Genomic DNA, 71,278 nt, shown 5'->3' with positions numbered 1-71,278 from the left:
CGCTTGCTAGACCAGATACGTCCGGCGGACGCAAGCCTTTGGAACCCATTTGTAACTCGCTGCCTTTCGGCTCACGAGCTGGGCGGCGAGCGTGATGCCATATTTGTGTGGCCGGGTTTCCCGTGGACGCTGGCTAGACCAGATACGTTCGGCGGACGCAAGCCTCTGAAGCCCATTTGTAACTCGCTGCCTTTCGGCTCACGAGCTGGGCGGCGTGCTCGGTGCCATATTTGTGTGGCCGGGTTTCCCATGGACGCTGGCTAGACCAGATACGTCTGGCGGACGCAAGCCTCTGAACCCCATTTGTAACTCGCTGCCTTTCGGCTCACGAGCTGGACGGCGAGCTCGGTGCCATATTTGTTTGACCGGGTTTCCCGTGGACGCTGGCTAGACCAGATACGTCTGGCGGACGCAAGCCTCTGAAACCCATTTGTAACTCGCTGCCTTTCGGCTCACGAGCTGGGCGGCGAGCGTGATGCCACATTTGTGTGGCCGGTTTCCCGTGGACGCTGGCTAGACCAGATTCGTCCGGCGGACGCAAGCCTTTGAAACCCATTTGTAACTCGCTGCCTTTCGGCTCACGAGCTGGGCGGCGAGCTCGGTGCCATATTTGTGTGGCCGGGTTTCCCGTGGACGCTGGCTAGACCAGATACGTCCGGCGGACGCAAGCCTCTGAAACCCATTTGAAACGCGCTGCCTTTCGGCTCACGAGCTGGGCGGCGAGCGTGATGCCACATTTCTGTGGCCGGTTTCCCGTGGACGCTGGCTAGACCAGATACGTCCGGCGGACGCAAGCCTTTGAAACCCATTTGTAACTCGCTGCCTTTCGGCTCACGAGCTGGGCGGCGAGCTCGGTGCCATATTTGTGTGGCCGGGTTTCCCGTGGACGCTGGCTAGACCGGATACGTCCGGCGGACGCAAGCCTCTGAAACCCATTTGAAACGCGCTGCCTTTCGGCTCACGAGCTGGGCGGCGAGCGTGATGCCACATTTCTGTGGCCGGTTTCCCGTGGACGCTGGCTAGACCAGATACGTCCGGCGGACACAAGCCTTTTGAACCCATTTGTAACTCGCTGCCTTTCGGCTCACGAGCTGGGCGGCGAGCGCAATGCCACATTTGTGTGGCTGGGTTTCCCGTGGACGCTGGCTAGACCAGATACGTCCGGCGGACTCAAGCCTCTGAAACCCATTTGTAACTCGCTGCCTTTCGGCTCACGAGCTGGGCGGCGAGCGTGATGCCACATTTCTGTGGCCGGTTTCCCGTGGACGCTGGCTAGACCAGATACGTCTGGCGGACGCAAGCCTCTGAACCCCATTTGTAACTCGTTGCCTTTCGGCTCACGAGCTGGGCGGCGAGCTCGGTGCCATATTTGTGTGGCCAAGTTTCCCGTGGACGCTGGCTAGACCAAATACGTTCGGCGGACGCAAGCCTCTGAAACCCATTTGTAACTCGCTGCCTTTCGGCTCACGAGCTAGGCGGCGAGCGCAATGCCACATTTGTGTGGCCAAGTTTCCCGTGGACGCTTGCTAGACCAGATACGTCCGGCGGACGCAAGCCTTTGGAACCCATTTGTAACTCGCTGCCTTTCGGCTCACGAGCTGGGCGGCGAGCGTGATGCCATATTTGTGTGGCCGGGTTTCCCGTGGACGCTGGCTAGACCAGATACGTTCGGCGGACGCAAGCCTCTGAAGCCCATTTGTAACTCGCTGCCTTTCGGCTCACGAGCTGGGCGGCGAGCTCGGTGCCATATTTGTGTGGCCGGGTTTCCCGTGGACGCTGGCTAGACCAGATACGTCTGGCGGACGCAAGCCTCTGAACCCCATTTGTAACTCGCTGCCTTTCGGCTCACGAGCTGGGCGGCGAGCTCGGTGCCATATTTGTGTGCCCGGGTTTCCCGTGGACGCTGGCTAGACCAGATACGTCTGGCGGACGCAAGCCTCTGAAACCCATTTGTAACTCGCTGCCTTTCGGCTCACGAGCTGGGCGGCGAGCGTGATGCCACATTTGTGTGGCCGGGTTTCCCGTGGACGCTGGCTAGACCAGATACGTTCGGCGGACGCAAGCCTCTGAAACCCATTTGTAACTCGTTGCCTTTCGGCTCACGAGCTGGGCGGCGAGCTCGGTGCCATATTTGTGTGGCCGGGTTTCCCGTGGACGCTGGCTAGACCAAATACGTTCGGCGGACGCAAGCCTCTGAAACCCATTTGTAACTCGCTGCCTTTCGGCTCACGAGCTAGGCGGCGAGCGCAATGCCACATTTGTGTGGCCAAGTTTCCCGTGGACGCTTGCTAGACCAGATACGTCCGGCGGACGCAAGCCTTTGGAACCCATTTGTAACTCGCTGCCTTTCGGCTCACGAGCTGGGCGGCGAGCGTGATGCCATATTTGTGTGGCCGGGTTTCCCGTGGACGCTGGCTAGACCAGATACGTTCGGCGGACGCAAGCCTCTGAAGCCCATTTGTAACTCGCTGCCTTTCGGCTCACGAGCTGGGCGGCGAGCTCGGTGCCATATTTGTGTGGCCGGGTTTCCCGTGGACGCTGGCTAGACCAGATACGTCTGGCGGACGCAAGCCTCTGAACCCCATTTGTAACTCGCTGCCTTTCGGCTCACGAGCTGGGCGGCGAGCTCGGTGCCATATTTGTGTGCCCGGGTTTCCCGTGGACGCTGGCTAGACCAGATACGTCTGGCGGACGCAAGCCTCTGAAACCCATTTGTAACTCGCTGCCTTTCGGCTCACGAGCTGGGCGGCGAGCGTGATGCCACATTTGTGTGGCCGGGTTTCCCGTGGACGCTGGCTAGACCAGATACGTTCGGCGGACGCAAGCCTCTGAAACCCATTTGTAACTCGTTGCCTTTCGGCTCACGAGCTGGGCGGCGAGCTCGGTGCCATATTTGTGTGGCCGGGTTTCCCGTGGACGCTGGCTAGACCAGATACGTCTGGCGGACGCAAGCCTCTGAAACCCATTTGAAACGCGCTGCCTTTCGGCTCACGAGCTGGGCGGCGAGCGTGATGCCACATTTCTGTGGCCGGTTTCCCGTGGACGCTGGCTAGACCAGATACGTCCGGCGGACACAAGCCTTTTGAACCCATTTGTAACTCGCTGCCTTTCGGCTCACGAGCTGGGCGGCGAGCGCAATGCCACATTTGTGTGGCCGGGTTTCCCGTGGACGCTGGCTAGACCAGATACGTCCGGCGGACGCAGGCCTCAGAAACCCATTTGTAACTCGCTGCCTTTTGGCTCACGAGCTGGGCGGCGAGCGCGATGCCACATTTGTGTGGCCGGGTTTCCCGCGAACGCTTGCTAGACCAGATACGTTCGGCGGACGCAAGCCTCTGAAACCCATTTGTAACTCGCTGCCTTTCGGCTCACGAGCTCGGCGGCGAGCGCGATGCCACATTTGTGTGGCCAGGTTTCCCGTGGACGCTAGCTAGACCAGATACGTCCGGCGGACGCAAGCCTTTGGGACCCATTTGTAACTCGCTGCCTTTCGGCTCACGAGCTGGGCGGCGAGCTCGGTGCCATATTTGTGTGGCCGGGTTTCCCGTGGACGCTGGCTAGACCAGATACGTCTGGCGGACGCAAGCCTCTGAAACCCATTTGTAACTCGCTGCCTTTCGGCTCACGAGCTGGGCGGCGAGCGTGATGCCACATTTCTGTGGCCGGTTTCCCGTGGACGCTGGCTAGACCAGATACGTCTGGCGGACACAAGCCTTTTGAACCCATTTGTAACTCGCTGCCTTCCGGCTCACGAGCTGGGCGGCGAGCGTGATGCCACATTTGTGTGGCCGGTTTCCCGTGGACGCTGGCTAGACCAGATACGTCCGGAGGACGCAAGCCTTTTGAAACCATTTGTAACTCGCTGCCTTTCGGCTCACGAGCTGGGCGGCGAGCGCGATGCCACATTTGTGTGGCCAGGTTTCCCGTGGAAGCTGACTAGACCAGATACGTCCGGGGGACGCAAGCCTCTGAAACCCATTTGTAACTCGCTGCCTTTCGGCTCACGAGCTGGGCGGCGAGCGTGATGCCATATTTGTGTGGCCGGGTTTCCCGTGGACGCTGGCTAGACCAGATACGTTCGGCGGACGCAAGCCTCTGAAGCCCATTTGTAACTCGCTGCCTTTCGGCTCACGAGCTGGGCGGCGAGCTCGGTGCCATATTTGTGTGGCCGGGTTTCCCATGGACGCTGGCTAGACCAGATACGTCTGGCGGACGCAAGCCTCTGAACCCCATTTGTAACTCGCTGCCTTTCGGCTCACGAGCTGGGCGGCGAGCTCGGTGCCATATTTGTGTGGCCGGGTTTCCCGTGGACGCTGGCTAGACCAGATACGTCTGGCGGACGCAAGCCTCTGAACCCCATTTGTAACTCGCTGCCTTTCGGCTCACGAGCTGGGCGGCGAGCTCGGTGCCATATTTGTGTGCCCGGGTTTCCCGTGGACGCTGGCTAGACCAGATACGTCTGGCGGACGCAAGCCTCTGAAACCCATTTGTAACTCGCTGCCTTTCGGCTCACGAGCTGGGCGGCGAGCGTGATGCCACATTTGTGTGGCCGGTTTCCCGTGGACGCTGGCTAGACCAGATACGTCCGGCGGACGCAAGCCTTTGAAACCCATTTGTAACTCGCTGCCTTTCGGCTCACGAGCTGGGCGGCGAGCTCGGTGCCATATTTGTGTGGCCGGGTTTCCCGTGGACGCTGGCTAGACCAGATACGTCCGGCGGACGCAAGCCTCTGAAACCCATTTGAAACGCGCTGCCTTTCGGCTCACGAGCTGAGCGGCGAGCGTGATGCCACATTTCTGTGGCCGGTTTCCCGTGGACGCTGGCTAGACCAGATACGTCCGGCGGACACAAGCCTTTTGAACCCATTTGTAACTCGCTGCCTTTCGGCTCACGAGCTGGGCGGCGAGCGCAATGCCACATTTGTGTGGCCGGGTTTCCCGTGGACGCTGGCTAGACCAGATACGTCCGGCGGACTCAAGCCTCTGAAACCCATTTGTAACTCGCTGCCTTTCGGCTCACGAGCTGGGCGGCGAGCGTGATGCCACATTTGTGTGGCCGGTTTCCCGTGGACGCTGGCTAGACCAGATACGTCTGGCGGACGCAAGCCTCTGAACCCCATTTGTAACTCGCTGCCTTTCGGCCCACGAGCTGGGCGGCGAGCTCGGTGCCATATTTGTGTGGCCAAGTTTCCCGTGGACGCTGGCTAGACCAAATACGTTCGGCGGACGCAAGCCTCTGAAACCCATTTGTAACTCGCTGCCTTTCGGCTCACGAGCTAGGCGGCGAGCGCAATGCCACATTTGTGTGGCCAAGTTTCCCGTGGACGCTTGCTAGACCAGATACGTCCGGCGGACGCAAGCCTTTGGAACCCATTTGTAACTCGCTGCCTTTCGGCTCACGAGCTGGGCGGCGAGCGTGATGCCATATTTGTGTGGCCGGGTTTCCCGTGGACGCTGGCTAGACCAGATACGTTCGGCGGACGCAAGCCTCTGAAGCCCATTTGTAACTCGCTGCCTTTCGGCTCACGAGCTGGGCGGCGAGCTCGGTGCCATATTTGTGTGGCCGGGTTTCCCGTGGACGCTGGCTAGACCAGATACGTCTGGCGGACGCAAGCCTCTGAACCCCATTTGTAACTCGCTGCCTTTCGGCTCACGAGCTGGGCGGCGAGCTCGGTGCCATATTTGTGTGCCCGGGTTTCCCGTGGACGCTGGCTAGACCAGATACGTCTGGCGGACGCAAGCCTCTGAAACCCATTTGTAACTCGCTGCCTTTCGGCTCACGAGCTGGGCGGCGAGCGTGATGCCACATTTGTGTGGCCGGGTTTCCCGTGGACGCTGGCTAGACCAGATACGTTCGGCGGACGCAAGCCTCTGAAACCCATTTGTAACTCGTTGCCTTTCGGCTCACGAGCTGGGCGGCGAGCTCGGTGCCATATTTGTGTGGCCGGGTTTCCCGTGGACGCTGGCTAGACCAGATACGTCTGGCGGACGCAAGCCTCTGAAACCCATTTGTAACTCGCTGCCTTTCGGCTCACGAGCTGGGCGGCGAGCGTGATGCCACATTTCTGTGGCCGGTTTCCCGTGGACGCTGGCTAGACCAGATACGTCTGGCGGACACAAGCCTTTTGAACCCATTTGTAACTCGCTGCCTTCCGGCTCACGAGCTGGGCGGCGAGCGTGATGCCACATTTGTGTGGCCGGTTTCCCGTGGACGCTGGCTAGACCAGATACGTCCGGAGGACGCAAGCCTTTTGAAACCATTTGTAACTCGCTGCCTTTCGGCTCACGAGCTGGGCGGCGAGCGCGATGCCACATTTGTGTGGCCAGGTTTCCCGTGGAAGCTGACTAGACCAGATACGTCCGGGGGACGCAAGCCTCTGAAACCCATTTGTAACTCGCTGCCTTTCGGCTCACGAGCTGGGCGGCGAGCGTGATGCCATATTTGTGTGGCCGGGTTTCCCGTGGACGCTGGCTAGACCAGATACGTTCGGCGGACGCAAGCCTCTGAAGCCCATTTGTAACTCGCTGCCTTTCGGCTCACGAGCTGGGCGGCGAGCTCGGTGCCATATTTGTGTGGCCGGGTTTCCCATGGACGCTGGCTAGACCAGATACGTCTGGCGGACGCAAGCCTCTGAACCCCATTTGTAACTCGCTGCCTTTCGGCTCACGAGCTGGGCGGCGAGCTCGGTGCCATATTTGTGTGGCCGGGTTTCCCGTGGACGCTGGCTAGACCAGATACGTCTGGCGGACGCAAGCCTCTGAACCCCATTCGTAACTCGCTGCCTTTCGGCTCACGAGCTGGGCGGCGAGCTCGGTGCCATATTTGTGTGCCCGGGTTTCCCGTGGACGCTGGCTAGACCAGATACGTCTGGCGGTCGCAAGCCTCTGAAACCCATTTGTAACTCGCTGCCTTTCGGCTCACGAGCTGGGCGGCGAGCGTGATGCCACATTTGTGTGGCCGGTTTCCCGTGGACGCTGGCTAGACCAGATACGTCCGGCGGACGCAAGCCTTTGAAACCCATTTGTAACTCGCTGCCTTTCGGCTCACGAGCTGGGCGGCGAGCTCGGTGCCATATTTGTGTGGCCGGGTTTCCCGTGGACGCTGGCTAGACCAGATACGTCCGGCGGACGCAAGCCTCTGAAACCCATTTGAAACGCGCTGCCTTTCGGCTCACGAGCTGAGCGGCGAGCGTGATGCCACATTTCTGTGGCCGGTTTCCCGTGGACGCTGGCTAGACCAGATACGTCCGGCGGACACAAGCCTTTTGAACCCATTTGTAACTCGCTGCCTTTCGGCTCACGAGCTGGGCGGCGAGCGCAATGCCACATTTGTGTGGCCGGGTTTCCCGTGGACGCTGGCTAGACCAGATACGTCCGGCGGACTCAAGCCTCTGAAACCCATTTGTAACTCGCTGCCTTTCGGCTCACGAGCTGGGCGGCGAGCGTGATGCCACATTTGTGTGGCCGGTTTCCCGTGGACGCTGGCTAGACCAGATACGTCTGGCGGACGCAAGCCTCTGAACCCCATTTGTAACTCGCTGCCTTTCGGCCCACGAGCTGGGCGGCGAGCTCGGTGCCATATTTGTGTGGCCAAGTTTCCCGTGGACGCTGGCTAGACCAAATACGTTCGGCGGACGCAAGCCTCTGAAACCCATTTGTAACTCGCTGCCTTTCGGCTCACGAGCTAGGCGGCGAGCGCAATGCCACATTTGTGTGGCCAAGTTTCCCGTGGACGCTTGCTAGACCAGATACGTCCGGCGGACGCAAGCCTTTGGAACCCATTTGTAACTCGCTGCCTTTCGGCTCACGAGCTGGGCGGCGAGCGTGATGCCATATTTGTGTGGCCGGGTTTCCCGTGGACGCTGGCTAGACCAGATACGTTCGGCGGACGCAAGCCTCTGAAGCCCATTTGTAACTCGCTGCCTTTCGGCTCACGAGCTGGGCGGCGAGCTCGGTGCCATATTTGTGTGGCCGTGTTTCCCGTGGACGCTGGCTAGACCAGATACGTCTGGCGGACGCAAGCCTCTGAACCCCATTTGTAACTCGCTGCCTTTCGGCTCACGAGCTGGGCGGCGAGCTCGGTGCCATATTTGTGTGCCCGGGTTTCCCGTGGACGCTGGCTAGACCAGATACGTCTGGCGGACGCAAGCCTCTGAAACCCATTTGTAACTCGCTGCCTTTCGGCTCACGAGCTGGGCGGCGAGCGTGATGCCACATTTGTGTGGCCGGGTTTCCCGTGGACGCTGGCTAGACCAGATACGTTCGGCGGACGCAAGCCTCTTAAACCCATTTGTAACTCGTTGCCTTTCGGCTCACGAGCTGGGCGGCGAGCTCGGTGCCATATTTGTGTGGCCGGGTTTCCCGTGGACGCTGGCTAGACCAGATACGTCTGGCGGACGCAAGCCTCTGAAACCCATTTGTAACTCGCTGCCTTTCGGCTCACGAGCTGGGCGGCGAGCGTGATGCCACATTTCTGTGGCCGGTTTCCCGTGGACGCTGGCTAGACCAGATACGTCTGGCGGACACAAGCCTTTTGAACCCATTTGTAACTCGCTGCCTTCCGGCTCACGAGCTGGGCGGCGAGCGCAATGCCACATTTGTGTGGCCGGGTTTCCCGTGGACGCTGGCTAGACCAGATACGTCCGGCGGACGCAGGCCTCAGAAACCCATTTGTAACTCGCTGCCTTTTGGCTCACGAGCTGGGCGGCGAGCGCGATGCCACATTTGTGTGGCCGGGTTTCCCGCGAACGCTTGCTAGACCAGATACGTCTGGCGGACGCAAGCCTCTGAACCCCATTTGTAACTCGCTGCCTTTCGGCTCACGAGCTGGGCGGCGAGCTCGGTGCCATATTTGTGTGGCCGGGTTTCCCATGGACGCTGGCTAGACCAGATACGTCTGGCGGACGCAAGCCTCTGAACCCCATTTGTAACTCGCTGCCTTTCGGCTCACGAGCTGGGCGGCGAGCTCGGTGCCATATTTGTGTGGCCGGGTTTCCCGTGGACGCTGGCTAGACCAGATACATCTGGCGGACGCAAGCCTCTGAACCCCATTTGTAACTCGCTGCCTTTCGGCTCACGAGCTGGGCGGCGAGCTCGGTGCCATATTTGTGTGCCCGGGTTTCCCGTGGACGCTGGCTAGACCAGATACGTCTGGCGGACGCAAGCCTCTGAAACCCATTTGTAACTCGCTGCCTTTCGGCTCACGAGCTGGGCGGCGAGCGTGATGCCACATTTGTGTGGCCGGTTTCCCGTGGACGCTGGCTAGACCAGATACGTCCGGCGGACGCAAGCCTTTGAAACCCATTTGTAACTCGCTGCCTTTCGGCTCACGAGCTGGGCGGCGAGCTCGGTGCCATATTTGTGTGGCCGGGTTTCCCGTGGACGCTGGCTAGACCAGATACGTCCGGCGGACGCAAGCCTCTGAAACCCATTTGAAACGCGCTGCCTTTCGGCTCACGAGCTGAGCGGCGAGCGTGATGCCACATTTCTGTGGCCGGTTTCCCGTGGACGCTGGCTAGACCAGATACGTCCGGCGGACACAAGCCTTTTGAACCCATTTGTAACTCGCTGCCTTTCGGCTCACGAGCTGGGCGGCGAGCGCAATGCCACATTTGTGTGGCCGGGTTTCCCGTGGACGCTGGCTAGACCAGATACGTCCGGCGGACTCAAGCCTCTGAAACCCATTTGTAACTCGCTGCCTTTCGGCTCACGAGCTGGGCGGCGAGCGTGATGCCACATTTGTGTGGCCGGTTTCCCGTGGACGCTGGCTAGACCAGATACGTCTGGCGGACGCAAGCCTCTGAACCCCATTTGTAACTCGCTGCCTTTCGGCCCACGAGCTGGGCGGCGAGCTCGGTGCCATATTTGTGTGGCCAAGTTTCCCGTGGACGCTGGCTAGACCAAATACGTTCGGCGGACGCAAGCCTCTGAAACCCATTTGTAACTCGCTGCCTTTCGGCTCACGAGCTAGGCGGCGAGCGCAATGCCACATTTGTGTGGCCAAGTTTCCCGTGGACGCTTGCTAGACCAGATACGTCCGGCGGACGCAAGCCTTTGGAACCCATTTGTAACTCGCTGCCTTTCGGCTCACGAGCTGGGCGGCGAGCGTGATGCCATATTTGTGTGGCCGGGTTTCCCGTGGACGCTGGCTAGACCAGATACGTTCGGCGGACGCAAGCCTCTGAAGCCCATTTGTAACTCGCTGCCTTTCGGCTCACGAGCTGGGCGGCGAGCTCGGTGCCATATTTGTGTGGCCGTGTTTCCCGTGGACGCTGGCTAGACCAGATACGTCTGGCGGACGCAAGCCTCTGAACCCCATTTGTAACTCGCTGCCTTTCGGCTCACGAGCTGGGCGGCGAGCTCGGTGCCATATTTGTGTGCCCGGGTTTCCCGTGGACGCTGGCTAGACCAGATACGTCTGGCGGACGCAAGCCTCTGAAACCCATTTGTAACTCGCTGCCTTTCGGCTCACGAGCTGGGCGGCGAGCGTGATGCCACATTTGTGTGGCCGGGTTTCCCGTGGACGCTGGCTAGACCAGATACGTTCGGCGGACGCAAGCCTCTGAAACCCATTTGTAACTCGTTGCCTTTCGGCTCACGAGCTGGGCGGCGAGCTCGGTGCCATATTTGTGTGGCCGGGTTTCCCGTGGACGCTGGCTAGACCAGATACGTCTGGCGGACGCAAGCCTCTGAAACCCATTTGTAACTCGCTGCCTTTCGGCTCACGAGCTGGGCGGCGAGCGTGATGCCACATTTCTGTGGCCGGTTTCCCGTGGACGCTGGCTAGACCAGATACGTCTGGCGGACACAAGCCTTTTGAACCCATTTGTAACTCGCTGCCTTCCGGCTCACGAGCTGGGCGGCGAGCGCAATGCCACATTTGTGTGGCCGGGTTTCCCGTGGACGCTGGCTAGACCAGATACGTCCGGCGGACGCAGGCCTCAGAAACCCATTTGTAACTCGCTGCCTTTTGGCTCACGAGCTGGGCGGCGAGCGCGATGCCACATTTGTGTGGCCGGGTTTCCCGCGAACGCTTGCTAGACCAGATACGTCTGGCGGACGCAAGCCTCTGAACCCCATTTGTAACTCGCTGCCTTTCGGCTCACGAGCTGGGCGGCGAGCTCGGTGCCATATTTGTGTGCCCGGGTTTCCCGTGGACGTTGGCTAGACCAGATACGTCTGGCGGACGCAAGCCTCTGAAACCCATTTGTAACTCGCTGCCTTTCGGCTCACGAGCTGGGCGGCGAGCGTGATGCCACATTTGTGTGGCCGGTTTCCCGTGGACGCTGGCTAGACCAGATACGTCCGGCGGACGCAAGCCTTTGAAACCCATTTGTAACTCGCTGCCTTTCGGCTCACGAGCTGGGCGGCGAGCTCGGTGCCATATTTGTGTGGCCGGGTTTCCATTGGACGCTGGCTAGACCAGATACGTCCGGCGGACGCAAGCCTCTGAAACCCATTTGAAACGCGCTGCCTTTCGGCTCACGAGCTGAGCGGCGAGCGTGATGCCACATTTCTGTGGCCGGTTTCCCGTGGACGCTGGCTAGACCAGATACGTCCGGCGGACACAAGCCTTTTGAACCCATTTGTAACTCGCTGCCTTTCGGCTCACGAGCTGGGCGGCGAGCGCAATGCCACATTTGTGTGGCCGGGTTTCCCGTGGACGCTGGCTAGACCAGATACGTCCGGCGGACTCAAGCCTCTGAAACCCATTTGTAACTCGCTGCCTTTCGGCTCACGAGCTGGGCGGCGAGCTCGGTGCCATATTTGTGTGGCCGGGTTTCCCATGGACGCTGGCTAGACCAGATACGTCTGGCGGACGCAAGCCTCTGAACCCCATTTGTAACTCGCTGCCTTTCGGCTCACGAGCTGGGCGGCGAGCTCGGTGCCATATTTGTGTGGCCGGGTTTCCCGTGGACGCTGGCTAGACCAGATACATCTGGCGGACGCAAGCCTCTGAACCCCATTTGTAACTCGCTGCCTTTCGGCTCACGAGCTGGGCGGCGAGCTCGGTGCCATATTTGTGTGCCCGGGTTTCCCGTGGACGCTGGCTAGACCAGATACGTCTGGCGGACGCAAGCCTCTGAAACCCATTTGTAACTCGCTGCCTTTCGGCTCACGAGCTGGGCGGCGAGCGTGATGCCACATTTGTGTGGCCGGTTTCCCGTGGACGCTGGCTAGACCAGATACGTCCGGCGGACGCAAGCCTTTGAAACCCATTTGTAACTCGCTGCCTTTCGGCTCACGAGCTGGGCGGCGAGCTCGGTGCCATATTTGTGTGGCCGGGTTTCCCGTGGACGCTGGCTAGACCAGATACGTCCGGCGGACGCAAGCCTCTGAAACCCATTTGAAACGCGCTGCCTTTCGGCTCACGAGCTGAGCGGCGAGCGTGATGCCACATTTCTGTGGCCGGTTTCCCGTGGACGCTGGCTAGACCAGATACGTCCGGCGGACACAAGCCTTTTGAACCCATTTGTAACTCGCTGCCTTTCGGCTCACGAGCTGGGCGGCGAGCGCAATGCCACATTTGTGTGGCCGGGTTTCCCGTGGACGCTGGCTAGACCAGATACGTCCGGCGGACTCAAGCCTCTGAAACCCATTTGTAACTCGCTGCCTTTCGGCTCACGAGCTGGGCGGCGAGCGTGATGCCACATTTGTGTGGCCGGTTTCCCGTGGACGCTGGCTAGACCAGATACGTCTGGCGGACGCAAGCCTCTGAACCCCATTTGTAACTCGCTGCCTTTCGGCCCACGAGCTGGGCGGCGAGCTCGGTGCCATATTTGTGTGGCCAAGTTTCCCGTGGACGCTGGCTAGACCAAATACGTTCGGCGGACGCAAGCCTCTGAAACCCATTTGTAACTCGCTGCCTTTCGGCTCACGAGCTAGGCGGCGAGCGCAATGCCACATTTGTGTGGCCAAGTTTCCCGTGGACGCTTGCTAGACCAGATACGTCCGGCGGACGCAAGCCTTTGGAACCCATTTGTAACTCGCTGCCTTTCGGCTCACGAGCTGGGCGGCGAGCGTGATGCCATATTTGTGTGGCCGGGTTTCCCGTGGACGCTGGCTAGACCAGATACGTTCGGCGGACGCAAGCCTCTGAAGCCCATTTGTAACTCGCTGCCTTTCGGCTCACGAGCTGGGCGGCGAGCTCGGTGCCATATTTGTGTGGCCGGGTTTCCTGTGGACGCTGGCTAGACCAGATACGTCTGGCGGACGCAAGCCTCTGAACCCCATTTGTAACTCGCTGCCTTTCGGCTCACGAGCTGGGCGGCGAGCTCGGTGCCATATTTGTGTGCCCGGGTTTCCCGTGGACGCTGGCTAGACCAGATACGTCTGGCGGACGCAAGCCTCTGAAACCCATTTGTAACTCGCTGCCTTTCGGCTCACGAGCTGGGCGGCGAGCGTGATGCCACATTTGTGTGGCCGGGTTTCCCGTGGACGCTGGCTAGACCAGATACGTTCGGCGGACGCAAGCCTCTGAAACCCATTTGTAACTCGTTGCCTTTCGGCTCACGAGCTGGGCGGCGAGCTCGGTGCCATATTTGTGTGGCCGGGTTTCCCGTGGACGCTGGCTAGACCAGATACGTCTGGCGGACGCAAGCCTCTGAAACCCATTTGTAACTCGCTGCCTTTCGGCTCACGAGCTGGGCGGCGAGCGTGATGCCACATTTCTGTGGCCGGTTTCCCGTGGACGCTGGCTAGACCAGATACGTCTGGCGGACACAAGCCTTTTGAACCCATTTGTAACTCGCTGCCTTCCGGCTCACGAGCTGGGCGGCGAGCGCAATGCCACATTTGTGTGGCCGGGTTTCCCGTGGACGCTGGCTAGACCAGATACGTCCGGCGGACGCAGGCCTCAGAAACCCATTTGTAACTCGCTGCCTTTTGGCTCACGAGCTGGGCGGCGAGCGCGATGCCACATTTGTGTGGCCGGGTTTCCCGCGAACGCTTGCTAGACCAGATACGTCTGGCGGACGCAAGCCTCTGAACCCCATTTGTAACTCGCTGCCTTTCGGCTCACGAGCTGGGCGGCGAGCTCGGTGCCATATTTGTGTGCCCGGGTTTCCCGTGGACGTTGGCTAGACCAGATACGTCTGGCGGACGCAAGCCTCTGAAACCCATTTGTAACTCGCTGCCTTTCGGCTCACGAGCTGGGCGGCGAGCGTGATGCCACATTTGTGTGGCCGGTTTCCCGTGGACGCTGGCTAGACCAGATACGTCCGGCGGACGCAAGCCTTTGAAACCCATTTGTAACTCGCTGCCTTTCGGCTCACGAGCTGGGCGGCGAGCTCGGTGCCATATTTGTGTGGCCGGGTTTCCATTGGACGCTGGCTAGACCAGATACGTCCGGCGGACGCAAGCCTCTGAAACCCATTTGAAACGCGCTGCCTTTCGGCTCACGAGCTGAGCGGCGAGCGTGATGCCACATTTCTGTGGCCGGTTTCCCGTGGACGCTGGCTAGACCAGATACGTCCGGCGGACACAAGCCTTTTGAACCCATTTGTAACTCGCTGCGTTTCGGCTCACGAGCTGGGCGGCGAGCGCAATGCCACATTTGTGTGGCCGGGTTTCCCGTGGACGCTGGCTAGACCAGATACGTCCGGCGGACTCAAGCCTCTGAAACCCATTTGTAACTCGCTGCCTTTCGGCTCACGAGCTGGGCGGCGAGCGTGATGCCACATTTGTGTGGCCGGTTTCCCGTGGACGCTGGCTAGACCAGATACGTCTGGCGGACGCAAGCCTCTGAACCCCATTTGTAACTCGCTGCCTTTCGGCTCACGAGCTGGGCGGCGAGCTCGGTGCCATATTTGTGTGGCCAAGTTTCCCGTGGACGCTGGCTAGACCAAATACGTTCGGCGGACGCAAGCCTCTGAAACCCATTTGTAACTCGCTGCCTTTCGGCTCACGAGCTAGGCGGCGAGCGCAATGCCACATTTGTGTGGCCAAGTTTCCCGTGGACGCTTGCTAGACCAGATACGTCCGGCGGACGCAAGCCTTTGGAACCCATTTGTAACTCGCTGCCTTTCGGCTCACGAGCTGGGCGGCGAGCGTGATGCCATATTTGTGTGGCCGGGTTTCCCGTGGACGCTGGTTAGACCAGATACGTTCGGCGGACGCAAGCCTCTGAAGCCCATTTGTAACTCGCTGCCTTTCGGCTCACGAGCTGGGCGGCGAGCTCGGTGCCATATTTGTGTGGCCGGGTTTCCCGTGGACGCTGGCTAGACCAGATACGTCTGGCGGACGCAAGCCTCTGAACCCCATTTGTAACTCGCTGCCTTTCGGCTCACGAGCTGGGCGGCGAGCTCGGTGCCATATTTGTGTGCCCGGGTTTCCCGTGGACGCTGGCTAGACCAGATACGTCTGGCGGACGCAAGCCTCTGAAACCCATTTGTAACTCGCTGCCTTTCGGCTCACGAGCTGGGCGGCGAGCGTGATGCCACATTTGTGTGGCCGGTTTCCCGTGGACGCTGGCTAGACCAGATACGTCCGGCGGACGCAAGCCTTTGAAACCCATTTGTAACTCGCTGCCTTTCGGCTCACGAGCTGGGCGGCGAGCTCGGTGCCATATTTGTGTGGCCGGGTTTCCATTGGACGCTGGCTAGACCAGATACGTCCGGCGGACGCAAGCCTCTGAAACCCATTTGAAACGCGCTGCCTTTCGGCTCACGAGCTGAGCGGCGAGCGTGATGCCACATTTCTGTGGCCGGTTTCCCGTGGACGCTGGCTAGACCAGATACGTCCGGCGGACACAAGCCTTTTGAACCCATTTGTAACTCGCTGCCTTTCGGCTCACGAGCTGGGCGGCGAGCGCAATGCCACATTTGTGTGGCCGGGTTTCCCGTGGACGCTGGCTAGACCAGATACGTCCGGCGGACTCAAGCCTCTGAAACCCATTTGTAACTCGCTGCCTTTCGGCTCACGAGCTGGGCGGCGAGCGTGATGCCACATTTGTGTGGCCGGTTTCCCGTGGACGCTGGCTAGACCAGATACGTCTGGCGGACGCAAGCCTCTGAACCCCATTTGTAACTCGCTGCCTTTCGGCTCACGAGCTGGGCGGCGAGCTCGGTGCCATATTTGTGTGGCCAAGTTTCCCGTGGACGCTGGCTAGACCAAATACGTTCGGCGGACGCAAGCCTCTGAAACCCATTTGTAACTCGCTGCCTTTCGGCTCACGAGCTAGGCGGCGAGCGCAATGCCACATTTGTGTGGCCAAGTTTCCCGTGGACGCTTGCTAGACCAGATACGTCCGGCGGACGCAAGCCTTTGGAACCCATTTGTAACTCGCTGCCTTTCGGCTCACGAGCTGGGCGGCGAGCGTGATGCCATATTTGTGTGGCCGGGTTTCCCGTGGACGCTGGTTAGACCAGATACGTTCGGCGGACGCAAGCCTCTGAAGCCCATTTGTAACTCGCTGCCTTTCGGCTCACGAGCTGGGCGGCGAGCTCGGTGCCATATTTGTGTGGCCGGGTTTCCCGTGGACGCTGGCTAGACCAGATACGTCTGGCGGACGCAAGCCTCTGAACCCCATTTGTAACTCGCTGCCTTTCGGCTCACGAGCTGGGCGGCGAGCTCGGTGCCATATTTGTGTGCCCGGGTTTCCCGTGGACGCTGGCTAGACCAGATACGTCTGGCGGACGCAAGCCTCTGAAACCCATTTGTAACTCGCTGCCTTTCGGCTCACGAGCTGGGCGGCGAGCGTGATGCCACATTTGTGTGGCCGGGTTTCCCGTGGACGCTGGCTAGACCAGATACGTTCGGCGGACGCAAGCCTCTGAAACCCATTTGTAACTCGTTGCCTTTCGGCTCACGAGCTGGGCGGCGAGCTCGGTGCCATATTTGTGTGGCCGGGTTTCCCGTGGACGCTGGCTAGACCAGATACGTCTGGCGGACGCAAGCCTCTGAAACCCATTTGTAACTCGCTGCCTTTCGGCTCACGAGCTGGGCGGCGAGCGTGATGCCACATTTCTGTGGCCGGTTTCCCGTGGACGCTGGCTAGACCAGATACGTCTGGCGGACACAAGCCTTTTGAACCCATTTGTAACTCGCTGCCTTCCGGCTCACGAGCTGGGCGGCGAGCGCAATGCCACATTTGTGTGGCCGGGTTTCCCGTGGACGCTGGCTAGACCAGATACGTCCGGCGGACGCAGGCCTCAGAAACCCATTTGTAACTCGCTGCCTTTTGGCTCACGAGCTGGGCGGCGAGCGCGATGCCACATTTGTGTGGCCGGGTTTCCCGCGAACGCTTGCTAGACCAGATACGTTCGGCGGACGCAAGCCTCTGAAACCCATTTGTAACTCGCTGCCTTTCGGCTCACGAGCTCGGCGGCGAGCGCGATGCCACATTTGTGTGGCCAGGTTTCCCGTGGACGCTAGCTAGACCAGATACGTCCGGCGGACGCAAGCCTTTGGGACCCATTTGTAACTCGCTGCCTTTCGGCTCACGAGCTGGGCGGCGAGCTCGGTGCCATATTTGTGTGGCCGGGTTTCCCGTGGACGCTGGCTAGACCAGATACGTCTGGCGGACGCAAGCCTCTGAAACCCATTTGTAACTCGCTGCCTTTCGGCTCACGAGCTGGGCGGCGAGCCTGATGCCACATTTCTGTGGCCGGTTTCCCGTGGACGCTGGCTAGACCAGATACGTCTGGCGGACACAAGCCTTTTGAACCCATTTGTAACTCGCTGCCTTCCGGCTCACGAGCTGGGCGGCGAGCGTGATGCCACATTTGTGTGGCCGGTTTCCCGTGGACGCTGGCTAGACCAGATACGTCCGGAGGACGCAAGCCTTTTGAAACCATTTGTAACTCGCTGCCTTTCGGCTCACGAGGTGGGCGGCGAGCGCGATGCCACATTTGTGTGGCCAGGTTTCCCGTGGAAGCTGACTAGACCAGATACGTCCGGGGGACGCAAGCCTCTGAAACCCATTTGTAACTCGCTGCCTTTCGGCTCACGAGCTGGGCGGCGAGCGTGATGCCATATTTGTGTGGCCGGGTTTCCCGTGGACGCTGGCTAGACCAGATACGTTCGGCGGACGCAAGCCTCCGAAGCCCATTTGTAACTCGCTGCCTTTCGGCTCACGAGCTGGGCGGCGAGCTCGGTGCCATATTTGTGTGGCCGGGTTTCCCGTGGACGCTGGCTAGACCAGATACGTCTGGCGGACGCAAGCCTCTGAACCCCATTTGTAACTCGCTGCCTTTCGGCTCACGAGCTGGGCGGCGAGCTCGGTGCCATATTTGTGTGGCCGGGTTTCCCGTGGACGCTGGCTAGACCAGATACGTCTGGCGGACGCAAGCCTCTACAACCCATTTGTAACTCGCTGCCTTTCGGCTCACGAGCTGGGCGGCGAGCGTGATGCCACATTTGTGTGGCCGGTTTCCCGTGGACGCTGGCTAGACCAGATACGTCCGGCGGACGCAAGCCTTTGAAACCCATTTGTAACTCGCTGCCTTTCGGTTCACGAGCTAGGCGGTGAGCGCGATCCCACATTTGTGTGGCCGGGTTTCCCGTGGACGCTGGCTAGACCAGATACGTCTGGCGGACGCAAGCCTCTACAACCCATTTGTAACTCGCTGCCTTTCGGCTCACGAGCTGGGCGGCGAGCGTGATGCCACATTTGTGTGGCCGGTTTCCCGTGGACGCTGGCTAGACCAGATACGTCCGGCGGACGCAAGCCTCTGAAACCCATTTGTAACTCGCTGCCTTTCGGCTCACGAGCTGGGCGGCGAGCGTGATGCCACATTTGTGTGGCCGGGTTTCCCGTGGACGCTGGCTAGACCAGATACGTTCGGCGGACGCAAGCCTCTGAAACCCATTTGTAACTCGTTGCCTTTCGGCTCACGAGCTGGGCGGCGAGCTCGGTGCCATATTTGTGTGGCCGGGTTTCCCGTGGACGCTGGCTAGACCAGATACGTCTGGCGGACGCAAGCCTCTGAAACCCATTTGTAACTCGCTGCCTTTCGGCTCACGAGCTGGGCGGCGAGCGTGATGCCACATTTGTGTGGCCGGGTTTCCCGTGGACGCTGGCTAGACCAGATACGTTCGGCGGACGCAAGCCTCTGAAACCCATTTGTAACTCGTTGCCTTTCGGCTCACGAGCTGGGCGGCGAGCTCGGTGCCATATTTGTGTGGCCGGGTTTCCCGTGGACGCTGGCTAGACCAGATACGTCTGGCGGACGCAAGCCTCTGAAACCCATTTGTAACTCGCTGCCTTTCGGCTCACGAGCTGGGCGGCGAGCGTGATGCCACATTTCTGTGGCCGGTTTCCCGTGGACGCTGGCTAGACCAGATACGTCTGGCCGACACAAGCCTTTTGAACCCATTTGTAACTCGCTGCCTTCCGGCTCACGAGCTGGGCGGCGAGCGCAATGCCACATTTGTGTGGCCGGGTTTCCCGTGGACGCTGGCTAGACCAGATACGTCCGGCGGACGCAGGCCTCAGAAACCCATTTGTAACTCGCTGCCTTTTGGCTCACGAGCTGGGCGGCGAGCGCGATGCCACATTTGTGTGGCCGGGTTTCCCGCGAACGCTTGCTAGACCAGATACGTCTGGCGGACGCAAGCCTCTGAACCCCATTTGTAACTCGCTGCCTTTCGGCTCACGAGCTGGGCGGCGAGCTCGGTGCCATATTTGTGTGCCCGGGTTTCCCGTGGACGTTGGCTAGACCAGATACGTCTGGCGGACGCAAGCCTCTGAAACCCATTTGTAACTCGCTGCCTTTCGGCTCACGAGCTGGGCGGCGAGCGTGATGCCACATTTGTGTGGCCGGTTTCCCGTGGACGCTGGCTAGACCAGATACGTCCGGCGGACGCAAGCCTTTGAAACCCATTTGTAACTCGCTGCCTTTCGGCTCACGAGCTGGGCGGCGAGCTCGGTGCCATATTTGTGTGGCCGGGTTTCCATTGGACGCTGGCTAGACCAGATACGTCCGGCGGACGCAAGCCTCTGAAACCCATTTGAAACGCGCTGCCTTTCGGCTCACGAGCTGAGCGGCGAGCGTGATGCCACATTTCTGTGGCCGGTTTCCCGTGGACGCTGGCTAGACCAGATACGTCCGGCGGACACAAGCCTTTTGAACCCATTTGTAACTCGCTGCCTTTCGGCTCACGAGCTGGGCGGCGAGCGCAATGCCACATTTGTGTGGCCGGGTTTCCCGTGGACGCTGGCTAGACCAGATACGTCCGGCGGACTCAAGCCTCTGAAACCCATTTGTAACTCGCTGCCTTTCGGCTCACGAGCTGGGCGGCGAGCGTGATGCCACATTTGTGTGGCCGGTTTCCCGTGGACGCTGGCTAGACCAGATATGTCTGGCGGACGCAAGCCTCTGAACCCCATTTGTAACTCGCTGCCTTTCGGCTCACGAGCTGGGCGGCGAGCTCGGTGCCATATTTGTGTGGCCAAGTTTCCCGTGGACGCTGGCTAGACCAAATACGTTCGGCGGACGCAAGCCTCTGAAACCCATTTGTAACTCGCTGCCTTTCGGCTCACGAGCTAGGCGGCGAGCGCAATGCCACATTTGTGTGGCCAAGTTTCCCGTGGACGCTTGCTAGACCAGATACGTCCGGCGGACGCAAGCCTTTGGAACCCATTTGTAACTCGCTGCCTTTCGGCTCACGAGCTGGGCGGCGAGCGTGATGCCATATTTGTGTGGCCGGGTTTCCCGTGGACGCTGGCTAGACCAGATACGTTCGGCGGACGCAAGCCTCTGAAGCCCATTTGTAACTCGCTGCCTTTCGGCTCACGAGCTGGGCGGCGAGCTCGGTGCCATATTTGTGTGGCCGGGTTTCCCGTGGACGCTGGCTAGACCAGATACGTCTGGCGGACGCAAGCCTCTGAACCCCATTTGTAACTCGCTGCCTTTCGGCTCACGAGCTGGGCGGCGAGCTCGGTGCCATATTTGTGTGCCCGGGTTTCCCGTGGACGCTGGCTAGACCAGATACGTCTGGCGGACGCAAGCCTCTGAAACCCATTTGTAACTCGCTGCCTTTCGGCTCACGAGCTGGGCGGCGAGCGTGATGCCACATTTGTGTGGCCGGGTTTCCCGTGGACGCTGGCTAGACCAGATACGTTCGGCGGACGCAAGCCTCTGAAACCCATTTGTAACTCGTTGCCTTTCGGCTCACGAGCTGGGCGGCGAGCTCGGTGCCATATTTGTGTGGCCGGGTTTCCCGTGGACGCTGGCTAGACCAGATACGTCTGGCGGACGCAAGCCTCTGAAACCCATTTGTAACTCGCTGCCTTTCGGCTCACGAGCTGGGCGGCGAGCGTGATGCCACATTTCTGTGGCCGGTTTCCCGTGGACGCTGGCTAGACCAGATACGTCTGGCGGACACAAGCCTTTTGAACCCATTTGTAACTCGCTGCCTTCCGGCTCACGAGCTGGGCGGCGAGCGCAATGCCACATTTGTGTGGCCGGGTTTCCCGTGGACGCTGGCTAGACCAGATACGTCCGGCGGACGCAGGCCTCAGAAACCCATTTGTAACTCGCTGCCTTTTGGCTCACGAGCTGGGCGGCGAGCGCGATGCCACATTTGTGTGGCCGGGTTTCCCGCGAACGCTTGCTAGACCAGATACGTTCGGCGGACGCAAGCCTCTGAAACCCATTTGTAACTCGCTGCCTTTCGGCTCACGAGCTCAGCGGCGAGCGCGATGCCACATTTGTGTGGCCAGGTTTCCCGTGGACGCTAGCTAGACCAGATACGTCCGGCGGACGCAAGCCTTTGGGACCCATTTGTAACTCGCTGCCTTTCGGCTCACGAGCTGGGCGGCGAGCTCGGTGCCATATTTGTGTGGCCGGGTTTCCCGTGGACGCTGGCTAGACCAGATACGTCTGGCGGACGCAAGCCTCTGAAACCCATTTGTAACTCGCTGCCTTTCGGCTCACGAGCTGGGCGGCGAGCGTGATGCCACATTTCTGTGGCCGGTTTCCCGTGGACGCTGGCTAGACCAGATACGTCTGGCGGACACAAGCCTTTTGAACCCATTTGTAACTCGCTGCCTTCCGGCTCACGAGCTGGGCGGCGAGCGTGATGCCACATTTGTGTGGCCGGTTTCCCGTGGACGCTGGCTAGACCAGATACGTCCGGAGGACGCAAGCCTTTTGAAACCATTTGTAACTCGCTGCCTTTCGGCTCACGAGCTGGGCGGCGAGCGCGATGCCACATTTGTGTGGCCAGGTTTCCCGTGGAAGCTGACTAGACCAGATACGTCCGGGGGACGCAAGCCTCTGAAACCCATTTGTAACTCGCTGCCTTTCGGCTCACGAGCTGGGCGGCGAGCGTGATGCCATATTTGTGTGGCCGGGTTTCCCGTGGACGCTGGCTAGACCAGATACGTTCGGCGGACGCAAGCCTCTGAAGCCCATTTGTAACTCGCTGCCTTTCGGCTCACGAGCTGGGCGGCGAGCTCGGTGCCATATTTGTGTGGCCGGGTTTCCCGTGGACGCTGGCTAGACCAGATACGTCTGGCGGACGCAAGCCTCTGAACCCCATTTGTAACTCGCTGCCTTTCGGCTCACGAGCTGGGCGGCGAGCTCGGTGCCATATTTGTGTGGCCGGGTTTCCCGTGGACGCTGGCTAGACCAGATACGTCTGGCGGACGCAAGCCTCTACAACCCATTTGTAACTCGCTGCCTTTCGGCTCACGAGCTGGGCGGCGAGCGTGATGCCACATTTGTGTGGCCGGTTTCCCGTGGACGCTGGCTAGACCAGATACGTCCGGCGGACGCAAGCCTTTGAAACCCATTTGTAACTCGCTGCCTTTCGGTTCACGAGCTAGGCGGTGAGCGCGATCCCACATTTGTGTGGCCGGGTTTCCCGTGGACGCTGGCTAGACCAGATACGTCTGGCGGACGCAAGCCTCTACAACCCATTTGTAACTCGCTGCCTTTCGGCTCACGAGCTGGGCGGCAAGCGTGATGCCACATTTGTGTGGCCGGTTTCCCGTGGACGCTGGCTAGACCAGATACGTCCGGCGGACGCAAGCCTCTGAAACCCATTTGTAACTCGCTGCCTTTCGGCTCACGAGCTGGGCGGCGAGCGTGATGCCACATTTGTGTGGCCGGGTTTCCCGTGGACGCTGGCTAGACCAGATACGTTCGGCGGACGCAAGCCTCTGAAACCCATTTGTAACTCGTTGCCTTTCGGCTCACGAGCTGGGCGGCGAGCTCGGTGCCATATTTGTGTGGCCGGGTTTCCCGTGGACGCTGGCTAGACCAGATACGTCTGGCGGACGCAAGCCTCTGAAACCCATTTGTAACTCGCTGCCTTTCGGCTCACGAGCTGGGCGGCGAGCGTGATGCCACATTTCTGTGGCCGGTTTCCCGTGGACGCTGGCTAGACCAGATACGTCTGGCGGACACAAGCCTTTTGAACCCATTTGTAACTCGCTGCCTTCCGGCTCACGAGCTGGGCGGCGAGCGCAATGCCACATTTGTGTGGCCGGGTTTCCCGTGGACGCTGGCTAGACCAGATACGTCCGGCGGACGCAGGCCTCAGAAACCCATTTGTAACTCGCTGCCTTTTGGCTCACGAGCTGGGCGGCGAGCGCGATGCCACATTTGTGTGGCCGGGTTTCCCGCGAACGCTTGCTAGACCAGATACGTCTGGCGGACGCAAGCCTCTGAACCCCATTTGTAACTCGCTGCCTTTCGGCTCACGAGCTGTGCGGCGAGCTCGGTGCCATATTTGTGTGCCCGGGTTTCCCGTGGACGTTGGCTAGACCAGATACGTCTGGCGGACGCAAGCCTCTGAAACCCATTTGTAACTCGCTGCCTTTCGGCTCACGAGCTGGGCGGCGAGCGTGATGCCACATTTGTGTGGCCGGTTTCCCGTGGACGCTGGCTAGACCAGATACGTCCGGCGGACGCAAGCCTTTGAAACCCATTTGTAACTCGCTGCCTTTCGGCTCACGAGCTGGGCGGCGAGCTCGGTGCCATATTTGTGTGGCCGGGTTTCCATTGGACGCTGGCTAGACCAGATACGTCCGGCGGACGCAAGCCTCTGAAACCCATTTGAAACGCGCTGCCTTTCGGCTCACGAGCTGAGCGGCGAGCGTGATGCCACATTTCTGTGGCCGGTTTCCCGTGGACGCTGGCTAGACCAGATACGTCCGGCGGACACAAGCCTTTTGAACCCATTTGTAACTCGCTGCCTTTCGGCTCACGAGCTGGGCGGCGAGCGCAATGCCACATTTGTGTGGCCGGGTTTCCCGTGGACGCTGGCTAGACCAGATACGTCCGGCGGACTCAAGCCTCTGAAACCCATTTGTAACTCGCTGCCTTTCGGCTCACGAGCTGGGCGGCGAGCGTGATGCCACATTTGTGTGGCCGGTTTCCCGTGGACGCTGGCTAGACCAGATACGTCTGGCGGACGCAAGCCTCTGAACCCCATTTGTAACTCGCTGCCTTTCGGCTCACGAGCTGGGCGGCGAGCTCGGTGCCATATTTGTGTGGCCAAGTTTCCCGTGGACGCTGGCTAGACCAAATACGTTCGGCGGACGCAAGCCTCTGAAACCCATTTGTAACTCGCTGCCTTTCGGCTCACGAGCTAGGCGGCGAGCGCAATGCCACATTTGTGTGGCCAAGTTTCCCGTGGACGCTTGCTAGACCAGATACGTCCGGCGGACGCAAGCCTTTGGAACCCATTTGTAACTCGCTGCCTTTCGGCTCACGAGCTGGGCGGCGAGCGTGATGCCATATTTGTGTGGCCGGGTTTCCCGTGGACGCTGGCTAGACCAGATACGTTCGGCGGACGCAAGCCTCTGAAGCCCATTTGTAACTCGCTGCCTTTCGGCTCACGAGCTGGGCGGCGAGCTCGGTGCCATATTTGTGTGGCCGGGTTTCCCGTGGACGCTGGCTAGACCAGATACGTCTGGCGGACGCAAGCCTCTGAACCCCATTTGTAACTCGCTGCCTTTCGGCTCACGAGCTGGGCGGCGAGCTCGGTGCCATATTTGTGTGCCCGGGTTTCCCGTGGACGCTGGCTAGACCAGATACGTCTGGCGGACGCAAGCCTCTGAAACCCATTTGTAACTCGCTGCCTTTCGGCTCACGAGCTGGGCGGCGAGCGTGATGCCACATTTGTGTGGCCGGGTTTCCCGTGGACGCTGGCTAGACCAGATACGTTCGGCGGACGCAAGCCTCTGAAACCCATTTGTAACTCGTTGCCTTTCGGCTCACGAGCTGGGCGGCGAGCTCGGTGCCATATTTGTGTGGCCGGGTTTCCCGTGGACGCTGGCTAGACCAGATACGTCTGGCGGACGCAAGCCTCTGAAACCCATTTGTAACTCGCTGCCTTTCGGCTCACGAGCTGGGCGGCGAGCGTGATGCCACATTTCTGTGGCCGGTTTCCCGTGGACGCTGGCTAGACCAGATACGTCTGGCGGACACAAGCCTTTTGAACCCATTTGTAACTCGCTGCCTTCCGGCTCACGAGCTGGGCGGCGAGCGCAATGCCACATTTGTGTGGCCGGGTTTCCCGTGGACGCTGGCTAGACCAGATACGTCCGGCGGACGCAGGCCTCAGAAACCCATTTGTAACTCGCTGCCTTTTGGCTCACGAGCTGGGCGGCGAGCGCGATGCCACATTTGTGTGGCCGGGTTTCCCGCGAACGCTTGCTAGACCAGATACGTTCGGCGGACGCAAGCCTCTGAAACCCATTTGTAACTCGCTGCCTTTCGGCTCACGAGCTCGGCGGCGAGCGCGATGCCACATTTGTGTGGCCAGGTTTCCCGTGGACGCTAGCTAGACCAGATACGTCCGGCGGACGCAAGCCTTTGGGACCCATTTGTAACTCGCTGCCTTTCGGCTCACGAGCTGGGCGGCGAGCTCGGTGCCATATTTGTGTGGCCGGGTTTCCCGTGGACGCTGGCTAGACCAGATACGTCTGGCGGACGCAAGCCTCTGAAACCCATTTGTAACTCGCTGCCTTTCGGCTCACGAGCTGGGCGGCGAGCGTGATGCCACATTTCTGTGGCCGGTTTCCCGTGGACGCTGGCTAGACCAGATACGTCTGGCGGACACAAGCCTTTTGAACCCATTTGTAACTCGCTGCCTTCCGGCTCACGAGCTGGGCGGCGAGCGTGATGCCACATTTGTGTGGCCGGTTTCCCGTGGACGCTGGCTAGACCAGATACGTCCGGAGGACGCAAGCCTTTTGAAACCATTTGTAACTCGCTGCCTTTCGGCTCACGAGCTGGGCGGCGAGCGCGATGCCACATTTGTGTGGCCAGGTTTCCCGTGGAAGCTGACTAGACCAGATACGTCCGGGGGACGCAAGCCTCTGAAACCCATTTGTAACTCGCTGCCTTTCGGCTCACGAGCTGGGCGGCGAGCGTGATGCCATATTTGTGTGGCCGGGTTTCCCGTGGACGCTGGCTAGACCAGATACGTTCGGCGGACGCAAGCCTCTGAAGCCCATTTGTAACTCGCTACCTTTCGGCTCACGAGCTGGGAGGCGAGCTCGGTGCCATATTTGTGTGGCCGGGTTTCCCGTGGACGCTGGCTAGACCAGATACGTCTGGCGGACGCAAGCCTCTGAACCCCATTTGTAACTCGCTGCCTTTCGGCTCACGAGCTGGGCGGCGAGCTCGGTGCCATATTTGTGTGGCCGGGTTTCCCGTGGACGCTGGCTAGACCAGATACGTCTGGCGGACGCAAGCCTCTACAACCCATTTGTAACTCGCTGCCTTTCGGCTCACGAGCTGGGCGGCGAGCGTGATGCCACATTTGTGTGGCCGGTTTCCCGTGGACGCTGGCTAGACCAGATACGTCCGGCGGACGCAAGCCTTTGAAACCCATTTGTAACTCGCTGCCTTTCGGTTCACGAGCTAGGCGGTGAGCGCGATCCCACATTTGTGTGGCCGGGTTTCCCGTGGACGCTAGCTAGACCAGATACGTCCGGCGGACGCAGGCCTCAGAAACCCATTTGTAACTCGCTGCCTTTCGGCTCACGAGCTGGGCGGGGAGCGCGATGCCACATTTGTGTTGCCGGGTTTCCCGCGGACGCTTGCTAGACCAGATACGTTTGGCGGACGCAAGCCTCTGAAACCCAATTGTAACTCGCTGCCTTTCGGCTCACGAGCTGGGCGGCGAGCGCGATGCCACATTTGTGTGGCAAGGTTTCCCGTGGACGCTAGCTAGACCAGATACGTCCGGCGGACGCAAGCCTTTGGGACCCATTTGTAACTCGCTGCCTTTCGGCTCACGAGCTGGGCGGCGAGCTCGGTGCCATATTTGTATGGCCGGGTTTCCCGTGGACGCTGGCTAGACCAGATACGTCTGGCGGACGCAAGCCTCTGAAACCCATTTGAAACTCGCTGCCTTTCGGCTCACGAGCTGGGCGGCGAGCGTGATGCCACATTTCTGTGGCCGGTTTCCCGTGGACGCTGGCTAGACCAGATACGTCCGGCGGACACAAGCCTTTTGAACCCATTTGTAACTCGCTGCCTTTCGGCTCACGAGCTGGGCGGCGAGCGCGATGCCACATTTGTGTGGCCGGTTTTCCCGTGGACACTGGCTAGACCAGATACGTCCGGCGGACGCAAGCCTCTGAAACCCATTTGTAACTCGCTGCCTTTCGGCTCACGAGCTTGGCGGCGAGCGTGATGCCATATTTGTGTGGCCGGGTTTCCCGTGGACGCAGGCTAGACCAGATACGTCCGGCGGACGCAAGCCTTTGAAACCCATTTGTAACTCGCTGCCTTTCGGCTCACGAGCTAGGGGGCGAGCGCGATGCCACATTTGTGTGGCCGGGTTTCCCGTGGACGCTAGCTAGACCAGATACGTCCGGCGGACGCAGGCCTCAGAAACCCATTTGTAACTCGCTGCCTTTCGGCTCACGAGCTGGGCAGTGAGCGCGATGCCACATTTGTGTGGCCGGGTTTCCCGCGGACGCTTGCTAGACCAAATACGTTCGGCGGACGCAAGCCTCTGAAACCCATTTGTAACTCGCTGCCTTTCGGCTCACGAGCTCGGCGGCGAGCGCGATGCCACATTTGTGTGGCCAGGTTTCCCGTGGACGCTAGCTAGACCAGATACGTCCGGCGGACGCAAGCCTTTGGGACCCATTTGTAACTCGCTGCCTTTCGGCTCACGAGCTGGGCGGCGAGCTCGGTGCCATATTTGTGTGGCCGGGTTTCCCGTGGACGCTGGCTAGACCAGATACGTCTGGCGGACGCAAGCCTCTGAAACCCATTTGTAACTCGCTGCCTTTCGGCTCACGAGCTGGGCGGCGAGCGTGATGCCACATTTGTGTGGCCGGTTTCCCGTGGACGCTAGCTAGACCAGATACGTCTGGCGGACACAAGCCTTTTGAACCCATTTGTAACTCGCTGCCTTCCGGCTCACGAGCTGGGCGGCGAGCGTGATGCCACATTTGTGTGGCCGGTTTCCCGCGGACGCTTGCTAGACCAGATACGTTCGGCGGACGCAAGCCTCTGAAACCCAATTGTAACTCGCTGCCTTTCGGCTCACGAGCTGGGCGGCGAGCGCGATGCCACATTTGTGTGGCCAGGTTTCCCGTGGACGCTAGCTAGACCAGATACGTCCGGCGGACGCAAGCCTTTGGGACCCATTTGTAACTCGCTGCCTTTCGGCTCACGAGCTGGGCGGCGAGCTCGGTGCCATATTTCTGTGGCCCGGTTTCCCGTGGACGCTGGCTAGACCAGATACGTCCGGCGGACACAAGCCTCTGAAACCCATTTGTAACTCGCTGCCTTTCGGCTCACGAGCTGGGCGGCGAGCGCGATGCCACATTTGTGTGGCCGGTTTTCCCGTGGACACTGGCTAGACCAGATACGTCCGGCGGACGCAAGCCTCTGAAACCCATTTGTAACTCGCTGCCTTTCTGCTCACGAGCTGGGCGGCGAGCGCGATGCCACATTTGTGTGGCCGGTTTTCCCGTGGACACTGGCTAGACCAGATACGTCCGGCGGACGCAATCGTCTGAAACCCATTTGTAACTCGCTGCCTTTCGGCTCACGAGCTTGGCGGCGAACGTGATGCCATATTTGTGTGGCCGGGTTTCCCGTGGACGCTGGCTAGACCAGATACGTCCGGCGGACGCAAGCCTTTGAAACCCATTTGTAACTCGCTGCCTTTCGGCTCACGAGCTAGGGGGCGAGCGCGATGCCACATTTGTGTGGCCGGGTTTCCCGTGGACGCTAGCTAGACCAGATACGTCCGGCGGACGCAGGCCTCAGAAACCCATTTGTAACTCGCTGCCTTTCGGCTCACGAGCTGGGCGGCGAGCGCGATGCCACATTTGTGTGGCCGGGTTTCCCGCGGACGCTTGCTAGACCAAATACGTTCGGCGGACGCAAGCCTCTGAAACCCATTTGTAACTCGCTCCCTTTCGGCTCACGAGCTCGGCGGCGAGCGCGATGCCACATTTGTGTGGCCAGGTTTCCCGTGGACGCTAGCTAGACCAGATACGTCCGGCGGACGCAAGCCTTTGGGACCCATTTATAACTCGCTGCCTTTCGGCTCACGAGCTGGGCGGCGAGCGTGATGCCACATTTGTGTGGCCGGTTTCCCGTGGACGCTGGCTAGACCAGATACGTCTGGCGGACGCAAGCCTCTGAAACCATTTGTAACTCGCTGCCTTTCGGTTCACGAGCTGGGCGGCGAGCGTGATGCCACATTTGTGTGGCCGGTTTCCCGTGGAAGCTGACTAGACCAGATACGTCCGGGGGACGCAAGCCTTTTGAACCCATTTGTAACTCGCTGCCTTCCGGCTCACGAGCTGGGCGGCGAGCGTGATGCCACATTTGTGTGGCCGGTTTCCCGTGGACGCTGGCTAGACCAGATACGTCCGGCGGACGCAAGCCTTTGAAACCCATTTGTAACTCGCTGCCTTTCGGCTCACGAGCTGGGCGGTGAGCGCGATGCCACATTTGTGTGGCCGGGTTTCCCGTGGACGCTAGCTAGACCAGATACGTCCGGCGGACGCAGGCCTCAGAAACCCATTTGTAACTCGCTGCCTTTCGGCTCACGAGCTGGGCGGGGAGCGCGATGCCACATTTGTGTGGCCGGGTTTCCCGCGGACGCTTGCTAGACCAGATACGTTTGGCGGACGCAAGCCTCTGAAACCCAATTGTAACTCGCTGCCTTTCGGCTCACGAGCTGGGCGGCGAGCTCGGTGCCATATTTGTGTGGCCGGGTTTCCCGTGGACGCTGGCTAGACCAGATACGTCTGGCGGACGCAAGCCTCTGAAACCCATTTGTAACTCGCTGTCTTTCGGCTCACGAGCTGGGCGGCGAGCGTGATGCCACATTTGTGTGGCCGGTTTCCCGTGGACGCTGGCTAGACCAGATACGTCCGGCGGACGCAAGCCTTTGAAACCCATTTGTAACTCGCTGCCTTTCGGCTCACGAGCTAGGCGGTGAGCGCGATGCCACATTTGTGTGGCCGGGTTTCCCGTGGACGCTAGCTAGACCAGATACGTCCGGCGGACGCAGGCCTCAGAAACCCATTTGTAACTCGCTGCCTTTCGGCTCACGAGCTGGGCGGGGAGCACGATGCCACATTCGTGTGGCCGGGTTTCCCGCGGACGCTTGCTAGACCAGATACGTTTGGCGGACGCAAGCCTCTGAAACCCAATTGTAACTCGCTGCCTTTCGGCTCACGAGCTGGGCGGCGAGCGCGATGCCACATTTGTGTGGCCAGGTTTCCCGTGGACGCTAGCTAGACCAGATACGTCCGGCGGACGCAAGCCTTTGGGACCCATTTGTAACTCGCTGCCTTTCGGCTCACGAGCTGGGCGGCGAGCTCGGTGCCATATTTGTGTGGCCGGGTTTCCCGTGGACGCTGGCTAGACCAGATACGTCTGGCGGACGCAAGCCTCTGAAACCCATTTGAAACTCGCTGCCTTTCGGCTCACGAGCTGGGCGGCGAGCGTGATGCCACATTTCTGTGGCCGGTTTCCCGTGGACGCAGGCTAGACCAGATACGTCCGGCGGACACAAGCCTTTTGAACCCATTTGTAACTCGCTGCCTTTCGGCTCACGAGCTGGGCGGCGAGCGCGATGCCACATTTGTGTGGCCGGTTTTCCCGTGGACACTGGCTAGACCAGATACATCCGGCGGACGCAAGCCTCTGAAACCCATTTGTAACTCGCTGCCTTTCGGCTCACGAGCTTGGCGGCGAGCGTGATGCCATATTTGTGTGGCCGGGTTTCCCGTGGACGCTGGCTAGACCAGATACGTCCGGCGGACGCAAGCCTTTGAAACCCATTTGTAACTCGCTGCCTTTCGGCTCACGAGCTAGGGGGCGAGCGCGATGCCACATTTGTGTGGCCGGGTTTCCCGTGGACGCTAGCTAGACCAGATACGTCCGGCGGACGCAGGCCTCAGAAACCCATTTGTAACTCGCTGCCTTTCGGCTCACGAGCTGGGCGGCGAGCGCGATGCCACATTTGTGTGGCCGGGTTTCCCGCGGACGCTTGCTAGACCAAATACGTTCGGCGGACGCAAGCCTCTGAAACCCATTTGTAACTCGCTCCCTTTCGGCTCACGAGCTCGGCGGCGAGCGCGATGCCACATTTGTGTGGCCAGGTTTCCCGTGGACGCTAGCTAGACCAGATACGTCCGGCGGACGCAAGCCTTTGGGACCCATTTATAACTCGCTGCCTTTCGGCTCACGAGCTGGGCGGCGAGCTCGGTGCCATATTTGTGTGGCCGGGTTTCCCGTGGACGCTGGCTAGACCAGATACGTCTGGCGGACGCAAGCCTCTGAAACCCATTTGTAACTCGCTGCCTTTCGGCTCACGAGCTGGGCGGCGAGCGTGATGCCACATTTGTGTGGCCGGTTTCCCGTGGACGCTGGCTAGACCAGATACGTCTGGCGGACACAAGCCTTTTGAACCCATTTGTAACTCGCTGCCTTCCGGCTCACGAGCTGGGCGGCGAGCGTGATGCCACATTTGTGTGGCCGGTTTCCCGTGGACGCTGGCTAGACCAGATACGTCTGGCGGACACAAGCCTTTTGAACCCATTTGTAACTCGCTGCCTTCCGGCTCACGAGCTGGGCGGCGAGCGTGATGCCACATTTGTGTGGCCGGTTTCCCGCGGACGCTTGCTAGACCAGATACGTTCGGCGGACGCAAGCCTCTGAAACCCAATTGTAACTCGCTGCCTTTCGGCTCACGAGCTGGGCGGCGAGCGCGATGCCACATTTGTGTGGCCGGGTTTCCCGTGGACGCTAGCTAGACCAGATACGTCCGGCGGACGCAAGCCTTTGGGACCCATTTGTAACTCGCTGCCTTTCGGCTCACGAGCTGGGCGGCGAGCTCGGTGCCATATTTCTGTGGCCCGGTTTCCCGTGGACGCTGGCTAGACCAGATACGTCCGGCGGACACAAGCCTTTTGAACCCATTTGTAACTCGCTGCCTTTCGGCTCACGAGCTGGGCGGCGAGCGCGATGCCACATTTGTGTGGCCGGTTTTCCCGTGGACACTGGCTAGACCAGATACGTCCGGCGGACGCAATCGTCTGAAACCCATTTGTAACTCGCTGCCTTTCGGCTCACGAGCTTGGCGGCGAACGTGATGCCATATTTGTGTGGCCGGGTTTCCCGTGGACGCTGGCTAGACCAGATACGTCCGGCGGACGCAAGCCTTTGAAACCCATTTGTAACTCGCTGCCTTTCGGCTCACGAGCTAGGGGGCGAGCGCGATGCCACATTTGTGTGGCCGGGTTTCCCGTGGACGCTAGCTAGACCAGATACGTCCGGCGGACGCAGGCCTCAGAAACCCATTTGTAACTCGCTGCCTTTCGGCTCACGAGCTGGGCGGCGAGCGCGATGCCACATTTGTGTGGCCGGGTTTCCCGCGGACGCTTGCTAGACCAAATACGTTCGGCGGACGCAAGCCTCTGAAACCCATTTGTAACTCGCTCCCTTTCGGCTCACGAGCTCGGCGGCGAGCGCGATGCCACATTTGTGTGGCCAGGTTTCCCGTGGACGCTAGCTAGACCAGATACGTCCGGCGGACGCAAGCCTTTGGGACCCATTTATAACTCGCTGCCTTTCGGCTCACGAGCTGGGCGGCGAGCGTGATGCCACATTTGTGTGGCCGGTTTCCCGTGGACGCTGGCTAGACCAGATACGTCTGGCGGACGCAAGCCTCTGAAACCATTTGTAACTCGCTGCCTTTCGGTTCACGAGCTGGGCGGCGAGCGTGATGCCACATTTGTGTGGCCGGTTTCCCGTGGAAGCTGACTAGACCAGATACGTCCGGGGGACGCAAGCCTTTTGAACCCATTTGTAACTCGCTGCCTTCCGGCTCACGAGCTGGGCGGCGAGCGTGATGCCACATTTGTGTGGCCGGTTTCCCGTGGACGCTGGCTAGACCAGATACGTCCGGCGGACGCAAGCCTTTGAAACCCATTTGTAACTCGCTGCCTTTCGGCTCACGAGCTGGGCGGTGAGCGCGATGCCACATTTGTGTGGCCGGGTTTCCCGTGGACGCTAGCTAGACCAGATACGTCCGGCGGACGCAGGCCTCAGAAACCCATTTGTAACTCGCTGCCTTTCGGCTCACGAGCTGGGCGGGGAGCGCGATGCCACATTTGTGTGGCCGGGTTTCCCGCGGACGCTTGCTAGACCAGATACGTTTGGCGGACGCAAGCCTCTGAAACCCAATTGTAACTCGCTGCCTTTCGGCTCACGAGCTGGGCGGCGAGCTCGGTGCCATATTTGTGTGGCCGGGTTTCCCGTGGACGCTGGCTAGACCAGATACGTCTGGCGGACGCAAGCCTCTGAAACCCATTTGTAACTCGCTGTCTTTCGGCTCACGAGCTGGGCGGCGAGCGTGATGCCACATTTGTGTGGCCGGTTTCCCGTGGACGCTGGCTAGACCAGATACGTCCGGCGGACGCAAGCCTTTGAAACCCATTTGTAACTCGCTGCCTTTCGGCTCACGAGCTAGGCGGTGAGCGCGATGCCACATTTGTGTGGCCGGGTTTCCCGTGGACGCTAGCTAGACCAGATACGTCCGGCGGACGCAGGCCTCAGAAACCCATTTGTAACTCGCTGCCTTTCGGCTCACGAGCTGGGCGGGGAGCACGATGCCACATTTGTGTGGCCGGGTTTCCCGCGGACGCTTGCTAGACCAGATACGTTTGGCGGACGCAAGCCTCTGAAACCCAATTGTAACTCGCTGCCTTTCGGCTCACGAGCTGGGCGGCGAGCGCGATGCCACATTTGTGTGGCCAGGTTTCCCGTGGACGCTAGCTAGACCAGATACGTCCGGCGGACGCAAGCCTTTGGGACCCATTTGTAACTCGCTGCCTTTCGGCTCACGAGCTGGGCGGCGAGCTCGGTGCCATATTTGTGTGGCCGGGTTTCCCGTGGACGCTGGCTAGACCAGATACGTCTGGCGGACGCAAGCCTCTGAAACCCATTTGAAACTCGCTGCCTTTCGGCTCACGAGCTGGGCGGCGAGCGTGATGCCACATTTCTGTGGCCGGTTTCCCGTGGACGCAGGCTAGACCAGATACGTCCGGCGGACACAAGCCTTTTGAACCCATTTGTAACTCGCTGCCTTTCGGCTCACGAGCTGGGCGGCGAGCGCGATGCCACATTTGTGTGGCCGGTTTTCCCGTGGAAGCTGACTAGACCAGATACGTCCGGGGGACGCAAGCCTCTGAAACCCATTTGTAACTCGCTGCCTTCCGGCTCACGAGCTGGGCGGCGAGCGTGATGCCACATTTGTGTGGCCGGGTTTCCCGTGGACGCTGGCTAGACCAGATACGTCCGGCGGACGCAAGCCTTTGAAACCCATTTGTAACTCGCTGCCTTTCGGCTCACGAGCTGGGCGGTGAGCGCGATGCCACATTTGTGTGGCCGGGTTTCCCGTGGACGCTAGCTAGACCAGATACGTCCGGCGGACGCAGGCCTCAGAAACCCATTTGTAACTCGCTGCCTTTCGGCTCACGAGCTGGGCGGGGAGCGCGATGCCACATTTGTGTGGCCGGGTTTCCCGCGGACGCTTGCTAGACCAGATACGTTTGGCGGACGCAAGCCTCTGAAACCCAATTGTAACTCGCTGCCTTTCGGCTCACGAGCTGGGCGGCGAGCTCGGTGCCATATTTGTGTGGCCGGGTTTCCCGTGGACGCTGGCTAGACCAGATACGTCTGGCGGACGCAAGCCTCTGAAACCCATTTGTAACTCGCTGTCTTTCGGCTCACGAGCTGGGCGGCGAGCGTGATGCCACATTTGTGTGGCCGGTTTCCCGTGGACGCTGGCTAGACCAGATACGTCCGGCGGACGCAAGCCTTTGAAACCCATTTGTAACTCGCTGCCTTTCGGCTCACGAGCTAGGCGGTGAGCGCGATGCCACATTTGTGTGGCCGGGTTTCCCGTGGACGCTAGCTAGACCAGATACGTCCGGCGGACGCAGGCCTCAGAAACCCATTTGTAACTCGCTGCCTTTCGGCTCACGAGCTGGGCGGGGAGCACGATGCCACATTTGTGTGGCCGGGTTTCCCGCGGACGCTTGCTAGACCAGATACGTTTGGCGGACGCAAGCCTCTGAAACCCAATTGTAACTCGCTGCCTTTCGGCTCACGAGCTGGGCGGCGAGCGCGATGCCACATTTGTGTGGCCAGGTTTCCCGTGGACGCTAGCTAGACCAGATACGTCCGGCGGACGCAAGCCTTTGGGACCCATTTGTAACTCGCTGCCTTTCGGCTCACGAGCTGGGCGGCGAGCTCGGTGCCATATTTGTGTGGCCGGGTTTCCCGTGGACGCTGGCTAGACCAGATACGTCTGGCGGACGCAAGCCTCTGAAACCCATTTGAAACTCGCTGCCTTTCGGCTCACGAGCTGGGCGGCGAGCGTGATGCCACATTTCTGTGGCCGGTTTCCCGTGGACGCAGGCTAGACCAGATACGTCCGGCGGACACAAGCCTTTTGAACCCATTTGTAACTCGCTGCCTTTCGGCTCACGAGCTGGGCGGCGAGCGCGATGCCACATTTGTGTGGCCGGTTTTCCCGTGGACACTGGCTAGACCAGATACATCCGGCGGACGCAAGCCTCTGAAACCCATTTGTAACTCGCTGCCTTTCGGCTCACGAGCTTGGCGGCGAGCGTGATGCCATATTTGTGTGGCCGGGTTTCCCGTGGACGCTGGCTAGACCAGATACGTCCGGCGGACGCAAGCCTTTGAAACCCATTTGTAACTCGCTGCCTTTCGGCTCACGAGCTAGGGGGCGAGCGCGATGCCACATTTGTGTGGCCGGGTTTCCCGTGGACGCTAGCTAGACCAGATACGTCCGGCGGACGCAGGCCTCAGAAACCCATTTGTAACTCGCTGCCTTTCGGCTCACGAGCTGGGCGGCGAGCGCGATGCCACATTTGTGTGGCCGGGTTTCCCGCGGACGCTTGCTAGACCAAATACGTTCGGCGGACGCAAGCCTCTGAAACCCATTTGTAACTCGCTCCCTTTCGGCTCACGAGCTCGGCGGCGAGCGCGATGCCACATTTGTGTGGCCAGGTTTCCCGTGGACGCTAGCTAGACCAGATACGTCCGGCGGACGCAAGCCTTTGGGACCCATTTATAACTCGCTGCCTTTCGGCTCACGAGCTGGGCGGCGAGCTCGGTGCCATATTTGTGTGGCCGGGTTTCCCGTGGACGCTGGCTAGACCAGATACGTCTGGCGGACGCAAGCCTCTGAAACCCATTTGTAACTCGCTGCCTTTCGGCTCACGAGCTGGGCGGCGAGCGTGATGCCACATTTGTGTGGCCGGTTTCCCGTGGACGCTGGCTAGACCAGATACGTCTGGCGGACACAAGCCTTTTGAACCCATTTGTAACTCGCTGCCTTCCGGCTCACGAGCTGGGCGGCGAGCGTGATGCCACATTTGTGTGGCCGGTTTCCCGTGGACGCTGGCTAGACCAGATACGTCTGGCGGACACAAGCCTTTTGAACCCATTTGTAACTCGCTGCCTTCCGGCTCACGAGCTGGGCGGCGAGCGTGATACCACATTTGTGTGGCCGGTTTCCCGCGGACGCTTGCTAGACCAGATACGTTCGGCGGACGCAAGCCTCTGAAACCCAATTGTAACTCGCTGCCTTTCGGCTCACGAGCTGGGCGGCGAGCGCGATGCCACATTTGTGTGGCCGGGTTTCCCGTGGACGCTAGCTAGACCAGATACGTCCGGCGGACGCAAGCCTTTGGGACCCATTTGTAACTCGCTGCCTTTCGGCTCACGAGCTGGGCGGCGAGCTCGGTGCCATATTTCTGTGGCCCGGTTTCCCGTGGACGCTGGCTAGACCAGATACGTCCGGCGGACACAAGCCTTTTGAACCCATTTGTAACTCGCTGCCTTTCGGCTCACGAGCTGGGCGGCGAGCGCGATGCCACATTTGTGTGGCCGGTTTTCCCGTGGACACTGGCTAGACCAGATACGTCCGGCGGACGCAAGCCTCTGAAACCCATTTGTAACTCGCTGCCTTTCGGCTCACGAGCTTGGCGGCGAGCGTGATGCCATATTTGTGTGGCCGGGTTTCCCGTGGACGCTGGCTAGACCAGATACGTCCGGCGGACGCAAGCCTTTGAAACCCATTTGTAACTCGCTGCCTTTCGGCTCACGAGCTAGGGGGCGAGCGCGATGCCACATTTGTGTGGCCGGGTTTCCCGTGGACGCTAGCTAGACCAGATACGTCCGGCGGACGCAGGCCTCAGAAACCCATTTGTAACTCGCTGCCTTTCGGCTCACGAGCTGGGCGGCGAGCGCGATGCCACATTTGTGTGGCCGGGTTTCCCGCGGACGCTTGCTAGACCAAATACGTTCGGCGGACGCAAGCCTCTGAAACCCATTTGTAACTCGCTCCCTTTCGGCTCACGAGCTCGGCGGCGAGCGCGATGCCACATTTGTGTGGCCAGGTTTCCCGTGGACGCTAGCTAGACCAGATACGTCCGGCGGACGCAAGCCTTTGGGACCCATTTATAACTCGCTGCCTTTCGGCTCACGAGCTGGGCGGCGAGCTCGGTGCCATATTTGTGTGGCCGGGTTTCCCGTGGACGCTGGCTAGACCAGATACGTCTGGCGGACGCAAGCCTCTGAAACCCATTTGTAACTCGCTGCCTTTCGGCTCACGAGCTGGGCGGCGAGCATGATGCCACATTTGTGTGGCCGGTTTCCCGTGGACGCTGGCTAGACCAGATACGTCTGGCGGACACAAGCCTTTTGAACCCATTTGTAACTCGCTGCCTTCCGGCTCACGAGCTGGGCGGCGAGCGTGATGCCACATTTGTGTGGCCGGTTTCCCGTGGACGCTGGCTAGACCAGATACGTCTGGCGGACACAAGCCTTTTGAACCCATTTGTAACTCGCTGCCTTCCGGCTCACGAGCTGGGCGGCGAGCGTGATGCCACATTTGTGTGGCCGGTTTCCCGCGGACGCTTGCTAGACCAGATACGTTCGGCGGACGCAAGCCTCTGAAACCCAATTGTAACTCGCTGCCTTTCGGCTCACGAGCTGGGCGGCGAGCGCGATGCCACATTTGTGTGGCCAGGTTTCCCGTGGACGCTAGCTAGACCAGATACGTCCGGCGGACGCAGGCCTCAGAAACCCATTTGTAACTCGCTGCCTTTCGGCTCACGAGCTGGGCGGCGAGCGCGATGCCACATTTGTGTGGCCGGGTTTCCCGCGGACGCTTGCTAGACCAAATACGTTCGGCGGACGCAAGCCTCTGAAACCCATTTGTAACTCGCTCCCTTTCGGCTCACGAGCTCGGCGGCGAGCGCGATGCCACATTTGTGTGGCCAGGTTTCCCGTGGACGCTAGCTAGACCAGATACGTCCGGCGGACGCAAGCCTTTGGGACCCATTTATAACTCGCTGCCTTTCGGCTCACGAGCTGGGCGGCGAGCTCGGTGCCATATTTGTGTGGCCGGGTTTCCCGTGGACGCTGGCTAGACCAGATACGTCTGGCGGACGCAAGCCTCTGAAACCCATTTGTAACTCGCTGCCTTTCGGCTCACGAGCTGGGCGGCGAGCATGATGCCACATTTCTGTGGCCGGTTTCCCGTGGACGCTGGCTAGACCAGATACGTCTGGCGGACACAAGCCTTTTGAACCCATTTGTAACTCGCTGCCTTCCGGCTCACGAGCTGGGCGGCGAGCGTGATGCCACATTTGTGTGGCCGGTTTCCCGTGGACGCTGGCTAGACCAGATACGTCTGGCGGACACAAGCCTTTTGAACCCATTTGTAACTCGCTGCCTTCCGGCTCACGAGCTGGGCGGCGAGCGTGATACCACATTTGTGTGGCCGGTTTCCCGCGGACGCTTGCTAGACCAGATACGTTCGGCGGACGCAAGCCTCTGAAACCCAATTGTAACTCGCTGCCTTTCGGCTCACGAGCTGGGCGGCGAGCGCGATGCCACATTTGTGTGGCCAGGTTTCCCGTGGACGCTAGCTAGACCAGATACGTCCGGCGGACGCAAGCCTTTGGGACCCATTTGTAACTCGCTGCCTTTCGGCTCACGAGCTGGGCGGCGAGCTCGGTGCCATATTTCTGTGGCCCGGTTTCCCGTGGACGCTGGCTAGACCAGATACGTCCGGCGGACACAAGCCTTTTGAACCCATTTGTAACTCGCTGCCTTTCGGCTCACGAGCTGGGCGGCGAGCGCGATGCCACATTTGTGTGGCCGGTTTTCCCGTGGACACTGGCTAGACCAGATACGTCCGGCGGACGCAAGCCTCTGAAACCCATTTGTAACTCGCTGCCTTTCGGCTCACGAGCTTGGCGGCGAGCGTGATGCCATATTTGTGTGGCCGGGTTTCCCGTGGACGCTGGCTAGACCAGATACGTCCGGCGGACGCAAGCCTTTGAAACCCATTTGTAACTCGCTGCCTTTCGGCTCACGAGCTAGGGGGCGAGCGCGATGCCACATTTGTGTGGCCGGGTTTCCCGTGGACGCTAGCTAGACCAGATACGTCCGGCGGACGCAGGCCTCAGAAACCCATTTGTAACTCGCTGCCTTTCGGCTCACGAGCTGGGCGGCGAGCGCGATGCCACATTTGTGTGGCCGGGTTTCCCGCGGACGCTTGCTAGACCAAATACGTTCGGCGGACGCAAGCCTCTGAAACCCATTTGTAACTCGCTCCCTTTCGGCTCACGAGCTCGGCGGCGAGCGCGATGCCACATTTGTGTGGCCAGGTTTCCCGTGGACGCTAGCTAGACCAGATACGTCCGGCGGACGCAAGCCTTTGGGACCCATTTATAACTCGCTGCCTTTCGGCTCACGAGCTGGGCGGCGAGCTCGGTGCCATATTTGTGTGGCCGGGTTTCCCGTGGACGCTGGCTAGACCAGATACGTCTGGCGGACGCAAGCCTCTGAAACCCATTTGTAACTCGCTGCCTTTCGGCTCACGAGCTGGGCGGCGAGCATGATGCCACATTTGTGTGGCCGGTTTCCCGTGGACGCTGGCTAGACCAGATACGTCTGGCGGACACAAGCCTTTTGAACCCATTTGTAACTCGCTGCCTTCCGGCTCACGAGCTGGGCGGCGAGCGTGATGCCACATTTGTGTGGCCGGTTTCCCGTGGACGCTGGCTAGACCAGATACGTCTGGCGGACACAAGCCTTTTGAACCCATTTGTAACTCGCTGCCTTCCGGCTCACGAGCTGGGCGGCGAGCGTGATGCCACATTTGTGTGGCCGGTTTCCCGCGGACGCTTGCTAGACCAGATACGTTCGGCGGACGCAAGCCTCTGAAACCCAATTGTAACTCGCTGCCTTTCGGCTCACGAGCTGGGCGGCGAGCGCGATGCCACATTTGTGTGGCCAGGTTTCCCGTGGACGCTAGCTAGACCAGATACGTCCGGCGGACGCAAGCCTTTGGGACCCATTTGTAACTCGCTGCCTTTCGGCTCACGAGCTGGGCGGCGAGCTCGGTGCCATATTTCTGTGGCCCGGTTTCCCGTGGACGCTGGCTAGACCAGATACGTCCGGCGGACACAAGCCTTTTGAACCCATTTGTAACTCGCTGCCTTTCGGCTCACGAGCTGGGCGGCGAGCGTGATGCCACATTTGTGTGGCCGGTTTCCCATGGACGCTGGCTAGACCAGATACGTCTGGCGGACACAAGCCTTTTGAACCCATTTGTAACTCGCTGCCTTCCGGCTCACGAGCTGGGCGGCGAGCGTGATGCCACATTTGTGTGGCCGGTTTCCCGCGGACGCTTGCTAGACCAGATACGTTCGGCGGACGCAAGCCTCTGAAACCCAATTGTAACTCGCTGCCTTTCGGCTCACGAGCTGGGCGGCGAGCGCGATGCCACATTTGTGTGGCCAGGTTTCCCGTGGACGCTAGCTAGACCAGATACGTCCGGCGGACGCAAGCCTTTGGGACCCATTTGTAACTCGCTGCCTTTCGGCTCACGAGCTGGGAGGCGAGCTCGGTGCCATATTTCTGTGGCCGGGTTTCCCGTGGACGCTGGCTAGACCAGATACGTCCGGCGGACACAAGCCTTTTGAACCCATTTGTAACTCGCTGCCTTTCGGCTCACGAGCTGGGCGGCGAGCGCGATGCCACATTTGTGTGGCCGGTTTTCCCGTGGACACTGGCTAGACCAGATACGTCCGGCGGACGCAAGCCTCTGAAACCCATTTGTAACTCGCTGCCTTTCGGCTCACGAGCTTGGCGGCGAGCGTGATGCCATATTTGTGTGGCCGGGTTTCCCGTGGACGCTGGCTAGACCAGATACGTCCGGCGGACGCAAGCCTTTGAAACCCATTTGTAACTCGCTGCCTTTCGGCTCACGAGCTAGGGGGCGAGCGCGATGCCACATTTGTGTGGCCGGGTTTCCCGTGGACGCTAGCTAGACCAGATACGTCCGGCGGACGCAGGCCTCAGAAACCCATTTGTAACTCGCTGCCTTTCGGCTCACGAGCTGGGCGGCGAGCGCGATGCCACATTTGTGTGGCCGGGTTTCCCGCGGACGCTTGCTAGACCAAATACGTTCGGCGGACGCAAGCCTCTGAAACCCATTTGTAACTCGCTCCCTTTCGGCTCACGAGCTCGGCGGCGAGCGCGATGCCACATTTGTGTGGCCAGGTTTCCCGTGGACGCTAGCTAGACCAGATACGTCCGGCGGACGCAAGCCTTTGGGACCCATTTATAACTCGCTGCCTTTCGGCTCACGAGCTGGGCGGCGAGCTCGGTGCCATATTTGTGTGGCCGGGTTTCCCGTGGACGCTGGCTAGACCAGATACGTCTGGCGGACGCAAGCCTCTGAAACCCATTTGTAACTCGCTGCCTTTCGGCTCACGAGCTGGGCGGCGAGCGTGATGCCACATTTGTGTGGCCGGTTTCCCATGGACGCTGGCTAGACCAGATACGTCTGGCGGACACAAGCCTTTTGAACCCATTTGTAACTCGCTGCCTTCCGGCTCACGAGCTGGGCGGCGAGCGTGATGCCACATTTGTGTGGCCGGTTTCCCGCGGACGCTTGCTAGACCAGATACGTTCGGCGGACGCAAGCCTCTGAAACCCAATTGTAACTCGCTGCCTTTCGGCTCACGAGCTGGGCGGCGAGCGCGATGCCACATTTGTGTGGCCAGGTTTCCCGTGGACGCTAGCTAGACCAGATACGTCCGGCGGACGCAAGCCTTTGGGACCCATTTATAACTCGCTGCCTTTCGGCTCACGAGCTGGGCGGCGAGCTCGGTGCCATATTTGTGTGGCCGGGTTTCCCGTGGACGCTGGCTAGACCAGATACGTCTGGCGGACGCAAGCCTCTGAAACCCATTTGTAACTCGCTGCCTTTCGGCTCACGAGCTGGGCGGCGAGCATGATGCCACATTTGTGTGGCCGGTTTCCCGTGGACGCTGGCTAGACCAGATACGTCTGGCGGACACAAGCCTTTTGAACCCATTTGTAACTCGCTGCCTTCCGGCTCACGAGCTGGGCGGCGAGCGTGATGCCACATTTGTGTGGCCGGTTTCCCGTGGACGCTGGCTAGACCAGATACGTCTGGCGGACACAAGCCTTTTGAACCCATTTGTAACTCGCTGCCTTCCGGCTCAAGAGCTGGCGGCGAGCGTGATGCCACATTTGTGTGGCCGGTTTCCCGCGGACGCTTGCTAGACCAGATACGTTCGGCGGACGCAATCCTCTGAAACCCAATTGTAACTCGCTGCCTTTCGGCTCACGAGCTGGGCGGCGAGCGCGATGCCACATTTGTGTGGCCAGGTTTCCCGTGGACGCTAGCTAGACCAGATACGTCCGGCGGACGCAAGCCTTTGGGACCCATTTGTAACTCGCTGCCTTTCGGCTCACGAGCTGGGCGGCGAGCTCGGTGCCATATTTCTGTGGCCCGGTTTCCCGTGGACGCTGGCTAGACCAGATACGTCCGGCGGACACAAGCCTTTTGAACCCATTTGTAACTCGCTGCCTTTCGGCTCACGAGCTGGGCGGCGAGCGCGATGCCACATTTGTGTGGCCGGTTTTCCCGTGGACACTGGCTAGACCAGATACGTCCGGCGGACGCAAGCCTCTGAAACCCATTTGTAACTCGCTGCCTTTCGGCTCACGAGCTTGGCGGCGAGCGTGATGCCATATTTGTGTGGCCGGGTTTCCCGTGGACGCTGGCTAGACCAGATACGTCCGGCGGACGCAAGCCTTTGAAACCCATTTGTAACTCGCTGCCTTTCGGCTCACGAGCTAGGGGGCGAGCGCGATGCCACATTTGTGTGGCCGGGTTTCCCGTGGACGCTAGCTAGACCAGATACGTCCGGCGGACGCAGGCCTCAGAAACCCATTTGTAACTCGCTGACTTTCGGCTCACGAGCTGGGCGGCGAGCGCGATGCCACATTTGTGTGGCCGGGTTTCCCGCGGACGCTTGCTAGACCAAATACGTTCGGCGGACGCAAGCCTCTGAAACCCATTTGTAACTCGCTCCCTTTCGGCTCACGAGCTCGGCGGCGAGCGCGATGCCACATTTGTGTGGCCAGGTTTCCCGTGGACGCTAGCTAGACCAGATACGTCCGGCGGACGCAAGCCTTTGGGACCCATTTATAACTCGCTGCCTTTCGGCTCACGAGCTGGGCGGCGAGCTCGGTGCCATATTTGTGTGGCCGGGTTTCCCGTGGACGCTGGCTAGACCAGATACGTCTGGCGGACGCAAGCCTCTGAAACCCATTTGTAACTCGCTGCCTTTCGGCTCACGAGCTGGGCGGCGAGCGTGATGCCACATTTGTGTGGCCGGTTTCCCATGGACGCTGGCTAGACCAGATACGTCTAGCGGACACAAGCCTTTTGAACCCATTTGTAACTCGCTGCCTTCCGGCTCACGAGCTGGGCGGCGAGCGTGATGCCACATTTGTGTGGCCGGTTTCCCGCGGACGCTTGCTAGACCAGATACGTTCGGCGGACGCAAGCCTCTGAAACCCAATTGTAACTCGCTGCCTTTCGGCTCACGAGCTGGGCGGCGAGCGCGATGCCACATTTGTGTGGCCAGGTTTCCCGTGGACGCTAGCTAGACCAGATACGTCCGGCGGACGCAAGCCTTTGGGACCCATTTGTAACTCGCTGCCTTTCGGCTCACGAGCTGGGAGGCGAGCTCGGTGCCATATTTCTGTGGCCGGGTTTCCCGTGGACGCTGGCTAGACCAGATACGTCCGGCGGACACAAGCCTTTTGAACCCATTTGTAACTCGCTGCCTTTCGGATCACGAGCTGGGCGGCGAGCGCGATGCCACATTTGTGTGGCCGGTTTTCCCGTGGACACTGGCTAAACCAGATACGTCCGGCGGACGCAAGCCTCTGAAACCCATTTGTAACTCGCTGCCTTTCGGCTCACGAGCTTGGCGGCGAGCGTGATGCCATATTTGTGTGGCCGGGTTTCCCGTGGACACTGGCTAGACCAGATACGTCCGGCGGACGCAAGCCTTTGAAACCCATTTGTAACTCGCTGCCTTTCGGCTCACGAGCTAGGGGGCGAGCGCGATGCCACATTTGTGTGGCCGGGTTTCCCGTGGACGCTAGCTAGACCAGATACGTCCGGCGGACGCAGGCCTCAGAAACCCATTTGTAACTCGCTGCCTTTCGGCTCACGAGCTGGGCGGCGAGCGCGATGCCACATTTGTGTGGCCGGGTTTCCCGCGGACGCTTGCTAGACCAGATACGTTCGGCGGACGCAAGCCTCTGAAACCCATTTGTAACTCGCTGCCTTTCGGCTCACGAGCTCGGCGGCGAGCGCGATGCCACATTTGTGTGGCCAGGTTTCCCGTGGACGCTAGCTAGACCAGATACGTCCGGCGGACGCAAGCCTTTGGGACCCATTTGTAACTCGCTGCCTTTCGGCTCACGAGCTGGGCGGCGAGCTCGGTGCCATATTTGTGTGGCCGGGTTTCCCGTGGACGCTGGCTAGACCAGATACGTCTGGCGGACGCAAGCCTCTGAAACCCATTTGTAACTCGCTGCCTTTCGGCTCACGAGCTGGGCGGCGAGCGTGATGCCACATTTGTGTGGCCGGTTTCCCGTGGACGCTGGCTAGACCAGATACGTCTGGCGGACACAAGCCTTTTGAACCCATTTGTAACTCGCTGCCTTCCGGCTCACGAGCTGGGCGGCGAGCGTGATGCCACATTTGTGTGGCCGGTTTCCCGCGGACGCTTGCTAGACCAGATACGTTCGGCGGACGCAAGCCTCTGAAACCCAATTGTAACTCGCTGCCTTTCGGCTCACGAGCTGGGCGGCGAGCGCGATGCCACATTTGTGTGGCCAGGTTTCCCGTGGACGCTAGCTAGACCAGATACGTCCGGCGGACGCAAGCCTTTGGGACCCATTTGTAACTCGCTGCCTTTCGGCTCACGAGCTGGGAGGCGAGCTCGGTGCCATATTTGTGTGGCCGGGTTTCCCGTGGACGCTGGCTAGACCAGATACGTCCGGCGGACACAAGCCTTTTGAACCCATTTGTAACTCGCTGCCTTTCGGCTCACGAGCTGGGCGGCGAGCGCGATGCCACATTTGTGTGGCCGGTTTTCCCGTGGACACTGGCTAGACCAGATACGTCCGGCGGACGCAAGCCTCTGAAACCCATTTGTAACTCGCTGCCTTTCGGCTCACGAGCTTGGCGGCGAGCGTGATGCCATATTTGTGTGGCCGGGTTTCCCGTGGACGCTGGCTAGACCAGATACGTCCGGCGGACGCAAGCCTTTGAAACCCATTTGTAACTCGCTGCCTTTCGGCTCACGAGCTAGGGGGCGAGCGCGATGCCACATTTGTGTGGCCGGGTTTCCCGTGGACGCTAGCTAGACCAGATACGTCCGGCGGACGCAGGCCTCAGAAACCCATTTGTAACTCGCTGCCTTTCGGCTCACGAGCTGGGCGGCGAGCGCGATGCCACATTTGTGTGGCCGGGTTTCCCGCGGACGCTTGCTAGACTAGATACGTTCGGCGGACGCAAGCCTCTGAAACCCATTTGTAACTCGCTGCCTTTCGGCTCACGAGCTCGGCGGCGAGCGCGATGCCACATTTGTGTGGCCAGGTTTCCCGTGGACGCTAGCTAGACCAGATACGTCTGGCGGACGCAAGCCTTTGGGACCCATTTGTAACTCGCTGCCTTTCGGCTCACGAGCTGGGCGGCGAGCTCGGTGCCATATTTGTGTGGCCGTGTTTCCCGTGGACGCTGGCTAGACCAGATACGTCTGGCGGACGCAAGCCTCTGAAACCCATTTGTAACTTGCTGCCTTTCGGCTCACGAGCTGGGCGGCGAGCGTGATGCCACATTTGTGTGGCCGGTTTCCCGTGGACGCTGGCTAGACCAGATACGTCTGGCGGACACAAGCCTTTTGAACCCATTTGTAACTCGCTGCCTTCCGGCTCATGAGCTGGGCGGCGAGCGTGATGCCACATTTGTGTGGCCGGTTTCCCGTGGACGCTGGCTAGACAAGATACGTCCGGCGGACGCAAGCCTTTTGAAACCATTTGTAACTCGCTGCCTTTCGGCTCACGAGCTGGGCGGCGAGCGCGATGCCACATTTGTGTGGCCGGGTTTCCCGTGGACGCTGACTAGACCAGATACGTCCGTGGGACGCAAGCCTCTGAAACCCATTTGTAACTCGCTGCCTTTCGGCTCACGAGCTGGGCGGCGAGCATGATGCCATATTTGTGTGGCCGGGTTTCCCGCGGACGCTGGCTAGACCAGATACGTCCGGCGGACGCAAGCCTTTGAAACCCATTTGTAACTCGCTGCCTTTCGGCTCACGAGCTAGGCGGCGAGCGCGATGCCACATTTGTGTGGCCGGGTTTCCCGTGGACGCTAGCTAGACCAGATACGTCCGGTGGACGCAGGCCTCAGAAACCCATTTGTAACTCGCTGCCTTTCGGCTCACGAGCTGGGCGGCGAGCGCGATGCCACATTTGTGTGGCCGGGTATCCCGCGGACGCTTGCTAGACCAGATACGTTCGACAGACGCAAGCCTCTGAAACCCATTTGTAACTCGCTGCCTTTCGGCTCACGAGCTGGGCGGCGAGCGCGATGCCACATTTGTGTGGCCAGGTTTCCCGTGGACGCTAGCTAGACCAGATACGTCCGGCGGACGCAAGCCTTTGGGACCCATTTGTAACTCGCTGCCTTTCGGCTCACGAGCTGGGCGGCGAGCTCGGTGCCATATTTGTGTGGCCGGGTTTCCCGTGGACGCTGGCTAGACCAGATACGTCTGGCGGACGCAAGCCTCTGAAACCCATTTGTAACTCGCTGCCTTTCGGCTCACGAGCTGGGCGGCGAGCGTGATGCCACATTTGTGTGGCCGGTTTCCCGTGGACGCTGGCTAGACCAGATACGTCCGGCGGACGCAAGCCTTTTGAAACCATTTGTAAGTCGCTGCCTTTCGGCTCACGAGCTGGGCGGCGAGCGCGATGCCACATTTGTGTGGCCGGGTTTCCCGTGGACGCTGGCTAGACCAGATACGTCCGGGGGACGCAAGCCTCTGAAACCCATTTGTAACTCGCTGCCTTTCGGCTCACGAGCTGGGCGGCGAGCGTGATGCCATATTTGTGTGGCCGGGTTTCCCGTGGACGCTGGCTAGACCAGATACGTCCGGCGGACGCAAGCCTTTGAAACCCATTTGTAACTCGCTGCCTTTCGGCTCACGAGCTAGGCGGCGAGCGCGATGCCACATTTGTGTGCCCGGGTTTGCCGTGGACGCTAGCTAGACCAGATACGTCCGGCGGACGCAGGCCTCTGAAACCCATGTGTAACTCGCTGCCTTTCGGCTCACGAGATGGGCGGCGAGCGCGATGCCACATTTGTGTGGCCGGGTTTCCTGTGGACGCTTGCTAGACCAGATACGTTCGGCGGACGCAAGCCTCTGAAACCCATTTGTAACTCCCTGCCTTTCGGCTCACGAGCTGGGCGGCGAGCGCGATGCCACATTTGTGTGGCCAGGTTTCCCGTGGACGCTAGCTAGACCAGATACGTCCGGCGGACGCAAGCCTTTGGGACCCATTTGTAACTCGCTGCCTTTCGGCTCACGAGCTGGGCGGCGAGCTCGGTGCCATATTTGTGTGGCCGGGTTTCCCGTGGACGCTGGCTAGACTAGATACGTCTAGCGGACGCAAGCCTCTGAAACCCATTTGTAACTCGCTGCCTTTCGGCTCACGAGCTGGGCGGCGAGCGTGATGCCACATTTGTGTGGCCGGTTTCCCGTGGACGCTGGCTAGACCAGATACGTCGGGCGGACGCAAGCCTTTTGAAACCATTTGTAACTCGCTGCCTTTCGGCTCACGAGCTGGGCGGCGACGCGATGCCACATTTGTGTGGCCGGGTTTCCCGTGGACGTTGGCTAGACCAGATACGTCCGGGGGACGCAAGCCTCTGAAACCCATTTCTAACTCGCTGCCTTTCGGCTCACGAGCTGGGCGGCGAGCGTGATGCCATATTTGTGTGGCCGGGTTTCCCGTGGACGCTGGCTAGACCAGATACGTCCGGCGGACGCAAGCCTTTGAAACCCATTTGTAACTCGCTGCCTTTCGGCTCACGAGCTGGGCGGCGAGCGCGATGCCACATTTGTGTGGCCGGGTTTTCCGTGGACGCTAGCTAGACTAGATACGTCCGGCGGACGCAGGCCTCTGAAACCCATTTGTAACTCGCTGCCTTTCGGCTCACGAGCTGGGCGGCGAGCGTGATGCCATATTTGTGTGGCCGGGTTTCCCGTGGACGCTGGCTAGACCAGATACGTCCGGCGGACTCAAGCCTTTGAAACCCATTTGTAACTCGCTGCCTTTCGGCTCACTAGCTAGGCGGCGAGCGCGATGCGACATTTGTGTGGCCGGATTTTCCGTGGACGCAAGCCTCTGAAACCCATTTGTAACTCGCTGCCTCTCGGCTCACGAGCTGGGCGGCGAGCGTGATGCGACATTTGTGTGGCCGGTTTCCCGTGGACGCTGGCTAGACCAGATACGTCCGGCGGACGCAAGCCTTTTGAACCCATTTGTAACTCGCTGCCTTTCGGCTCACGAGCTGGGCGGCGCGAGCGCGATGCCACATTTGTGTGGCCGGGTTTCCCATGGACGCTGGCTAGACCAGATACGTCCGGCGGACGCAAGCCTCTGAAACCCATTTGTAACTCGCTGCCTTTCGGGTCACGAGCTGGGCGGCGAGCGTGATGTCACATTTGTGTGGCCGCGTTTCCCGTGGACGCTGGCTAGACGAGATACGTCCGGCAGACGCAAGCCTTTGAAACCCATTTGTAACTCGCTGCCTTTCGACTCACGAGCTGGGCGGCGAGCACGATGCCACATTTGTTTGGCCGGGTTTCCCGTGGACGCTGGCTAGACCAGATACGTCCGGCGGATGAAAGCCTCTGAAACCCATTTGTAACTCGCTGCCTTTCGGCTCACGAGTTGGGCGGCGAGTGTGATGCCATATATGTGTGGCCGGGTTTCCCGTGGACGCTGGCTAGACCAGATACGTCCGGCGGACGCAAGCCTTTGAAACCCATTTGCAACTCGCTGCCTTTCGGCTCACGAGCTGGGCGGCGAGCGCGATGCCACATTTGTGTGGCCAAGTTTCCCGTGGACGCTGGCTAGACCAGTTACGTCTGGCGGACGCAAGCCTTTGGTACCCATTTGTAACTCGCTGCCTTTCGGCTCACGAGCTGGGCGGCGAGCGTGATGCCACATTTGTGTGGCCGGGTTTTCCGTGGACGCTAGCTAGACTAGATACGTCCGGCGGACGCAGGCCTCAGAAACCCATTTGTAACTCGCTGCCTTTCGGCTCACGAGCTGGGCGGCGAGCGCGATGCCACATTTGTGTGGCCGGGTTTCCCGCGGACGCTTGCTAGACAAAATACGTTCGGCGGACGCAAGCCTCTGAAACCCATTTGTAACTCGCTGCCTTTCGGCTCACGAGCTCGGCGGCGAGCGCGATGCCACATTTGTGTGGCCAGGTTTCCCGTGGACGCTAGCTAGACCAGATACGTCCGGCGGACGCAAGCCTTTGGGACACATTTGTAACTCGCTGCCTTTCGGCTCACGAGCTGGGTGGCCAGCTCGGTGCCATATTTGTGTGGCCGGGTTTCCCGTGGACGCTGGCTAGACCAGATACGTCTGGCGGACGCAAGCCTCTGAAACCCATTTGTAACTCGCTGCCTTTCGGCTCACGAGCTGGGCGGCGAGCGTGATGCCACATTTGTGTGGCCGGTTTCCCGTGGACGCTGGCTAGACCAGATACGTCCGGCGGACACAAGCCTTTTGAACCCATTTGTAACTCGCTACCTTCCGGCTCACGAGCTGGGCGGCGAGCGTGATGCCACATTTGTGTGGCCGGTTTCCCGTGGACGCTGGCTAGACCAGATACGTCCGGCGGACGCAAGCCTTTTGAAACCATTTGTAACTCGCTGCCTTTCGGCTCACGAGCTGGACGGCGAGCGCGATGCCACATTTGTGTGGCCGGGTTTCCCGTGGACGCTGACTAGACCAGATACGTCCGGGGGACGCAAGCCTCTGAAACCCATTTGTAACTCGCTGCCTTTCGGCTCACGAGCTGGGCGGCAAGCGTGATGCCATATTTGTGTGGCCGGGTTTCCCGTGGACGCTGGCTAGACCAGATACGTCCGGCGGACGCAAGCCTTTGAAACCCATTTGTAACTCGCTGCCTTTCGGCTCACGAGCTAGGCGGCGAGCGCGATGCCACATTTGTGTGGCCGGGTTTCCCGTGGACGCTAGCTAGACCAGATACGTCCGGCGGACGCAGGACTCAGAAACCCATTTGTAACTCGTTGCCTTTCGGCTCACGAGCTGGACGGCGAGTGCGATGCCACATTTGTGTGGCCGGGTTTCCCGCGAACGCTTGCTAGACCAGATACGTTCGGCGGACGCAAGCCTCTGAAACCCATTTGTAACTCGCTGCCTTTCGGCTCACGAGCTGGGCGGCGAGCGCGATGCCACATTTGTGTGGCCAGGTTTCCCGTGGACGCTAGCTAGACCAGATACGTCCGGCGGACGCAAGCCTTTGGGACCCATTTGTAACTCGCTGCCTTTCGGCTCACGAGCTGGGCGGCGAGCTCGGTGCCATATTTGTGTGGCCGGGTTTCCCGTGGACGCTGGCTAGACCAGATACGTCTGGCGGACGCAAGCCTCTGAAACCCATTTGAAACTCGCTGCCTTTCGGCTCACGAGCTGGGCGGCGAGCGTGATGCCACATTTCTGTGGCCGGTTTCCCGTGGACGCTGGCTAGACCAGATACGTCCGGCGGACACAAGCCTTTTGAACCCATTTGTAACTCGCTGCCTTTCGGCTCACGAGCTGGGCGGCGAGCGCGATGCCACATTTGTGTGGCCGGGTTTCCCGTGGACGCTGACTAGACCAGATACGTCCGGGGGACGCAAGCCTCTGAAACCCATTTGTAACTCGCTGCATTTCGGCTCACGAGCTGGGCGGCGAGCGTGATGCCATATTTGTGTGGCCGGGTTTCCCGTGGACGCTGGCTAGACCAGATACGTCCGGCGGACGCAAGCCTTTGAAACCCATTTGTAACTCGCTGCCTTTCGGCTCACGAGCTAGGCGGCGAGCGGGATGCCACATTTGTGTGGCCGGGTTTCCCGTGGACACTAGCTAGACCAGATACGTCCGGCGGACGCAGGCCTCAGAAACCCATTTGTAACTCGCTGCCTTTTGGCTCACGAGCTGGGCGGCGAGCGCGATGCCACATTTGTGTGGCCGGGTTTCCCGCGGACGCTTGCTAGACCAGATACGTTCGGCGGACGCAAGCCTCTGAAACCCATTTGTAACTCGCTGCCTTTCGGCTCACGAGCTGGGCGGCGAGCGCGATGCCACATTTGTGTGGCCAGGTTTCCCGTGGACGCTAGCTAGACCAGATACGTCCGGCGGACGCAAGCCTTTGGGACCCATTTGTAACTCGCTGCCTTTCGGCTCACGAGCTGGGCGGCGAGCTCGGTGCCATGTTTGTGTGGCCGGGTTTCCCGTGGACGCTGGCTAGACCAGATACGTCTGGCGGACGCAAGCCTCTGAAACCCATTTGAAACTCGCTGCCTTTCGGCTCACGAGCTGGGCGGCGAGCGTGATGCCACATTTCTGTGGCCGGTTTCCCGTGGACGCTGGCTAGACCAGATACGTCCGGCGGACACAAGCCTTTTGAACCCATTTGTAACTCGCTGCCTTTCGGCTCACGAGCTGGGCGGCGAGCGCGATGCCACATTTGTGTGGCCGGGTTTCCCGTGGACGCTGACTAGACCAGATACGTCCGGGGGACGCAAGCCTCTGAAACCCATTTGTAACTCGCTGCCTTTCGGCTCACGAGCTGGGCGGCGAGCGTGATGCCATATTTGTGTGGCCGGGTTTCCCGTGGACGCTGGCTAGACCAGATACGTCCGGCGGACGCAAGCCTTTGAAACCCATTTGTAACTCGCTGCCTTTCGGCTCACGAGCTAGGCGGCGAGCGGGATGCCACATTTGTGTGGCCGGGTTTCCCGTAGACACTAGCTAGACCAGATACGTCCGGCGGACGCAGGCCTCAGAAACCCATTTGTAACTCGCTGCCTTTTGGCTCACGAGCTGGGCGGCGAGCGCGATGCCACATTTGTGTGGCCGGGTTTCCCGCGGACGCTTGCTAGACCAGATACGTTCGGCGGACGCAAGCCTCTGAAACCCATTTGTAACTCGCTGCCTTTCGGCTCACGAGCTGGGCGGCGAGCGCGATGCCACATTTGTGTGGCCAGGTTTCCCGTGGACGCTAGCTAGACCAGATACGTCCGGCGGACGCAAGCCTTTGGGACCCATTTGTAACTCGCTGCCTTTCGGCTCACGAGCTGGGCGGCGAGCTCGGTGCCATATTTGTGTGGCCGGGTTTCCCGTGGACGCTGGCTAGACCAGATACGTCTGGCGGACGCAAGCCTCTGAAACCCATTTGAAACTCGCTGCCTTTCGGCTCACGAGCTGGGCGGCGAGCGTGATGCCACATTTCTGTGGCCGGTTTCCCGTGGACGCTGGCTAGACCAGATACGTCCGGCGGACACAAGCCTTTTGAACCCATTTGTAACTCGCTGCCTTTCGGCTCACGAGCTGGGCGGCGAGCGCGATGCCACATTTGTGTGGCCGGGTTTCCCGTGGACGCTGACTAGACCAGATACGTCCGGGGGACGCAAGCCTCTGAAACCCATTTGTAACTCGCTGCCTTTCGCCTCACGAGCTGGGCGGCGAGCGTGATGCCATATTTGTGTGGCCGGGTTTCCCGTGGACGCTGGCTAGACCAGATACGTCCGGCGGACGCAAGCCTTTGAAACCCATTTGTAACTCGCTGCCTTTCGGCTCACGAGCTAGGCGGCGAGCGCGATGCCACATTTGTGTGGCCGGGTTTCCCGTGGACACTAGCTAGACCAGATACGTCCGGCGGACGCAGGCCTTAGAAACCCATTTGTAACTCACTGCCTTTTGGCTCACGAGCTGGGCGGCGAGCGCGATGCCACATTTGTGTGGCCGGGTTTCCCGCGGACGCTTGCTAGACCAGATACGTTCGGCGGACGCAAGCCTCTGAAACCCATTTGTAACTCGCTGCCTTTCGGCTCACGAGCTGGGCGGCGAGCGCGATGCCACATTTGTGTGGCCAGGTTTCCCGTGGACGCTAGCTAGACCAGATACGTCCGGCGGACGCAAGCCTTTGGGACCCATTTGTAACTCGCTGCCTTTCGGCTCACGAGCTGGGCGGCGAGCTCGGTGCCATATTTGTGTGGCCGGGTTTCCCGTGGACGCTGGCTAGACCAGATACGTCTGGCGGACGCAAGCCTCTGAAACCCATTTGAAACTCGCTGCCTTTCGGCTCACGAGCTGGGCGGCGAGCGTGATGCCACATTTCTGTGGCCGGTTTCCCGTGGACGCTAGCTAGACCAGATACGTCTGGTGGACACAAGCCTTTTGAACCCATTTGTAACTCGCTGCCTTTCGGCTCACGAGCTGGGCGGCGAGCGCGATGCCACATTTGTGTGGCCGGTTTTCCCGTGGACGCTGGCTAGACCAGATATGTCCGGCGGATGCAAGCCTCTGAAACCCATTTGTAACTCGCTGCCTTACGGCTCACGAGCTGGGCGGCGAGCGTGATGCCATATTTGTGTGGCCGGGTTTCCCGTGGACGCTGGCTAGACCAGATACGTCCGGCGGACTCAAGCCTTTGAAACCCATTTGTAACTCGCTGCCTTTCGGCTCACGAGCTAGGCGGCGAGCGCGATGCGACATTTGTGTGGCCGGATTTTCCGTGGACGCAAGCCTCTGAAACCCATTTGTAACTCGCTGCCTCTCGGCGCACGAGCTGGGCGGCGAGCGTGATGCGACATTTGTGTGGCCGGTTTCCCGTGGACGCTGGCTAGACCAGATACGTCCGGCGGACGCAAGCCTTTTGAACCCATTTGTAACTCGCTGCCTTTCGGCTCACGAGCTGGGCGGCGCGAGCGCGATGCCACATTTGTGTGGCCGGGTTTCCCATGGACGCTGGCTAGACCAGATACGTCCGGCGGACGCAAGCCTCTGAAACCCATTTGTAACTCGCTGCCTTTCGGGTCACGAGCTGGGCGGCGAGCGTGATGTCACATTTGTGTGGCCGCGTTTCCCGTGGACGCTGGCTAGACGAGATACGTCCGGCAGACGCAAGCCTTTGAAACCCATTTGTAACTCGCTGCCTTTCGACTCACGAGCTGGGCGGCGAGCACGATGCCACATTTGTTCGGCCGGGTTTCCCGTGGACGCTGGCTAGACCAGATACGTCCGGCAGATGAAAGCCTCTGAAACCCATTTGTAACTCGCTGCCTTTCGGCTCACGAGTTGGGCGGCGAGTGTGATGCCATATATGTGTGGCCGGGTTTCCCGTGGACGCTGGCTAGACCAGATACGTCCGGCGGACGCAAGCCTTTGAAACCCATTTGCAACTCGCTGCCTTTCGGCTCACGAGCTGGGCGGCGAGCGCAATGCCACATTTGTGTGGCCAAGTTTCCCGTGGACGCTGGCTAGACCAGTTACGTCTGGCGGACGCAAGCCTTTGGAACCCATTTGTAACTCGCTGCCTTTCGGCTCACGAGCTGGGCGGCGAGCGTGATGCCACATTTGTGTGGCCGGTTTCCCGTGGACGCTGGCTAGACCAGATACGTCCGGCGGACGCAAGCCTTTTGAATCCATTTGTAACTCGCTGCCTTTCGGCTCACGAGCTGGGCGGCGAGCGCGATGCCACATATGTGTGGCCGGGTTTCCCATGGACGCTGGCTAGACCAGATACGTCCGGCGGACGCAAGCCTCTGAAACCCATTTGTAACTCGCTGCCTTTCGGGTCACGAGCTGGGCGGCGAGCGTGATGTCACATTTGTGTGGCCGCGTTTCCCGTGGACGCTGGCTAGATGAGATACGTCCGGCAGACGCAAGCCTTTGAAACCCATTTGTAACTCGCTGCCTTTCGACTCACGAGCTGGGCGGCGAGCACGATGCCACATTTGTTTGGCCGGGTTTCCCGTGGACGCTGGCTAGACCAGATACGTCCGGCGGATGAAAGCCTCTGAAACCCATTTGTAGCTCGCTGCCTTTCGGCTCACGAGCTGGGCGGCGAGTGTGATGCCATATATGTGTGGCCGGGTTTCCCGTGGACGCTGGCTAGACCAGATACGTCCGGCGGACGCAAGCCTTTGAAACCCATTTGCAACTCGCTGCCTTTCGGCTCACGAGCTGGGCGGCGAGCGCGATGCCACATTTGTGTGGCCAAGTTTCCCGTGGACGCTGGCTAGACCAGTTACGTCTGGCGGACGCAAGCCTTTGGAACCCATTTGTAACTCGCTGCCTTTCGGCTCACGAGCTGGGCGGCGAGCGTGATGCCACATTTGTGTGGCCGGTTTCCCGTGGACGCTGGCTAGACCAAATACGTCCGGCGGACGCAAGCCTTTTGAACCCATTTGTAACTCGCTGCCTTTCGGCTCACGAGCTGGGCGGCGAGCGCGATTCCACATTTGTGTGGCCGGGTTTCCCGTGGACGCTGGCTAGACCAGATACGTCCGGCGGACGCAAGCCTCTGAAACCCATTTGTAACTCGCTGCCTTTCGGCTCACGAGCTGGGCGGCGAGCGTGATGCCACATTTATGTGGCCGCGTTTCCCGTGGACGCTGGCTAGACGAGATACGTCGGGCAGAAGCAAGCCTTTGAAACCCATTTGTAACTCGCTGCCTTTCGGCTCACGAGCTGGGCGGCGAGTGCGATGCCACATTTGTGTGGCCGGTTTTCACGTAGACGCTGGCTAGACCAGATACGTTCGGCGGACGCAAGCCTCTGAAACCCATTTGTAACTCGCTGCCTTTCGGCTCACGAGCTGGGCGGCGAGCGCAATGCCACATTTGTGTGGCCAAGTTTCCCGTGGACGCTTGCTAGACCAGATACGTCCGGCGGACGCAAGCCTTTGGAACCCATTTGTAACTCGCTGCCTTTCGGCTCACGAGCTGGGCGGCGAGCGCGATGCCACATTTGTGTGGCCGGGTTTCCCGTGGACGCTGGCTAGACCAGATACGTTCGGCGGACGCAAGCCTCTGAAACCCATTTGTAACTCGCTGCCTTTCGGCTCACGAGCTGGGCGGCGAGCTCGGTGACATATTCGTGTGGCCGGGTTTCCCGTGGACGCTGGCTAGACCAGATACGTCTGGCGGACGCAAGCCTCTGAAACCCATTTGTAACTCGCTGCCTTTCGGCTCACGAGCTGGGCGGCGAGCGTGATGCCACATTTGTGTGGCCGGTTTCCCGTGGACGCTGGCTAGACCAGATACGTCCGGCGGATGAAAGCCTCTGAAACCCATTTGTAGCTCGCTGCCTTTCGGCTCACGAGCTGGGCGGCGAGTGTGATGCCATATATGTGTGGCCGGGTTTCCCGTGGACGCTGGCTAGACCAGATACGTCCGGCGGACGCAAGCCTTTGAAACCCATTTGCAACTCGCTGCCTTTCGGCTCACGAGCTGGGCGGCGAGCGCGATGCCACATTTGTGTGGCCAAGTTTCCCGTGGACGCTGGCTAGACCAGTTACGTCTGGCGGACGCAAGCCTTTGGAACCCATTTGTAACTCGCTGCCTTTCGGCTCACGAGCTGGGCGGCGAGCGTGATGCCACATTTGTGTGGCCGGTTTCCCGTGGACGCTGGCTAGACCAGATACGTCCGGCGGACGCAAGCCTTTTGAACCCATTTGTAACTCGCTGCCTTTCGGCTCACGAGCTGGGCGGCGAGCGCGATTCCACATTTGTGTGGCCGGGTTTCCCGTGGACGCTGGCTAGACCAGATACGTCCGGCGGACGCAAGCCTCTGAAACCCATTTGTAACTCGCTGCCTTTCGGCTCACGAGCTGGGCGGCGAGCGTGATGCCACATTTATGTGGCCGCGTTTCCCGTGGACGCTGGCTAGACGAGATACGTCGGGCAGAAGCAAGCCTTTGAAACCCATTTGTAACTCGCTGCCTTTCGGCTCACGAGCTGGGCGGCGAGTGCGATGCCACATTTGTGTGGCCGGTTTTCACGTAGACGCTGGCTAGACCAGATACGTTCGGCGGACGCAAGCCTCTGAAACCCATTTGTAACTCGCTGCCTTTCGGCTCACGAGCTGGGCGGCGAGCGCAATGCCACATTTGTGTGGCCAAGTTTCCCGTGGACGCTTGCTAGACCAGATACGTCCGGCGGACGCAAGCCTTTGGAACCCATTTGTAACTCGCTGCCTTTCGGCTCACGAGCTGGGCGGCGAGCGCGATGCCACATTTGTGTGGCCGGGTTTCCCGTGGACGCTGGCTAGACCAGATACGTTCGGCGGACGCAAGCCTCTGAAACCCATTTGTAACTCGCTGCCTTTCGGCTCACGAGCTGGGCGGCGAGCTCGGTGACATATTCGTGTGGCCGGGTTTCCCGTGGACGCTGGCTAGACCAGATACGTCTGGCGGACGCAAGCCTCTGAAACCCATTTGTAACTCGCTGCCTTTCGGCTCACGAGCTGGGCGGCGAGCGTGATGCCACATTTGTGTGGCCGGTTTCCCGTGGACGCTGGCTAGACTAGATACGTCCGGCGGACGCAAGCCTTTTGAATCCATTTGTAACTCGCTGCCTTTCGGCTCACGAGCTGGGCGGCGAGCGCGATTCCACATTTGTGTAGCCGGGTTTCCCGTGGACGCTGGCTAGACCAGATACGTCCGGCGGACGCAAGCCTCTGAAACCCATTTGTAACTTGCTGCCTTTCGGCTCACGAGCTGGGCGGCGAGCGTGATGCCACATTTATGTGGCCGCGTTTCCCGTGGACGCTGGCTAGACGACATACGTCGGGCAGACGCAAGCCTTTGAAACCCATTTGTAACTCGCTGCCTTTCGGCTCACGAGCTGGGCGGCGAGCACGATGCCACATTTGTTTGGCCGGGTTTCCCGTGGACGCTGGCTAGACCAGATACGTCCGGCGGATGAAAGCCTCTGAAACCCATTTGTAGCTCGCTGCCTTTCGGCTCACGAGCTGGGCGGCGAGTGTGATGCCATATATGTGTGGCCGGGTTTCCCGTGGACGCTGGCTAGACCAGATACGTCCGGCGGACGCAAGCCTTTGAAACCCATTTGCAACTCGCTGCCTTTCGGCTCACGAGCTGGGCGGCGAGCGCGATGCCACATTTGTGTGGCCAAGTTTCCCGTGGACGCTGGCTAGACCAGTTACGTCTGGCGGACGCAAGCCTTTGGAACCCATTTGTAACTCGCTGCCTTTCGGCTCACGAGCTGGGCGGCGAGCGTGATGCCACATTTGTGTGGCCGGTTTCCCGTGGACGCTGGCTAGACCAGATACGTCCGGCGGACGCAAGCCTTTTGAACCCATTTGTAACTCGCTGCCTTTCGGCTCACGAGCTGGGCGGCGAGCGCGATTCCACATTTGTGTGGCCGGGTTTCCCGTGGACGCTGGCTAGACCAGATACGTCTGGCGGACGCAAGCCTCTGAAACCCATTTGTAACTCGCTGCCTTTCGGCTCACGAGCTGGGCGGCGAGCGCGATGCCACATTTGTGTGGCCGGGTTTCCCGTGGACGCTGGCTAGACCAGATACGTTCGGCGGACGCAAGCCTCTGAAACCCATTTGTAACTCGCTGCCTTTCGGCTCACGAGCTGGGCGGCGAGCTCGGTGACATATTCGTGTGGCCGGGTTTCCCGTGGACGCTGGCTAGACCAGATACGTCTGGCGGACGCAAGCCTCTGAAACCCATTTGTAACTCGCTGCCTTTCGGCTCACGAGCTGGGCGGCGAGCGTGATGCCACATTTGTGTGGCCGGTTTCCCGTGGACGCTGGCTAGACCAGATACGTCCGGCGGACGCAAGCCTTTTGAATCCATTTGTAACTCGCTGCCTTTCGGCTCACGAGCTGGGCGGCGAGCGCGATTCCACATTTGTGTAGCCGGGTTTCCCGTGGACGCTGGCTAGACCAGATACGTCCGGCGGACGCAAGCCTCTGAAACCCATTTGTAACTTGCTGCCTTTCGGCTCACGAGCTGGGCGGCGAGCGTGATGCCACATTTATGTGGCCGCGTTTCCCGTGGATGCTGGCTAGACGACATACGTCGGGCAGACGCAAGCCTTTGAAACCCATTTGTAACTCGCTGCCTTTCGGCTCACGAGCTGGGCGGCGAGCACGATGCCACATTTGTTTGGCCGGGTTTCCCGTGGACGCTGGCTAGACCAGATACGTCCGGCGGATGAAAGCCTCTGAAACCCATTTGTAGCTCGCTGCCTTTCGGCTCACGAGCTGGGCGGCGAGTGTGATGCCATATATGTGTGGCCGGGTTTCCCGTGGACGCTGGCTAGACCAGATACGTCCGGCGGACACAAGCCTTTGAAACCCATTTGCAACTCGCTGCCTTTCGGCTCACGAGCTGGGCGGCGAGCGTGATGCCACATTTATGTGGCCGCATTTCCCGTGGACGCTGGCTAGACGAGATACGTCGGGCAGACGCAAGCCTTTGAAACCCATTTGTAACTCGCTGCCTTTCGGCTCACGAGCTGGGCGGCGAGCGTGATGCCACATTTATGTGGCCGCATTTCCCGTGGACGCTGGCTAGACGAGATACGTCGGGCAGACGCAAGCCTTTGAAACCCATTTGTAACTCGCTGCCTTTCGGCTCACGAGCTGGGCGGCGAGTGCGATGCCACATTTGTGTGGCCGGTTTTCACGTAGACGCTGGCTAGACCAGATACGTTCGGCGGACGCAAGCCTCTGAAACCCATTTGTAACTCGCTGCCTTTCGACTCACGAGCTGGGCGGCGAGCACGATGCCACATTTGTTTGGCCGGGTTTCCCGTGGACGCTGGCTAGACCAGATACGTCCGGCGGATGAAAGCCTCTGAAACCCATTTGTAGCTCGCTGCCTTTCGGCTCACGAGCTGGGCGGCGAGTGTGATGCCATATATGTGTGGCCGGGTTTCCCGTGGACGCTGGCTAGACCAGATACGTCCGGCGGACGCAAGCCTTTGAAACCCATTTGCAACTCGCTGCCTTTCGGCTCACGAGCTGGGCGGCGAGCGCGATGCCACATTTGTGTGGCCAAGTTTCCCGTGGACGCTGGCTAGACCAGTTACGTCTGGCGGACGCAAGCCTTTGGAACCCATTTGTAACTCGCTGCCTTTCGGCTCACGAGCTGGGCGGCGAGCGTGATGCCACATTTGTGTGGCCGGTTTCCCGTGGACGCTGGCTAGACCAGATACGTCCGGCGGACGCAAGCCTTTTGAACCCATTTGTAACTCGTTGCCTTTCGGCTCACGAGCTGGGCGGCGAGCGCGATTCCACATTTGTGTGGCCGGGTTTCCCGTGGACGCTGGCTAGACCAGATACGTCCGGCGGACGCAAGCCTCTGAAACCCATTTGTAACTCGCTGCCTTTCGGCTCACGAGCTGGGCGGCGAGCGTGATGCCACATTTATGTGGCCGCGTTTCCCGTGGACGCTGGCTAGACGAGATACGTCGGGCAGACGCAAGCCTTTGAAACCCATTTGTAACTCGCTGCCTTTCGGCTCACGAGCTGGGCGGCGAGTGCGATGCCACATTTGTGTGGCCGGTTTTCACGTAGACGCTGGCTAGACCAGATACGTTCGGCGGACGCAAGCCTCTGAAACCCATTTGTAACTCGCTGCCTTTCGGCTCACGAGCTGGGCGGCGAGCGCAATGCCACATTTGTGTGGCCAAGTTTCCCGTGGACGCTTGCTAGACCAGATACGTCCGGCGGACGCAAGCCTTTGGAACCCATTTGTAACTCGCTGCCTTTCGGCTCACGAGCTGGGCGGCGAGCGCGATGCCACATTTGTGTGACCGGGTTTCCCGTGGACGCTGGCTAGACCAGATACGTTCGGCGGACGCAAGCCTCTGAAACCCATTTGTAACTCGCTGCCTTTCGGCTCACGAGCTGGGCGGCGAGCTCGGTGACATATTCGTGTGGCCGGGTTTCCCGTGGACGCTGGCTAGACCAGATACGTCTGGCGGACGCAAGCCTCTGAAACCCATTTGTAACTCGCTGCCTTTCGGCTCACGAGCTGGGCGGCGAGCGTGATGCCACATTTGTGTGGCCGGTTTCCCGTGGACGCTGGCTAGACCAGATACGTCCGGCGGACGCAAGCCTTTTGAATCCATTTGTAACTCGCTGCCTTTCGGCTCACGAGCTGGGCGGCGAGCGCGATTCCACATTTGTGTGGCCGGGTTTCCCGTGGACGCTGGCTAGACCAGATACGTCCGGCGGACGCAAGCCTCTGAAACCCATTTGTAACTCGCTGCCTTTCGGCTCACGAGCTGGGCGGCGAGCGTGATGCCACATTTATGTGGCCGCGTTTCCCGTGGACGCTGGCTAGACGAGATACGTCGGGCAGACGCAAGCCTTTGAAACCCATTTGTAACTCGCTGCCTTTCGGCTCACGAGCTGGGCGGCGAGTGCGATGCCACATTTGTGTGGCCGGTTTTCACGTAGACGCTGGCTAGACCAGATACGTTCGGCGGACGCAAGCCTCTGAAACCCATTTGTAACTCGCTGCCTTTCGGCTCACGAGCTGGGCGGCGAGCGCAATGCCACATTTGTGTGGCCAAGTTTCCCGTGGACGCTTGCTAGACCAGATACGTCCGGCGGACGCAAGCCTTTGGAACCCATTTGTAACTCGCTGCCTTTCGGCTCACGAGCTGGGCGGCGAGCGCGATGCCACATTTGTGTGGCCGGGTTTCCCGTGGACGCTGGCTAGACCAGATACGTTCGGCGGACGCAAGCCTCTGAAACCCATTTGTAACTCGCTGCCTTTCGGCTCACGAGCTGGGCGGCGAGCTCGGTGACATATTCGTGTGGCCGGGTTTCCCGTGGACGCTGGCTAGACCAGATACGTCTGGCGGACGCAAGCCTCTGAAACCCATTTGTAACTCGCTGCCTTTCGGCTCACGAGCTGGGCGGCGAGCGTGATGCCACATTTGTGTGGCCGGTTTCCCGTGGACGCTGGCTAGACCAGATACGTCCGGCGGACGCAAGCCTTTTGAATCCATTTGTAACTCGCTGCCTTTCGGCTCACGAGCTGGGCGGCGAGCGCGATGCCACATATGTGTGGCCGGGTTTCCCATGGACGCTGGCTAGACCAGATACGTCCGGCGGACGCAAGCCTCTGAAACCCATTTGTAACTCGCTGCCTTTCGGGTCACGAGCTGGGCGGCGAGCGTGATGTCACATTTGTGTGGCCGCGTTTCCCGTGGACGCTGGCTAGACGAGATACGTCCGGCAGACGCAAGCCTTTGAAACCCATTTGTAACTCGCTGCCTTTCGACTCACGAGCTGGGCTGCGAGCACGATGCCACATTTGTTTGGCCGGGTTTCCCGTGGACGCTGGCTAGACCAGATACGTCCGGCGGATGAAAGCCTCTGAAACCCATTTGTAGCTCGCTGCCTTTCGGCTCACGAGCTGGGCGGCGAGTGTGATGCCATATATGTGTGGCCGGGTTTCCCGTGGACGCTGGCTAGACCAGATACGTCCGGCGGACACAAGCCTTTGAAACCCATTTGCAACTCGCTGCCTTTCGGCTCACGAGCTGGGCGGCGAGCGTGATGCCACATTTATGTGGCCGCATTTCCCGTGGACGCTGGCTAGACGAGATACGTCGGGCAGACGCAAGCCTTTGAAACCCATTTGTAACTCGCTGCCTTTCGGCTCACGAGCTGGGCGGCGAGCGTGATGCCACATTTATGTGGCCGCATTTCCCGTGGACGCTGGCTAGACGAGATACGTCGGGCAGACGCAAGCCTTTGAAACCCATTTGTAACTCGCTGCCTTTCGGCTCACGGGCTGGGCGGCGAGTGCGATGCCACATTTGTGTGGCCGGTTTTCACGTAGACGCTGGCTAGACCAGATACGTTCGGCGTACGCAAGCCTCTGAAACCCATTTGTAACTCGCTGCCTTTCGGCTCACGAGCTGGGCGGCGAGCGCAATGCCACATTTGTGTGGCCAAGTTTCCCGTGGACGCTTGCTAGACCAGATACGTCCGGCGGACGCAAGCCTTTGGAACCCATTTGTAACTCGCTGCCTTTCGGCTCACGAGCTGGGCGGCGAGCGCGATGCCACATTTGTGTGACCGGGTTTCCCGTGGACGCTGGCTAGACCAGATACGTCCGGCGGACGCAAGCCTCTGAAACCCATTTGTAACTCGCTGCATTTCGGCTCACGAGCTGGGCGGCGAGCTCGGTGACATATTCGTGTGGCCGGGTTTCCCGTGGACGCTGGCTAGACCAGATACGTCTGGCGGACGCAAGCCTCTGAAACCCATTTGTAACTCGCTGCCTTTCGGCTCACGAGCTGGGCGGCGAGCGTGATGCCACATTTGTGTGGCCGGTTTCCCGTGGACGCTGGCTAGACCAGATACGTCCGGCATACGCAAGCCTTTTGAACCCATTAGTAACTCGCTGCCTTTCGGCTCACGAGCTGGGTGGCGAGCGCAATGCCACATTTGTGTTGCCGGGTTTCCCGTGGACGCTGGCTAGACCAGATACGTCCGGCGGACGCAAGCCTCTGAAACCCATTTGTAACTCGCTGCCTTTCGGCTCACGAGATTGGCGGCGAGCGTGATGCCATATTTGTGTGGCCGGGTTTCCCGTGGACGCTGGCTAGACCAGATACGTCCGGCGTACGCAAGCCTTTTGAACCCATTAGTAACTCGCTGCCTTTCGGCTCACGAGCTGGGCGGCGAGCGCAATGCCACATTTGTGTTGCCGGGTTTCCCGTGGACGCTGGCTAGACCAGATACGTCCGGCGGACGCAAGCCTCTGAAACCCATTTGTAACTCTCTGCCTTTCGGCTCACGATCTGGGCGGCGAGCGTGATGCCATATTTGTGTGGCCGGGTTTCCCATGGACGCTGGCTAGACCAGATACGTTCGGCGGACGCAAGCCTCTGAAGCCCATTTGTAACTCGCTGCCTTTCGGCTCACGAGCTGGGCGGCGAGCTCGGTGCCATATTTGTGTGGCCGGGTTTCCCGTGGACGCTGGCTAGACCAGATACGTCTGGCGGACGCAAGCCTCTGAAACCCATTTGTAACTCGCTGCCTTTCGGCTCACGAGCTGGGCGGCGAGCGTGATGCCACATTTGTGTGGCCGGTTTCCCGTGGACGCTGGCTAGACCAGATACGTCCGGCGTACGCAAGCCTTTTGAACCCATTAGTAACTCGCTGCCTTTCGGCTCACGAGCTGGGCGGCGAGCGCAATGCCACATTTGTGTTGCCGGGTTTCCCGTGGACGCTGGCTAGACCAGATACATCCGGCGGACGCAAGCCTCTGAAACCCATTTGTAACTCGCTGCCTTTCGGCTCACGAGCTTGGCGGATAGCGTGATGCCATATTTGTGTGGCCGGGTTTCCCGTGGACGCTGGCTAGACCAGATACGTCCGGCGGACGCAAGCCTCTGAAACCCATTTGTAACTCGCTGCCTTTCGGCTCACGAGCTGGGCGGCGAGCGCAATGCCACATTTGTGTGGCCAAGTTTCCCGTGGACGCTGGCTAGACGAGATACGTCGGGCAGACGCAAGCCTTTGAAACCCATTTGTAACTCGCTGCCTTTCGACTCACGAGCTGGGCGGCGAGCACGATGCCACATTTGTTTGGCCGGGTTTCCCGTGGACGCTGGCTAGACCAGATACGTCCGACGGACGCAAGCCTCTGAAACCCATGTGTAACTCGCTGTCTTTCGGCTCACGAGCTGGGCGGCGAGTGTGATGCCATATATGTGTGGCCGGGTTTCCCGTGGACGCTGGCTAGACCAGATACGTCCGGCGGACGCAAGCCTTTGAAACCCATATGCAACTCGCTGCCTTTCGGCTCACGAGCTGGGCGGCGAGCGCGATGCCACATTTGTGTGGCCAAGTTTCCCGTGGACGCTGGCTAGACCAGATACGTCTGGCGGACGCAAGCCTTTGGAACCCATTTGTAACTCGCTGCCTTTCGGCTCACGAGCTGGGCGGCGAACGCGATCCCATATTTGTGTGGCCAGGTTTCCCGTGGACGCTGGCTAGACCAGATACATCCGGCGGACGCAAGCCTTTGGAACCCATTTGTAACTCGCTGCCTTTCGGCTCACGAGCTGGGCGGCGAGTGCGATGCCACATTTGTGTGGCCGGTTTTCACGTAGACGCTGGCTAGACCAGATACGTTCGGCGGACGCAAGCCTCTGAAACCCATTTGTAACTCGCTGCCTTTCGGCTCACGAGCTGGGCGGCGAGCGCAATGCCACATTTGTGTGGCCAAGTTTCCCGTGGACGCTTGCTAGACCGGATACGTCCGGCGGACGCAAGCCTTTGGAACGCATTTGTAACTCGCTGCCTTTCGGCTCACGAGCTGGGCGGCGAGCGCGATGCCACATTTGTGTGGCCGGGTTTCCCGTGGACGCTGGCTAGACCAGATACGTTCGGCGGACGCAAGCCTCTGAAACCCATTTGTAACTCGCTGCATTTCGGCTCACGAGCTGGGCGGCGAGCTCGGTGACATATTCGTGTGGCCGGGTTTCCCGTGGACGCTGGCTAGACCAGATACGTCTGGCGGACGCAAGCCTCTGAAACCCATTTGTAACTCGCTGCCTTTCGGCTCACGAGCTGGGCGGCGAGCGTGATGCCACATTTGTGTGGCCGGTTTCCCGTGGACGCTGGCTAGACCAGATACGTCCGGCATACGCAAGCCTTTTGAACCCATTAGTAACTCGCTGCCTTTCGGCTCACGAGCTGGGTGGCGAGCGCAATGCCACATTTGTGTTGCCGGGTTTCCCGTGGACGCTGGCTAGACCAGATACGTCCGGCGGACGCAAGCCTCTGAAACCCATTTGTAACTCGCTGCCTTTCGGCTCACGAGATTGGCGGCGAGCGTGATGCCATATTTGTGTGGCCGGGTTTCCCGTGGACGCTGGCTAGACCAGATACGTCCGGCGTACGCAAGCCTTTTGAACCCATTAGTAACTCGCTGCCTTTCGGCTCACGAGCTGGGCGGCGAGCGCAATGCCACATTTGTGTTGCCGGGTTTCCCGTGGACGCTGGCTAGACCAGATACGTCCGGCGGACGCAAGCCTCTGAAACCCATTTGTAACTCGCTGCCTTTCGGCTCACGATCTGGGCGGCGAGCGTGATGCCATATTTGTGTGGCCGGGTTTCCCATGGACGCTGGCTAGACCAGATACGTTCGGCGGACGCAAGCCTCTGAAGCCCATTTGTAACTCGCTGCCTTTCGGCTCACGAGCTGGGCGGCGAGCTCGGTGCCATATTTGTGTGGCCGGGTTTCCCGTGGACGCTGGCTAGACCAGATACGTCTGGCGGACGCAAGCCTCTGAAACCCATTTGTAACTCGCTGCCTTTCGGCTCACGATCTGGGCGGCGAGCGTGATGCCATATTTGTGTGGCCGGGTTTCCCATGGACGCTTGCTAGACCAGATACGTTCGGCGGACGCAAGCCTCTGAAACCCATTTGTAACTCGCTGCCTTTCGGCTCACGAGCTGGGCGGCGAGCGCGATGCCACATTTGTGTGGCCAAGTTTCCCGTGGACGCTGGCTAGACCAAATACGTTCGGCGGACGCAAGCCTCTGAAACCCATTTGTAACTCGCTGCCTTTCGGCTCACGAGCTGGGCGGCGAGCGCAATGCCACATTTGTGTGGCCAAGTTTCCCGTGGACGCTTGCTAGACCAGATACGTCCGGCGGACGCAAGCCTTTGGAACCCATTTGTAACTCGCTGCCTTTCGGCTCACGAGCTGGGCGGCGAGCGTGATGCCATATTTGTGTGGCCGGGTTTCCCATGGACGCTGGCTAGACCAGATACGTTCGGCGGACGCAAGCCTCTGAAGCCCATTTGTAACTCGCTGCCTTTCGGCTCACGAGCTGGGCGGCGAGCTCGGTGCCATATTTGTGTGGCCGGGTTTCCCGTGGACGCTGGCTAGACCAGATACGTCCGGCGGACGCAAGCCTCTGAAACCCATTTGTAACTCGCTGCCTTTCGGCTCACGATCTGGGCGGCGAGCGTGATGCCATATTTGTGTGGCCGGGTTTCCCGTGGACGCTGGCTAGACCAGATACGTCCGGCGTACGCAAGCCTTTTGAACCCATTAGTAACTCGCTGCCTTTCGGCTCACGAGCTGGGCGGCGAGCGCAATGCCACATTTGTGTTGCCGGGTTTCCCGTGGACGCTGGCTAGACCAGATACGTCCGGCGGACGCAAGCCTCTGAAACCCATTTGTAACTCGCTGCCTTTCGGCTCACGATCTGGGCGGCGAGCGTGATGCCATATTTGTGTGGCCGGGTTTCCCATGGACGCTGGCTAGACCAGATACGTTCGGCGGACGCAAGCCTCTGAAGCCCATTTGTAACTCGCTGCCTTTCGGCTCACGAGCTGGGCGGCGAGCTCGGTGCCATATTTGTGTGGCCGGGTTTCCCGTGGACGCTGGCTAGACCAGATACGTCTGGCGGACGCAAGCCTCTGAAACCCATTTGTAACTCGCTGCCTTTCGGCTCACGATCTGGGCGGCGAGCGTGATGCCATATTTGTGTGGCCGGGTTTCCCATGGACGCTTGCTAGACCAGATACGTCCGGCGGACGCAAGCCTTTGGGACCCATTTGTAACTCGCTGCCTTTCGGCTCACGAGCTGGGCGGCGAGCTCGGTGCCATATTTGTGTTGCCGGGTTTCCCGTGGACGCTGGCTAGAACAGATACGTCCGGCGGACGCAAGCCTCTGAAACCCATTTGTAACTCGCTGCCTTTCGGCTCACGAGCTGGGCGGCGAGCGTGATGCCACATTTATGTGGCCGCGTTTCCCGTGGACGCTGGCTAGACGAGATACGTCGGGCAGACGCAAGCCTTTGAAACCCATTTGTAACTCGCTGCCTTTCGGCTCACGAGCTGGGCGGCGAGTGCGATGCCACATTTGTGTGGCCGGGTTTCCCGTGGACGCTGGCTAGACCAGATACGTCCGGCGGACGCAAGCCTCTGAAACCCATTTGTAACTCGCTGCCTTTCGGCTCACGATCTGGGCGGCGAGCGTGATGCCATATTTGTGTGGCCGGGTTTCCCATGGACGCTGGCTAGACCAGATACGTTCGGCGGACGCAAGCCTCTGAAGCCCATTTGTAACTCGCTGCCTTTCGGCTCACGAGCTGGGCGGCGAGCTCGGTGCCATATTTGTGTGGCCGGGTTTCCCGTGGACGCTTGCTAGACCAGATACGTTCGGCGGACGCAAGCCTCTGAAACCCATTTGTAACTCGCTGCCTTTCGGCTCACGAGCTGGGCGGCGAGCGCGATGCCACATTTGTGTGGCCAGGTTTCCCGTGGACGCTAGCTAGACCAGATACGTCCGGCGGACGCAAGCCTTTGGGACCCATTTGTAACTCGCTGCCTTTCGGCTCACGAGCTGGGCGGCGAGCTCGGTGCCATATTTGTGTTGCCGGGTTTCCCGTGGACGCTGGCTAGAACAGATACGTCCGGCGGACGCAAGCCTCTGAAACCCATTTGTAACTCGCTGCCTTTCGGCTCACGAGCTGGGCGGCGAGCGTGATGCCACATTTATGTGGCCGCGTTTCCCGTGGACGCTGGCTAGACGAGATACGTCGGGCAGACGCAAGCCTTTGAAACCCATTTGTAACTCGCTGCCTTTCGGCTCACGAGCTGGGCGGCGAGTGCGATGCCACATTTGTGTGGCCGGTTTTCACGTAGACGCTGGCTAGACCAGATACGTTCGGCGGACGCAAGCCTCTGAAACCCATTTGTAACTCGCTGCCTTTCGGCTCACGAGCTGGGCGGCGAGCGCAATGCCACATTTGTGTGGCCAAGTTTCCCGTGGACGCTTGCTAGACCAGATACGTCCGGCGGACGCAAGCCTTTGGAACCCATTTGTAACTCGCTGCCTTTCGGCTCACGAGCTGGGCGGCGAGCGCGATGCCACATTTGTGTGACCGGGTTTCCCGTGGACGCTGGCTAGACCAGATACGTTCGGCGGACGCAAGCCTCTGAAACCCATTTGTAACTCGCTGCCTTTCGGCTCACGAGCTGGGCGGCGAGCTCGGTGACATATTCGTGTGGCCGGGTTTCCCGTGGACGCTGGCTAGACCAGATACGTCTGGCGGACGCAAGCCTCTGAAACCCATTTGTAACTCGCTGCCTTTCGGCTCACGAGCTGGGCGGCGAGCGTGATGCCACATTTGTGTGGCCGGTTTCCCGTGGACGCTGGCTAGACCAGATACGTCCGGCGGACGCAAGCCTTTTGAATCCATTTGTAACTCGCTGCCTTTCGGCTCACGAGCTGGGCGGCGAGCGCGATTCCACATTTGTGTGGCCGGGTTTCCCGTGGACGCTGGCTAGACCAGATACGTCCGGCGGACGCAAGCCTCTGAAACCCATTTGTAACTCGCTGCCTTTCGGCTCACGAGCTGGGCGGCGAGCGTGATGCCACATTTATGTGGCCGCGTTTCCCGTGGACGCTGGCTAGACGAGATACGTCGGGCAGACGCAAGCCTTTGAAACCCATTTGTAACTCGCTGCCTTTCGGCTCACGAGCTGGGCGGCGAGTGCGATGCCACATTTGTGTGGCCGGTTTTCACGTAGACGCTGGCTAGACCAGATACGTTCGGCGGACGCAAGCCTCTGAAACCCATTTGTAACTCGCTGCCTTTCGGCTCACGAGCTGGGCGGCGAGCGCAATGCCACATTTGTGTGGCCAAGTTTCCCGTGGACGCTTGCTAGACCAGATACGTCCGGCGGACGCAAGCCTTTGGAACCCATTTGTAACTCGCTGCCTTTCGGCTCACGAGCTGGGCGGCGAGCGCGATGCCACATTTGTGTGGCCGGGTTTCCCGTGGACGCTGGCTAGACCAGATACGTTCGGCGGACGCAAGCCTCTGAAACCCATTTGTAACTCGCTGCCTTTCGGCTCACGAGCTGGGCGGCGAGCTCGGTGACATATTCGTGTGGCCGGGTTTCCCGTGGACGCTGGCTAGACCAGATACGTCTGGCGGACGCAAGCCTCTGAAACCCATTTGTAACTCGCTGCCTTTCGGCTCACGAGCTGGGCGGCGAGCGTGATGCCACATTTGTGTGGCCGGTTTCCCGTGGACGCTGGCTAGACCAGATACGTCCGGCGGACGCAAGCCTTTTGAATCCATTTGTAACTCGCTGCCTTTCGGCTCACGAGCTGGGCGGCGAGCGCGATGCCACATATGTGTGGCCGGGTTTCCCATGGACGCTGGCTAGACCAGATACGTCCGGCGGACGCAAGCCTCTGAAACCCATTTGTAACTCGCTGCCTTTCGGGTCACGAGCTGGGC

Source organism: Urtica dioica, chromosome 2, assembly GCF_054948205.1.
Source record: "Urtica dioica subsp. dioica isolate 48M chromosome 2, U.dioica_male_clone48M_v1_H2, whole genome shotgun sequence".
Lineage (NCBI taxonomy): Eukaryota > Viridiplantae > Streptophyta > Magnoliopsida > Rosales > Urticaceae > Urtica > Urtica dioica.
The sequence above is the reverse complement of the archived record's forward strand: the minus strand, read 5'-3'. Positions refer to the sequence as shown.